This window comes from Carassius gibelio, chromosome B3 (genome assembly GCF_023724105.1).
Source record: "Carassius gibelio isolate Cgi1373 ecotype wild population from Czech Republic chromosome B3, carGib1.2-hapl.c, whole genome shotgun sequence".
Classification (NCBI taxonomy): domain Eukaryota; kingdom Metazoa; phylum Chordata; class Actinopteri; order Cypriniformes; family Cyprinidae; genus Carassius; species Carassius gibelio.
This window is the reverse complement of record NC_068398.1, coordinates 43,904,296-43,976,384: the sequence shown is the minus strand read 5'-3', so window position 1 is coordinate 43,976,384 and position 72,089 is coordinate 43,904,296. Positions and strand designations below refer to the sequence as shown.

Sequence of the window (72,089 nt, the reverse complement as noted above, 5' to 3'; positions counted from 1 at the left end):
TGAGGTAAAAATATCCAAAAAATTACCTACACACGTCAAAAGAATGAGAAGAAATAAGGGCGATGATGTCATTAAAAAAATGTAAATTTATAGTGCTGCAGAGATATCAACCAGGTGTCGTAATACCAGTTTCGGCCATGGGAGGCGGTATGCGGGCAACATAACCACCAGCCAACCTGCAATACACGAATAACTCGCACGGCTTGTGGGCGTACTTGAACCTGATGTCAATCGTGTGGAAAGTACAGCCCACTACTTCATTTCATTTCAGGGAAGAGAGCGGAAGGATGTCTCAAGCCCTTGGCAAGAGACCACCACCCGCTACAGGGAAACAACCGCGCTCGGAATCACAAATCAAATCCGATAAGAAAAGGAGCCGAACCAGAGTAAACATCGGCACTGATTTAATCGCTGGAGACAACTGATGGACCTGAAAGAAATGAGGTTCGACTCCGAACTTGCAACATTTCTTTTGGATTGGTAAGTAAGATGCTGTTAGTATTTCACTAGAAGTTTGTTTTATATGTTTGTGTATTTTTTTCGGGAAGTTATAACATAGAAATGTATCGAAGGCTGTTCGATAAACGTGCTAATGTTAGCGATGGCTAACCGTAGCTGCGTTTGATAATTAGCTAGCTATAACTTACCCATTTTTTTATATCATAACTAACCTGCTCTGTCTAGTCTGTTGGTCACCGTGTCCTCTTTGCTTCGTGGTTTTTCTGTGCGTGAGAAAATTGATGTGTGGCGTGAAAGCGTGTGAAAAGAGTCAATTGCGTGTGTCTCACGGTGAATGCTTGAGAGTTGGCAGCTCTGGTTACGTTGGTTGGCGCTAGCTTGGTCAACATCAGCTGTCTGATTTTGACCAATGATGTTGACAGAATGCTGTCTGTCAAATTAATTTAATTCAAATAATGTGTATATACAACTCAAAATGTAATATGAAACAAAACGAATAGGAACATATTCACTGGTAAAGGTGAAGGGGAGTAGCTTGAAGATGTCATGTTTCAATATCACTTGACATCACCCAACGTTCCTCTGGAGGCAAAACGTCCTCTTAGGCTTCGGCTATGGCTCTAGGGTTGTTGTGAAGGTAGGGGTGGAGCATAGAGACTATGCCATCTGGTATGGAATGTGGAGTATGACTTGATTTTTTTTGCCAGACATGACAGATGGCACCTTTAATCAATGTAACATATGAGCAGTTCATTGATTCATTGGTTCTGAACTAATGAATCATGGTTTGCTGAATCTAAAACAATACACGTCCTTGGCTAAAATCCAAAGCTATTAGCCTTTGAATGCATGCATATAAACCAAAATCTCTCTAAGATAAATGACTGGCCTGGCACCAGCATGGCTGGATTTAAATTGTTTACAACACCCTGGAATGACACAACACATTCCATACGAGTCACGTGAGCAGCCTCAGAGAAATTAAGAACTCTCTCTCAACACACACACACACACAAACTTTTCTTTACACTCTTTGTGTAAGTCCTTACTAAGATGTATTTGATAGGTTGACTAGCCAGTTATGCGATAGTTATGATTTTCTGAGTTGTAACTTGGAAATGTTTTTGGAATTAATGTTCTCAAATAGAGTCATGAGTTTGTAACCCTACCTCTGACCAGGTCATAAAACTTTATGACCCAACTGGGTACAACAGGAAAGCCCAGCTCGATGGAATTCTTGAAAGAAAAGAGAAAAATACCTTTTAAAAATGTATTCTAAATATATTGACTGTATTGCCTTTTTGTGCTTAGATGTCTTCCCATATCAAATTGGAGTATCTGCAATTTTATCGTGTGTTAATCAAACTTTAAATGTGTGTAATTCTGCATATGAATGTAACTTCATGTTTCTATCATTTATATCTGCCATTCTTGGTATCTGTGTAATCGTCTGGCTTTGACTGAAACATTCACATATAGGAAAAGTATGTAAAATGTGTTTATTCTGGAATTACATCTTGCTGGAATATAACTGCTGAATTCTGACAACACCATAAGTTACGCGAGTGGGTGTTTCCTCAGAGACAAAGGAACTATTTCCCGCTTCAGACCGCGGACATTTATTGGTTGTTCGAGCTAACAGAGGCGTGAACCAGTCGCTCCATAAGAGAACTGACCCAGGAAGTTCTCGCTCTCTTTCTGCACTTCTTCGCTTGGTCTCAACACTGTGTCTGATAGAACAGCCTGTTCTCATGGCTCCTTAGGGAGCTTTCATCTCTGTTTTTCTCCGCGCGAGTCTGCTCGCCCCGGAAGACAAGAGAGAACACGCCCAGCTCCAAAAGCTTCTCTCATTCTCTCTCGCTCATCCTCTCTCTCTCTCTCTCTCATCTGTATCCGTTATGTCATGTATTTGTTTTTACTGTTTGTATTGTTATACACATTTACTCTGTGTGAATCGTAGTTTGATGGATTATTAGTTCAATTATTAAAATCCAATATATATTCATGATTGCTTATGTCTGACATGCTCACAAGTCAATGAAATGTTTGATCTTAGCTACAAAACTTGTTACTTCTCAGTAACCTAAATTTTATAAGGACAGGAAAATAGTTTCATGGCCAGAAAATTTTTTTCCTGAAATTATAAGAAGTGATAACTTTACTGAAAGTCGATAAGTTAATCTTAACGGCCATTTGCTGGACAAACAACTGTTCGATTTGCATTAATTCCCAGAAAAAGATATAACGATAATTGATGTGAAGAATGGAATATTGACATATTAATGAGTAAATTACAGTGCTTTGTAATGAGTTATTGATATTGTTACAAACACGCCAGGTTCCACCTCCACTCATTCAGATATATACAATTGACCTATTTTTCATCTTCAGTAATTTTAATGTAATCGTCATATGAGAGATATATTAATCATATTCCTGATTAATTATTAAAATACCCTATATATCATTTGAGTTAACTTTTAATGTACTACCCAGTGCGGCTACATCACTAATTAATTACTAATGATTTGAAGTTAGTTGATTTGGTTAATTCACTTGTAATCTGTGTTGCTTTTAGCATTGTGGAAAAATAATTTGTCTTTAATAAACTCTTTGACTTGACTGTGACTCTCTGATTCATGGTCATATTGGTCTCCCCTGGACTCAAACTGTCATATCTTTGACATTCCCTGCAAGGTCTATAATGTACATACATGATGCTCACATATTATCATAGCCCAGTTTGTGCTGATTACAGTGACATTAGACTTTAGCCATTTAGATGTTGCTAGAAATTCACAAGATAGTGAAGAGTATTTACTCATAAACTAAATCAGAACCTGTTAAGAACCATCAAATAACCTTATAATCTTAATTAAAAGCCTAGAAGCGCATCTAACAAGCGGTTACTTGCATTGGTTCTGTAGTTGCTGAGGAAAGTGTCCAATTCATGTATAATCTGTAGATTCCTGTTGAATCCTGTTAGGAGTGAAACCTTCGTCATTTCATCCATAGGTCGACTGCTTCAAAGTGAATCAACAAAGTTGCTGAAAACTGTCAGAAGATCAGACCCGGAAGGGGAGTCGCGGGGTGTCTCCAGGGAACTGCAAGTTAAGAGAAGACCACTTTTTGGGTGTGGAAGAGGTTTTATCTGGTTTCCCGGTAACACCCCTTTTGGTTGGATTGACCAATAACAAGGCATATAGTTTCAGAAGGAAAGTGTTTCTTTGTCTCAATGACACCTGATTTGCATATTTTATGAATGGCATGATGAACTGGTTATCTGGTAACCCAAACTATGGTACAAATAGTATGATGGATTTTAGGTTCACATAGTGTACATAATTGTTTGGGGAATAAAAAACAGATCATTTTGATACCAGGGACAACATATGTCGAAGATCTTAAAGAAGAGATCCACTCATATAAATGAGTATAAGCATTGAGAGTCTAACTATTACAAAAAAGAATGGTAACTAGGCTACTACATAGTGAAACATACAAACAATACATGCATATACCAGATACATTTGTGACTGATTAATTAATAGTTTAAATAAATAAAATTTGTGTGTGTGGTGAGAATGTGAATTGGTTGCTCAGCCAGGCCTATCTGATGTCTGGCATCAAGGGCTATCTAGTTTTCTCGGAATGTGTTTGAAGTTGGATGGGGAGACCTTAAAGAAGGTTTGCTCAGTATCTTCCAGATAATGGGGGTAGACCTTGCCATTACGCACTCATATAAATGTATACTATGGGGCCAGATTCTGTAATTTATATGCAACTGTCAAAAGGCTAAAGGAATCCCTACAACATAAAGCCCAAACGATCGTACATGATCCTAGGCAGATGCTACACCTGTCCACCTGGTTGAGGAACACCAAGGAAATGACATACATACAATAAGTCTTTTCTCAGAAAGGGCAGAAAAGGGCCATGCCACTGATCCACAAACCACTCACGCAACTTGGCAGAAATGGGGAATCTGAATAAAAAAAGGAAACATGCCACCCAAGTTAAGAACACAGCTATCACAAATGGTTATGCTATATGAGCAGAACTAGCCTGGACACACAAGACCATTGAAGAGATTAACAGAAAACCTCCAGAGGAATTCAGAGATCCCAAAGGGAAGTAACTGCTGAGCTAGCACAAGACGTAGTCAGCCAGACGATGAACATTATTAACAGTAATTATTATATGATGCAGTCACACTTGTAGCAATATTTGTTAGTTCTGTTTGTTGATTCAGGGTTAGCATCATCTGAGGTCCTCTGAGGGTCAGCATCATCTCTTCTCAGGTGTTCTGGATCCAGACTGGAGCTTGTGTAAGTCCTAGCCTGCCCTTGAATACCTGTATAGTTTTGTAATCGATCTATGAGTATGTCATGATGTCGAACGCAGCTCTAAGATCAAGTAAGACTAGAAATGAGATGCAGCCTTGATCTGACGCAAGGGGCAGGTCATTTGTAATTTTAATGAGACTACAAATTACAAAATGTTTTGAAACCTGACTGAAATTCTTCATACAGATAATTTTTTTGGAGGAAGGTGCTCAATTGAGCAGACACAACTTTTTCTAAAATTTTAGACATAAATGGAAGATTTGAAATAAGCCTATAATTTGCCAGTACACTAGGATCTAGTTTAGGTTTCTTAATAAGAGGTTTGATAACCGCCAGTTTGAATGGTTTTGGGACATGACCTAAAGTTAACGACGAGTTAATGATATTGAGAAGCGGTTCTTCAGCTACAGGTAACAGCTCTTTCAGCAATTTAATGGGTACAGGATCTAATAAACATGTTGTTGGTTTAGATACAGTGATAAGTTTATTTAGCTCTATCTGTCCTATGGTTGTAAAGCAAGTTTATCTTTGGGTGCGATGGATGAAACTGAAGTGTTAGACGCTGTACACTGAAAAAAAATGATACTTTGGACCAACCTAAAAAAATTGCTGTAATTTGTTACAGCTTAATTTATTAGTTTTCCTCAAACTAAATTTTTGATTTGGTTGAAATCTAAAATTTTAGTTTCATATCAATCAAAATATTTCTTCTGCCCAAGATCACATATCACATTGAAACAAAGTAAAAATATTGTTTTTTTTATGGAGACCAAATCATTATTTTTACTTTGGTACAACTTAAAATTTTTACTTTGGAAAAACTTACTATTTACCATAAATCCAAGTATAATTTTTTACTTTGGACTTAACTAAATAAATTGCTGTAATTTTGTTACAAGCAATTTTATTACATTTACTTAAGTTAAATTTCTGATTCAGTACAAACTATATTTTTAATAACACCCAAATAAATGCATTTTCTTTAGTCACAAGATAAAACTTTACTTAAATGTAGGTCAATATATTTTTTGCTTTATTACAACTTAACTTTTACCATGAACAAAAGATAAATTTGCTTTAAAATTAAAAAAAAATGTTCACTTAAAATAAAACACAAACATTGTCAGTAAATGCTTAATTTAGTTGACTTTAAATAAAGACAGGAATATTCTCTTGGAAAGACCTCAATGTTTATTGTGATGTTACTTACATTTAACAATGCCCCCTTCCATTAATCATGGAATATTTTTGAATACAAGATCTAATGCAATAAAACACATCCTGTATCCAAATGTCTTTGATTACTCCAGTACTAAGAGATTGAAACTCAGACTAAACACTCTGTCATTTTCTTGGTTTCTCCCTCCATGAATATTTTCTGTAGAGCCTCAAAGGTGTGTTTGAGTTTACTTGGGTAGCTCACAATTAGAATGTAGATGAGGCCAAACAACATGGCACATGCATGTGGGACTGATGGGAAGTCATTAAGGACCTGCACCCCTTCAGTAATAATTCCAAGGTGATGTGGTGTCTGGAGAGGATCCTCATCTTCCTTGAAGACAAACTGCCATTGTGCATCTCTGAAGCTCTGCTTCAGGTTCATCCTTCTGAACAACCTAATAAAAGATGAAGACAATACATTACAAAGTTATTTTGATGAAATCAGTGATCTGATCTATATTAAACATATGAACAAAAATAAATAAATTCTCCCAATCAAATCTCAAAAAACAAATCGAAAGTCTAGTAATAAAAAAATGTAATGACTTGCAAAGTCCAACAGATACTTAATGTTGACTCTCCAAAACATGTTTCTCATAGCAACTTAACCTAATTAAAGCATTGGTACAATTATTATATAATATCTATCTTCAAAAAGTTACAACATATGCTGCGCCAAATACAGTAGTATACATACTTCAAACAAGAAGCTATGAAGTAAAACATATTTAAAAATGTGATTAAGATACAATAATATATAGTGTTCTACAAAAATATAAAGTACAATTTATTAACCAATCAGAATCAAGCAGTTTAGTCCAAATTTTTTTGAAGAGAATCGATCACTTATGATGAACAGATTTAATTTGGTCTTTTAGTCGCATGTAAACATTTGTCAGCAAACATAAGCAGAAGCTCAACTGAGTGTGAATAACGCACAACAAACATCTTCTGGAAGCTAAAACATTCTGCATAACCAATGAGGTTCATTCTCATGTGTTATGCAGCACATTTGTGCTTCCAGAAGAGGTTGGATCTTGTGTTATTCAAGGTAGGTTTAGCTTCTGATCAATGTTTACATGCAAGTAAAAGACTAAATTAAATCTGTTCATCATAACAAGCGATTGATTCTCTTCAAAAAATTTGGACTAAACTGCTTGATTCTTAATGGATTAGTTTTCTGATCTCTTTATGAACTTTTTGAAGTGCAAAGACAGACTATGGAAGGAAATCTGACAACATTCTGTCATCAAAAATATCTTAATTTGTCTTCTGAAGAACGAAAGTCTATAGGTGTGGAACAACATGAGGAAGAGTAATTATTAAAAAAAATAATTAAATATTTCATTTTGGGGTGAATTAATGCAAAACTACTTACCAGATAATCCTTAATTAGATGGTCCACATCTTCCACAAGGTACACCATAAGGTATTTTAGAAGACATCCCCTTTTTTGATTCACCTTGAGGCTCTAGGTGAGAGCACAAACACACACAATGCATTATTATGAAGTCCAATTTTGCATTTCTATCTCATTTCGCATTCTAACTCAAGCCATGATATAATGATTGTAATGTACTGAAACATTATTATAATAAACAAACAAATGAGGGGGAGGAGTTGATTGTTTTTTCCAAAAATGTTTGACAACTTAGGATCTGCTGTAAAGATTTTAGTATAGAGATGTATTGAAAAGATTTTCTGTTTTGGGAGTCGAGCACATATTCTAGGTTCTACAATATCAAAATGTTTTTTTGTAGTACATCTTTCGTAAAAGACTGTCTGGTAAAATAATCCACATTAAATTGGTGGGTAACTTTTTGATTAGTTTTGATTTAGGGTTATTTTGTATTTTTAATTCACGAAATGTAATTAAAAAAATAAATAAAATACTGACATGAAGTGAGACAAATTATATTTTCATACGGTCACATACCTCTGTGGTAATTTAAAAGCTATTCTCTAGTGTTAGTAATTCCTATTTAAAACACATGAAAATAATATTCACAGTTGTTTACTTTGGGACTCACCAATTTCAGCAATAAAAGGTAAAATTCTGGAATTTCCATGAAACAAAATTCAACCTGTAAAACAGAGGAAAAGGTGAGATTTTACATTTTATTTTTTTGTTGGGGCAGTAAGCAGCATCCATAATAATCACTACAGACTGTAATTAGTAATTAGACCTAAGACATACTATTGTAGTGATATTGTACTATACTGCATTATGCTGACAGGTCAAACAAAGGAATACCAATTATTCATCTTCAATCAGAACTCATTTTCTAATTCAATACGCTTAATTCATGCAAAACTGTCAATCACCTACTATCAATCTCACACTCTTTTGCTAATATGGGTGCGTTTTAACAGTCATGGCATCTGGGGATTCATTTTATTTTTTTCTCAGTCATTTTGCTTTATTTCCAGATTGAATCTATTTCTTGCGGAACACGTACACACTATTCAAAATCGGTGTCTAAAATCTCGACAAACTGTGTAAACGACATTTGTATATTTTTTTTAATAAAATATATACATTGTACTTAATGTCAGGTTGCTAATTTTGCCCAAGATAATGATTTATTAAGTCCACGTCATAAAAACAAGAAACTATGAGTCTAACCACAGCTGGAGATCTGTCGTTTCAACCACACAAGTCTGCGATGTAGTTTGTGAAGGTTTGTGATGGCTTTGGGAAACACCAACGTGACTTGCGATGTGAGTTGGCTAAATTAACGACGCCTTTTGGAAACGCACCTCAGACTGGTCCCGCTTCAGTCATTTGCCTATGTGAACTCAGAAGAATTGCTTTCCGGAGTTGTGCTGAACAATAACCCACTCTATATACACACGGCCTCAAACAAATATTAACTGATTCGGACAGCACCTTTAACTTCTCATATAATGTTAACGTTACAGCTCCTGCAGTCAATGTTTAATTAACGTTAGATTAACTTGAGTCGACAGTCGCGGTGCATATGAGAAAGGAGTTAACGTAGTTTATTCAAGCACTAACTTAGTATAACACAAACGAGCCTTATCACACAAAACTGCCATTATATTTTCCTTACACCACAGTGAAATAATAACTACATTAACTTTGCATTTGTCAAACAGAGGCAACAAACTTATTACGATGGCATGGTTTGACCTCTGGGTTTGGCTAGCTTTAGCTAATATGTGCACAAGTTGTCTGTAAAGTAATAGCCTAATTGTCCATCCTGCCACTAACCATTAATGTGAATGAAAAAACATTTATTTTCATTAAAATAACACATTTTCGAATGCTTACCTTGTCTTATAGCGATTTCCTGGACCACAGACAGTTTTCATACTCAATGCGATAATGGCGGACGGCGAAAACGCTGGCGGGCGCGAGGACTTGATGTGAAATCATGTGGTCACATGACACGAAACCTTCTGATTTAAAGTAAAAATACTACTCAAGTCAAATTGTTGCTTTTAATTTGTTCTAGGGAGTTCGTTATTTGCTTTAAGGCAAACTGAATAAAACCGATTTAAACCAGAAATCATGATTTTCACTTAGTCCAATGTGAAAATGCACTTTAAAAGAACAACACAGTAGTTTCACTTTTTGCAGTGTAGAATCTACATTCACTATTGTATTTCTAATGTTATCTATTTTATCAGTGAAGAAATTCATAAAGTCATTACTATTTAACGTTGGTGGAATATTTGAATCAGGTGGCGTCTGGTAATTTGTTAACTTAGCCACTGTGCTAAATAAAAACCTTGGATTGTTTTGGTTATTTTCTATGAGTTTGTGTATATGCTCTGCCCTAGCAGTTTTTAGAGCCTGTCTATAGCTGGACATACTGTTTTTCCATGCAATCCTAAAAACTTCTAAGTTAGTTTTTCTCCATTTGTGTTCAAGACTACGAGTTACTTTCTTGAGAGAGTGAGTATTACTGTTATACCATGGTACAGTACGTTTTTCTCAAACTTTTTTCAATTTGATTGGGGCAACAGCTTCTAATGTATTAGAGAAAATAGTGCCCATGTTGTCAGTAATTTCGTCTAATTCATGTGTATTTTTGGGTACAAATAGCAGTTGAGATAGATCAGGCAGGTTATTTGCAAATCTTTCTTTGGTGGCTGGAACAATAGTTCTGCCCAGACGGTAATGCTGAGACATATAGTTAATATCAGTTATACGCAGCATGCACGATACAAGGAAATGGTCTGTAATATCATCACTTTGAGGTACAATATCTATAGCAGTAAGATCGATTCCATGCGATATAATTAAATCTAGTGTATGATTAAAACGATGAGTGGGCCCGGTGACATTTTGCTTGACTCCAAATGAGTTTATTAGGTCAGTAAATGCAAGTGCTAATGTATCATTTGCATTATCAACGTGAATATTAAAATCTCCCATGATTAGCGCCTTATCAACTGTAACTAGAAGGTCTGAGAGGAAATCTGCAAATTCTTTTAGGAATTCTGTATACGGCCCTGGTGGTCTATACACAGCAGCCAGAGCAAGAGATACATTAGATTTCTTTTGTATGTCTGACAGTGTAACATTTAGCAGAAGTATTTCAAAAGAGTTAAACCTGTATCCTGTTTTCTGGGTAACATTGAGAATATCACTATATATTGTTGCAACACCTCCGCCACGACCAGTCTGACGGGGCTCATGCTTATAACAGTAGTTTGGTGGAGTAGACTCATTTAGACCAAAATAGCATAATCATTTGGTTTTAGCCAGGTTTCAGTCAAGCAGAGTAAATCAAAACTATTATCTGTGATCATTTCATTTACAATAACTGCTTTTGGTGCGAGTGATCTAATATTTATGAGCCCAAACTTTAAAAATTGTTTTTGTTCATTTACTTTACATTTTTCTGGTTTAATTACGATAAGATTTTTTCTAGATCCTACATTATATTTATATTTTGACCTCACTATTGGGGGAACAGACACAGTCTTAATAGTTTTTATAGCACAAGTACTTTTAGCATTTAAGCGGTTGGAACAAAACTCATCATGATAGTTATTAGAGAATTGTCTTACTAGTCACATGGAGCGAAGTGTCCTGGAGATGTTGTCAGAGAGAAGCTTCGCTCCAATTCTGCTGGGGTGTAATCCATCAGCGCGAAACAGTCTAGGACGCTCCCAGAAAAGATTCCAGTTATTAACAAATAGCAGTTTCTGTTCTTTATACCATGACAACGTCGCCGCGGGCATCGTGCTGCAAACCGTCTCGATCAGGCTCCTGAAGTCCCTCTTCAGCGTCTCCGTCTGCCGCAGCGTGGTGTCGTTAACCCCGGCGTGAAGCACGACCGCTCTGGGGCTCTCGCCGTCCTTCAGGATCGCGGGTATCTGCGCAGAAACATCGAGAACACGAGCACCAGGCAAACAATGAGTGTGCACTTTACCTTCGGCTAACGTAGCACTTACGTGTCGGACGATGGAGTCTCCGATGATCACAGCGTCGCGTCCTGTCTCGCGGAGGGGAGCGAAGCGGTTCTGAATGGAGATCTCGAAGGCAGGAGGGAGAGAAGTCGTCGCCCGGGACCCGTCTCACGTCCTCCGCTGTGGATGCACCCAGGGTCCGTGGTGTCCCGGCGTCGCAGTGAAGGACATCTGGGAAGATCGTGTCCTGGGTGCACCGGGCCTGTGCAGAGAAACACACGGAGTAGACGTGGTGGGACTGTTAACAGCACGCTGTATACTTACCCCGGACTTGTGAGCGTCAGCCCGGGATGATTCCAGCGCGGCTCTCCGCTCTCTCAGCTGGGCCTGCCTTACCTCCAGGTCGCGAATCTGCTTCTCCACGACTCGAACGTGTCTTCAGCTACAATCAAAGGTAGAAATTCATTCGCCATTAAAGGAAGTAACAGTGAGTAAAGCAATGGTAATGGTAATGTGTGTGAATAGAGTATTAGCAATGCAAGCGCGGTTAGCAGCAACCACACCGCTGATGCTAACGGGCTATAAGCTAATAACGGACCCAGGAGATCAAAATAAAACTAGTGATAACGAGGTGCTCTGATTGTTTTTGTTGTAGAATATGATAGAGGATATATTCACACATTAGAGAAACGGTGGTGTATAAAATAGATTTTTAAGATAAAAATATAGTCAATAAAAAGAATATGGTGACGGAGCTCAAACGCAGTGCAAACACCAACAACAAACAGGAAGTCCTGTTATCCTCAGATAACAATGTGCCCAGGAAGGGCTACCAGACTGAAACTAACATAGATATGCTCTAGAAAAAAGGGCCACTCCATAGGTGCATAGCCGCAATAGGGCAAAGCTAGCCTTAGATAGCTGTATTCAGGTGAACCACTTCCACCATACCAATGGCTGGAATATAACCACCCTCAGATGGCTATACTAAGGAGGTCCCCGTGTAAGAGACTATACAGTCTCCCTACAGAGCTGCCCAGACCAGGGCTCAAAGAGTCCGCTACTTAAAGGTTTAGTTCACCCAAAAATCTAAATTATGTCATTAATGACTCACCCTCATGTCGTTCCAAACCTGTAAGACTTCCGTTTATCTTCTGAACACAGTTTAAGATATTCTAGATTTAGTCCGAGAGCTCTCAGTCCCTCCATTGAAGCTGTGTGTACGGTCTACTGTCCATGTCCAGAAAGGTAAGAAAAACTTGTTTTTGTTACTAATTGCTGTTTTCATCATCATCATCATCATCATCATCAACATCAACACCAGTAGAAACACAGGACAGTTTATGGGAACTTTTTGATAATCATATTCATGAAAACTAGATGATACACAATGCTACAGCTGATGCCACAGTGGAAGTGAAACAATACCTCCATGATGCGTTTTTGCCCAGAACTCATGATCCCCTAATTTACTGGAAAGAGAGAGCAGTAATCTTTCCTCCTTTGTATGTCCTTGCTAAAAATATCTTTGCATGCCAGCAACAAGTGTCCTTTTGTGAGAGGATTTTTTTGCAAAGGCTGGAGAAATGATCTGTAAAAAAAAAAGAAGTAGGCTAAGTCCATCCTCAGCAGAGAAATTCATATTTTTGAATAAAAATTTCTAAAAAAAAGTGAGACATTGTGGCTTGATTTCTTTTATTAATATTCATTTTTCATGACCAAAATAACATTATGCACAGTGAGAAGCCTACAGGTTACAAACTTCACATATTAGAAAAATACAATAATAAAAACAACACATTTTTTAATGGCTCGTTGTCAAGGTTGTTTCAGATCAATACCTGCAAGTGGCCACTAGGTGTCACCGTTGAGACGGTGTGTTAGATTGATTCCAACCTGGTCTCATGGGAAATACGTACCTCTGCACACTTTTTTGCAGCGCCACAAATATTTACCACCTGGTACGTATTGCCACAGTTTTGAAACACAAACGTCCACTGGGATCGCTAAAGAGTGACATTTTTTTTTCTTTTACAAAGAAGAAACAGGACTGCATTGAATTAACCAAAAATAAAAATAAAAATAAAACAAAAACAACAACAATAATAAATAATAATAATAATAATAATTATTATTATTATTATTATTACTGTTGTTGTTATTATATATATATATATATATATATATATATATATATATATATATATATATATATATATATATATATATGTGTGTGTGTATGTGTGTGTGTTGTGTGTGCGTGTGTGTGTGTGTGTGTGCGTGTGTGTGTGTAACGGAGGCCACTGAGTAGTGCTGTGCAGGTAATATATATATATATATATAAAATACAGAAAAATAAATGACTCCTCAACAAATAAGAAGAAAACGTTTTTACTGATTTATATTCTGTAGGCTTCTCATCGTCAGTAATTAATTCCAGTCAAAATATAGTAAATATATTCTACCCGTTAATTAACAGAAGTTGCTGTTTATTTTTTGAGAAATAATGTTACCGTTTTTCTATCGGTTTGGTGTGTTAAATCTAACAGTAATATACAGAACCCATTAGCCATATCGACAGTGACGATCAGTTTTAATTGTTTCTCCTTCGATTATGAGAACGGGGATTCGTTTTGGATAGTAATTTAATTAAAATAAATTTAATAAATTTAATTTAATTAATTAGTGGACGCCAGCATTACCCGTGATGCTAAGCATCAGTTGCTATGGAGACGTAGCCAGTCCCCTTAGCGATTGGGTGATTTCTTTAGTGATTTCATTTCTCATTGCGCTCTGTCCAGGTAAGTTACGAGGTTCATAATAAGTAATGATCACGTTTTGCTTAAATGTTATAATTGATGGATTTCTTTGTCATTACACTCATGATGTGTCAGTAATAACAATATAACTTGGCCTAACGTTACTGCATAAATCTGGAATGAGAAACCCCAGACAAATACATGCACCTTTTAACAGTCATACAGGAGGAAAAGCATGACTTTACATGTGGTTGCTGCTGTTGCTGTTTTATTAGTCAGTGGTTAGATCAGAGTAGCAGACAATAAACGGACAAGGGACATCGTGTATGGGCCAAATAAATTAGGCCTAATATACGGACGTCCCGCCTAATAGGTGACACGTGACAGTTGGCATTGGCAAGTGGCTAGGTTAGCCAGTAGTACTAACCCCCTTTATAGGAACAACATAGTTTTAAAGAATTCTAACGTTATAATTGTGCCTCCTGTTACTGGATATCATGTTACAAAAACAAGTTTTATTAAGGTTTTAATGTAATTTTTTACTTTATTTTAGAGATGCCAGGAAGTTCAACGAAAATGTGCCCAGGGTGCAATACCCTAATAAGTGTTGCATACAAAGCTTGTCCACATTGCTAACAACTGCAGCCATACAAAGCAAAAGTTGCAGCAAAGAGATGCAACTTTCAAAATAAAAAAAATGAATGGAAGGAGTCGGTCAAGAAAAACAACAACAGGACAGTTGTTCTCAATAGCAGCCATGTGTTGGTAAGGTTAGGTCAAAGTTCAGGATTCTAATAGGAATTTATGAAGTTAAGTCAATTAACACAGTAAAGTTTAACAGTCAGTTGCCATGTTTCCATGTAATTGTCAAGCGAACTTATGAAATGTTTCAAAAAAGTATAAAATATCAATCAGGTGTATTTCTATCAACTGGGTTGGAGGGAATTAATTAAGATCCCGCGAGGGGATCACCCCTTAGATGGGACCTCGGCACTATGGGGGCCATTACCATCCTCACACCTTCCAGAGGCTGAGCCATGATCAGAAAGACTCAGGGTCTCAAGCGGTTTCCCATACACCACATTTCCCACGCCGCATGTCAGATGATGATTTAGTGCTGGGCTTTTTGCTCGCTGCTACTGAGGGTTTCCTGGTTAGTTTCTTTTCCCCCACTTAGTAATGTTTTGACTGCGTAAACAGCTGATCAGTGATGTGACTTAACTGTTCTTCATGTCAGAAATTGTACAAAGCTGTTACCATGTTCCATTCAGCACATTAATTCTTTTTCGAAAAAGACAAAAATCACCTCAAGCGACCGTAAAATGTTTTTGCTAAATTGAGGACATTTTTCCCCCAAATTTAGATGGAAACATGGCTGGTGAAACATGTTGTATAGTAATGAATCCCTTGATATGAGTTGTACATTTAATATGACCATTAAGCCATTAAAATTGTCATGAAATTAATATTTAAATTAAATTATTGTATTCGGTGCATGTTTTTTTTTAATTTAATAATGTTTTTATTTCAGCTTGACAAACTTGCTGCCCTCGATTTTTTCCCAATACTACTTTTGGGTGAGAAATGCAAAGGAAGTTTGGTGGCCGATGTCATCCTAGGAGGGGACTATATTTTGGATCCTGATTTGCTTCAGAGGGTTAAAGTTATGTATGAAGCTGTGCTAAAGAGTAAGTCTTTTTTTTTTACAAAAAGAAGCTCTGGATTAATCTGAAAATACTGGTAATCCTAAGGAACACAAAGGAATGTGAACCCACAAGTATCATTTTCTTTATTTTTCTATTGATGCATGAGCATTACTTTCAGCCATAATAGGATGAATCAGCATGTGATCACCCAATTGTTTTCTTTAGCAGTTAAGCCAAGTCAACAAGCTAGATAAAAAGTAGGCAGAAAATCTTGAATGTTCTGATCAGACATTAAGAGACAGCATTACCTTGACTGGGAACTCGATGACTATATTTGTTGATATAGACTGTAGATAATTAATTTTACATTTAAATCATAACAACACCTGTAATGTAGAAATAAATTACTGTAAATAGTAGCCTGTTATCATCACTCACCCGCAGGTCCTCTTCCTTGTGGTTCCATAATTATTCATAGGCTATATGGAATAAAGTGGGACTGAGATTGAGGCAAACTGTTTAATTTTTCTTGTGTGTCATGTTTGTCTTGTCTGCAAGTTCATTTTCAAAGACAGAAGAAGGCCACAAGTAGCACAGAAACTACTCACCCTCCCAAAGCCACTGCCACTGAGACCAACGTCACTCCAGAAGCCACTGAGACCAACGTCATTCCTGAAGCCACTGAGACCAACGTCATTCCAGAAGCCACTGAGACCAACGTCACTCCAGAAGCCACTGAGACCAACGTCACTCCAGAAGCCACTGAGACCAACGTCACTCCAGAAGCCACTGAGACCAACGTCACTCCAGAAGCCACTGAGACCAACGTCACTCCAGAAGCCACTGAGACCAACGTCACTCCAGAAGCCACTGAGACCAACGTCACTCCAGAAGCCACTGAGACCAACGTCACTCCAGAAGCCACTGAGACCACCGTCACTCCAGAAGCCACTGAGACCACCGTCACTCCAGAAGCCACTGAGACCAACGTCACTCCAGAAGCCACTGAGACCAACGTCACTCCAGAAGCCACTGAGACCAACGTCACTCCAGAAGCCACTGAGACCAACGTCACTCCAGAAGCCACTGAGACCAACGTCACTCCAGAAGCCACTGAGACCAACGTCACTCCAGAAGCCACTGAGACCAACGTCACTCCAGAAGCCACTGAGACCACCGTCACTCCAGAAGCCACTGAGACCACCGTCACTCCAGAAGCCACTGAGACCACCGTCACTCCAGAAGCCACTGAGGCCGTCATTCCAGAAGCCACTGAGACCACCGTCATTCCAGAAGCCACTGAGACCAACGTCACTCCAGAAGCCACTGAGACCAACGTCACTCCAGAAGCCACTGAGACCAACGTCACTCCAGAAGCCACTGAGACCAACGTCACTCCAGAAGCCACTGAGACCAACGTCACTCCAGAAGCCACTGAGACCAACGTCACTCCAGAAGCCACTGAGACCACCGTCACTCCAGAAGCCACTGAGACCACCGTCACTCCAGAAGCCACTGATACCAACGTCACTCCAGAAGCCACTGAGACCGCCGTCACTCCAGAAGCCACTGAGACCGCCGTCACTCCAGAAGCCAATGAGACCAATGTCACTCCAGAAGCCACTGAGACCAACGTCACTCCAGAAGCCACTGAGACCACCGTCACTCCAGAAGCCACTGAGACCACCGTCACTCCAGAAGCCACTGAGACCACCGTCACTCCAGAAGCCACTGAGACCACCGTCATTCCAGAAGCCACTGAGACCACCGTCATTCCAGAAGCCACTGAGACCACCGTCACTCCAGAAGCCACTGAGACCAACGTCATTCCAGAAGCCACTGAGACCAACGTCACTCCAGAAGCCACTGAGACCAACGTCACTCCAGAAGCCACTGAGACCAACGTCACTCCAGAAGCCACTGAGACCAACGTCACTCCAGAAGCCACTGAGACCAACGTCACTCCAGAAGCCACTGAGACCAACGTCACTCCAGAAGCCACTGAGACCAACGTCACTCCCGAAGCCACTGAGACTGTCACTCCAGAAGCCACTGAGGCCGTCACTCCAGAAGCCACTGAGACCACCTTCATTCCAGAAGCCACTGAGACCACCGTCACTCCAGAAGCCACTGAGACCACCGTCATTCCAGAAGCCACTGAGGCCGTCACTCCAGAAGCCACTGAGACCACCGTCATTCCAGAAGCCACTGAGACCACCGTCACTCCAGAAGCCACTGAGACCACCGTCACTCCAGAAGCCACTGAGACCACCGTCACTCCAGAAGCCACTGAGACCACCGTCATTCCAGAAGCCACTGAGACCACCGTCATTCCAGAAGCCACTGATACCAACGTCACTCCAGAAGCCACTGAGACCGCCGTCACTCCAGAAGCCACTGAGACCAATGTCATTCCAGAAGCCACTGAGACCAACGTCACTCCAGAAGCCACTGAGACCACCGTCACTCCAGAAGCCACTGAGACCACCGTCACTCCAGAAGCCACTGAGACCACCGTCATTCCAGAAGCCACTGAGACCACCGTCATTCCAGAAGCCACTGAGGCCGTCACTCCAGAAGCCACTGAGACCACCGTCATTCCAGAAGCCACTGAGACCACCGTCATTCCAGAAGCCACTGAGACCACCGTCATTCCAGAAGCCACTGAGGCCGTCACTCCAGAAGCCACTGAGACCACCTTCATTCCAGAAGCCACTGAGACCACCGTCATTCCAGAAGCCACTGAGGCCGTCACTCCAGAAGCCACTGAGACCACCGTCATTCCAGAAGCCACTGAGACCAACGTCACTCCAGAAGCCACTGAGACCAACGTCACTCCAGAAGCCACTGAGACCACCGTCACTCCAGAAGCCACTGAGACCACCGTCACTCCAGAAGCCACTGAGACCAACGTCACTCCAGAAGCCACTGAGACCAACGTCACTCCAGAAGCCACTGAGACCACCGTCACTCCAGAAGCCACTGAGACCAACGTCATTCCAGAAGCCACTGAGACCACCGTCACTCCAGAAGCCACTGAGACCAACGTCACTCCAGAAGCCACTGAGACCAACGTCACTCCAGAAGCCACTGAGACCAACGTCACTCCAGAAGCCACTGAGACCAACGTCACTCCAGAAGCCACTGAGACCACCGTCATTCCAGAAGCCACTGAGACCACCGTCATTCCAGAAGCCACTGAGGCCGTCACTCCAGAAGCCACTGAGACCACCGTCATTCCAGAAGCCACTGAGACCAACGTCACTCCAGAAGCCACTGAGACCAACGTCACTCCAGAAGCCACTGAGACCAACGTCACTCCAGAAGCCACTGAGACCAACGTCACTCCAGAAGCCACTGAGACCAACGTCACTCCAGAAGCCACTGAGACCAACGTCACTCCAGAAGCCACTGAGACCACCGTCACTCCAGAAGCCACTGAGACCACCGTCACTCCAGAAGCCACTGAGACCACCGTCACTCCAGAAGCCACTGAGACCAACGTCACTCCAGAAGCCACTGAGACCGCCGTCACTCCAGAAGCCACTGAGACCAACGTCACTCCAGAAGCCACTGAGACCAACGTCACTCCAGAAGCCACTGAGACCACCGTCACTCCAGAAGCCACTGAGACCACCGTCACTCCAGAAGCCACTGAGACCACCGTCATTCCAGAAGCCACTGAGACCACCGTCATTCCAGAAGCCACTGAGGCCGTCACTCCAGAAGCCACTGAGACCACCGTCATTCCAGAAGCCACTGAGACCACCGTCATTCCAGAAGCCACTGAGACCACCGTCATTCCAGAAGCCACTGAGGCCGTCACTCCAGAAGCCACTGAGACCACCGTCATTCCAGAAGCCACTGAGACCACCGTCATTCCAGAAGCCACTGAGGCCGTCACTCCAGAAGCCACTGAGACCAACGTCACTCCAGAAGCCACTGAGACCAACGTCACTCCAGAAGCCACTGAGACCACCGTCACTCCAGAAGCCACTGAGACCACCGTCACTCCAGAAGCCACTGAGACCAACGTCACTCCAGAAGCCACTGAGACCAACGTCACTCCAGAAGCCACTGAGACCACCGTCACTCCAGAAGCCACTGAGACCAACGTCACTCCAGAAGCCACTGAGACCACCGTCACTCCAGAAGCCACTGAGACCAACGTCACTCCAGAAGCCACTGAGACCAACGTCACTCCAGAAGCCACTGAGACCAACGTCACTCCAGAAGCCACTGAGACCAACGTCACTCCAGAAGCCACTGAGACCACCGTCATTCCAGAAGCCACTGAGACCACCGTCATTCCAGAAGCCACTGAGGCCGTCACTCCAGAAGCCACTGAGACCACCGTCATTCCAGAAGCCACTGAGACCAACGTCACTCCAGAAGCCACTGAGACCAACGTCACTCCAGAAGCCACTGAGACCAACGTCACTCCAGAAGCCACTGAGACCAACGTCACTCCAGAAGCCACTGAGACCAACGTCACTCCAGAAGCCACTGAGACCAACGTCACTCCAGAAGCCACTGAGACCACCGTCACTCCAGAAGCCACTGAGACCACCGTCACTCCAGAAGCCACTGAGACCACCGTCACTCCAGAAGCCACTGAGACCAACGTCACTCCAGAAGCCACTGAGACCGCCGTCACTCCAGAAGCCACTGAGACCAACGTCACTCCAGAAGCCACTGAGACCAACGTCACTCCAGAAGCCACTGAGACCACCGTCACTCCAGAAGCCACTGAGACCACCGTCACTCCAGAAGCCACTGAGACCACCGTCATTCCAGAAGCCACTGAGACCACCGTCATTCCAGAAGCCACTGAGGCCGTCACTCCAGAAGCCACTGAGACCACCGTCATTCCAGAAGCCACTGAGACCACCGTCATTCCAGAAGCCACTGAGACCACCGTCATTCCAGAAGCCACTGAGGCCGTCACTCCAGAAGCCACTGAGACCACCGTCATTCCAGAAGCCACTGAGACCACCGTCATTCCAGAAGCCACTGAGGCCGTCACTCCAGAAGCCACTGAGACCACCTTCATTCCAGAAGCCACTGAGACCACCGTCATTCCAGAAGCCACTGAGGCCGTCACTCCAGAAGCCACTGAGACCACCGTCATTCCAGAAGCCACTGAGACCAACGTCACTCCAGAAGCCACTGAGACCAACGTCACTCCAGAAGCCACTGAGACCAACGTCACTCCAGAAGCCACTGAGACCAACGTCACTCCAGAAGCCACTGAGACCACCGTCACTCCAGAAGCCACTGAGACCAACGTCATTCCAGAAGCCACTGAGACCAACGTCACTCCAGAAGCCACTGAGACCAACGTCACTCCAGAAGCCACTGAGACCAACGTCACTCCAGAAGCCACTGAGACCAACGTCACTCCAGAAGCCACTGAGACCAACGTCACTCCAGAAGCCACTGAGACCAACGTCACTCCAGAAGCCACTGAGACCAACGTCACTCCCGAAGCCACTGAGACTGTCACTCCAGAAGCCACTGAGACTGTCACTCCAGAAGCCACTGAGACCACCTTCATTCCAGAAGCCACTGAGACCACCGTCACTCCAGAAGCCACTGAGACCACCGTCATTCCAGAAGCCACTGAGGCCGTCACTCCAGAAGCCACTGAGACCACCGTCATTCCAGAAGCCACTGAGACCAACGTCACTCCAGAAGCCACTGAGACCAACGTCACTCCAGAAGCCACTGAGACCAACGTCACTCCAGAAGCCACTGAGACCAACGTCACTCCAGAAGCCACTGAGACCAACGTCACTCCAGAAGCCACTGAGACCAACGTCACTCCAGAAGCCACTGAGACCAACGTCACTCCAGAAGCCACTGAGACCAACGTCACTCCAGAAGCCACTGAGACCAACGTCACTCCAGAAGCCACTGAGACCACCGTCACTCCAGAAGCCACTGAGACCACCGTCACTCCAGAAGCCACTGATACCAACGTCACTCCAGAAGCCACTGAGACCGCCGTCACTCCAGAAGCCACTGAGACCGCCGTCACTCCAGAAGCCACTGAGACCAACGTCACTCCAGAAGCCACTGAGACCACCGTCACTCCAGAAGCCACTGAGACCACCGTCACTCCAGAAGCCACTGAGACCACCGTCATTCCAGAAGCCACTGAGACCACCGTCATTCCAGAAGCCACTGAGGCCGTCACTCCAGAAGCCACTGAGACCACCGTCATTCCAGAAGCCACTGAGACCACCGTCATTCCAGAAGCCACTGAGACCACCGTCATTCCAGAAGCCACTGAGGCCGTCACTCCAGAAGCCACTGAGACCACCGTCATTCCAGAAGCCACTGAGACCACCGTCATTCCAGAAGCCACTGAGGCCGTCACTCCAGAAGCCACTGAGACCACCTTCATTCCAGAAGCCACTGAGACCACCGTCATTCCAGAAGCCACTGAGGCCGTCACTCCAGAAGCCACTGAGACCACCGTCATTCCAGAAGCCACTGAGACCAACGTCACTCCAGAAGCCACTGAGACCAACGTCACTCCAGAAGCCACTGAGACCAACGTCACTCCAGAAGCCACTGAGACCAACGTCACTCCAGAAGCCACTGAGACCACCGTCATTCCAGAAGCCACTGAGACCAACGTCACTCCAGAAGCCACTGAGACCACCGTCATTCCAGAAGCCACTGAGACCAACGTCACTCCAGAAGCCACTGAGACCAACGTCACTCCAGAAGCCACTGAGACCAACGTCACTCCAGAAGCCACTGAGACCAACGTCACTCCAGAAGCCACTGAGACCAACGTCACTCCCGAAGCCACTGAGACTGTCACTCCAGAAGCCACTGAGACCACCTTCATTCCAGAAGCCACTGAGACCACCGTCATTCCAGAAGCCACTGAGGCCGTCACTCCAGAAGCCACTGAAACCACCGTCATTCCAGAAGCCACTGAGACCAACGTCATTCCAGAAGCCACTGAGACCAACGTCACTCCAGAAGCCACTGAGACCAACGTCACTCCAGAAGCCACTGAGACCAACGTCACTCCAGAAGCCACTGAGACCAACGTCATTTCAGAAGCCACTGAGACCAACGTCACTCCAGAAGCCACTGAGACCAACGTCACTCCAGAAGCCACTGAGACCACCGTCATTCCAGAAGCCACTGATACCAACGTCACTCCAGAAGCCACTGAGACCAACGTCACTCCAGAAGCCACTGAGACCAACGTCACTCCCGAAGCCACTGAGACTGTCACTCCAGAAGCCACTGAGGCCGTCACTCCAGAAGCCACTGAGACCACCTTCATTCCAGAAGCCACTGAGACCACCGTCACTCCAGAAGCCACTGAGACCACCGTCATTCCAGAAGCCACTGAGGCCGTCACTCCAGAAGCCACTGAGACCACCGTCATTCCAGAAGCCACTGAGACCAACGTCACTCCAGAAGCCACTGAGACCAACGTCACTCCAGAAGCCACTGAGACCAACGTCACTCCAGAAGCCACTGAGACCAACGTCACTCCAGAAGCCACTGAGACCAACGTCACTCCAGAAGCCACTGAGACCAACGTCACTCCAGAAGCCACTGAGACCAACGTCACTCCAGAAGCCACTGAGACCACCGTCACTCCAGAAGCCACTGAGACCACCGTCACTCCAGAAGCCACTGAGACCACCGTCATTCCAGAAGCCACTGATACCAACGTCACTCCAGAAGCCACTGAGACCGCCGTCACTCCAGAAGCCACTGAGACCAATGTCATTCCAGAAGCCACTGAGACCAACGTCACTCCAGAAGCCACTGAGACCACCGTCACTCCAGAAGCCACTGAGACCACCGTCACTCCAGAAGCCACTGAGACCACCGTCAGTCCAGAAGCCACTGAGACCACCGTCATTCCAGAAGCCACTGAGGCCGTCACTCCAGAAGCCACTGAGACCACCGTCATTCCAGAAGCCACTGAGACCACCGTCATTCCAGAAGCCACTGAGACCACCGTCATTCCAGAAGCCACTGAGGCCGTCACTCCAGAAGCCACTGAGACCACCGTCATTCCAGAAGCCACTGAGACCACCGTCATTCCAGAAGCCACTGAGGCCGTCACTCCAGAAGCCACTGAGACCACCTTCATTCCAGAAGCCACTGAGACCACCGTCATTCCAGAAGCCACTGAGGCCGTCACTCCAGAAGCCACTGAGACCACCGTCATTCCAGAAGCCACTGAGACCAACGTCACTCCAGAAGCCACTGAGACCAACGTCACTCCAGAAGCCACTGAGACCAACGTCACTCCAGAAGCCACTGAGACCAACGTCACTCCAGAAGCCACTGAGACCACCGTCATTCCAGAAGCCACTGAGACCAACGTCACTCCAGAAGCCACTGAGACCACCGTCATTCCAGAAGCCACTGAGACCAACGTCACTCCAGAAGCCACTGAGACCAACGTCACTCCAGAAGCCACTGAGACCAACGTCACTCCAGAAGCCACTGAGACCAACGTCACTCCCGAAGCCACTGAGACTGTCACTCCAGAAGCCACTGAGGCCGTCACTCCAGAAGCCACTGAGACCACCTTCATTCCAGAAGCCACTGAGACCACCGTCATTCCAGAAGCCACTGAGGCCGTCACTCCAGAAGCCACTGAAACCACCGTCATTCCAGAAGCCACTGAGACCAACGTCATTCCAGAAGCCACTGAGACCAACGTCACTCCAGAAGCCACTGAGACCAACGTCACTCCAGAAGCCACTGAGACCAACGTCACTCCAGAAGCCACTGAGACCAACGTCATTTCAGAAGCCACTGAGACCAACGTCACTCCAGAAGCCACTGAGACCAACGTCACTCCAGAAGCCACTGAGACCAACGTCACTCCAGAAGCCACTGAGACCACCGTCATTCCAGAAGCCACTGAGACCAACGTCACTCCAGAAGCCACTGAGACCACCGTCATTCCAGAAGCCACTGAGACCACCGTCATTCCAGAAGCCACTGAGACCAATGTCATTCCAGAAGCCACTGAGGCCGTCACTCCAGAAGCCACTGAGACCACCGTCATTCCAGAAGCCACTGAGACCAACGTCACTCCAGAAGCCACTGAGACCACCGTCATTCCAGAAGCCACTGAGACCAACGTCACTCCAGAAGCCACTGAGACCACCGTCATTCCAGAAGCCACTGAGACCACAGGCTCATCAAAAGCCACAAGACCCCGGGGCCAGAAGGCAAAAAAAAGACAAAGTGAAGTATATTTCTTTAATAGTCAGTAATGTGTTATTAGAACTATGTTAATACGTATGTAAGAACTATGTTTTTTAATACACTACCAGTCAAAATTTTGAACCCACCTACTCATCCAAGAGCATGGGAAAGCGTTGCCAAACCTTTGACAGATTAATTTACATTCTAAATTAGTAATAACTTACTGTATTTATATATTAAGCATAGCATCAGTTCTGGCAGGTCACATTAGTCAAGCTCGCATCAGCTGATCTACGTCTACCTATAGGAATACGACGCCCATTACTGTATACAGTACATATATAAGCTCCTTCAGTATTATCAGCAGCTGTCACGTTTCTCAGGAGCGAATTCCAGCTCCACCTCTCGTCAGTCATTATAGCATTCTGATTACCCCTGAATCAGACTTAAATTCTCTTAAATATATTTGTACATTAAAATAAATTACTGATATCTGCAATACATTTATTTTGGTTCTGTTTTGTTTACCCTACGCTGGGTTATCACTGCTTTTATGATTGTATGCTAGGCTGCATGGATGCGTAGGGAGTTCTTGTCCAGAACAGAACCATACCACCAATCAAAACTATATGCTAACTGTCAATCATATTTGATGATAGTGCTCTTGACAGAAATAGTGTTTAATAAAATTTGATATCTTGTATATTTTTAATACAGATCCAGTCCAACAGAGGGTAGCCAGCAATATGAAGCCAAAAAAAAAGTGTTAAGTACATTTTCTTTATTTAAAATGATATGATGTATCAACTACACATTGATTCTGCCATCACAGGTATTGTCTATACTGGTATATTGGTATACTTATTTCAATGTTATATTGACTATCTTTCAGATGAGTGTCCAGAATGCTGTTGGAGAGTGAGGCAAAACAACTTTGACTACTCCAAGGTTTTGAAAAGAAGAGTGAGAGAGGTTTGTCTTTCTAAAGTATTTAAAACGCTCTTGCTTTATATCAATGTACTCGCACTCACTCATTATTAATATTTAAATTATTTTTGATTCTACAATGAATAAGGACCTGTGTCCACAAAAGCATTTTTTCACGCGACTGGCATATTTGCACACGCCGCTGAGTTTCTTTTTCACGCTGATGCAAAGAGCATTTGTGGTTTTTTACCAGTCGCCAAGAGTTGAAGAATGTTCAATTTTGGGTCAAATGCAGTGCTCATCACTGTCACTTTTTACCCAGCTGTCCAATCACCGTTGAGGAGGCGCGGGACTAATAACACACAACCACCACACTCTGCTCGTACAAAGTCAATAGATGACAGCAACAAGCATAATAATGGAACAAAATAATTTTAAACTAGAGCCAGAGCAAATACTTTATAATTTATCGACAATTTTGTATAGAAACAACACAGAAACAAACAATCTGTGAAATGAGATAACTAGTAACACTTTCGCGGATATTTAACATAATAACAACAAGCAAAGCCCTGCCAAAACACTCTCAAACACTCACACTCACGCACTTATCAGCTGGCTAAATGGTTTGGTGGACACACAGCCTAAGACTAAAAATATCTGCAGTGTTTGAGCACTTGATTCGACAACTAGATGTTTTGAAGACTGGATTTAGTGTTCATGGAGTGAGCACTAATGTCACCATTTTTACAAACAAGATACATACAAAGTTTACTTTACAATAACAGAAAATAATTTGGCTGTATGTATTGCTCACATGATGTAGAACGCTATCCGAACAATACTTTGGTTAACATCAAATATGTAGAAAAAGTCTTAAATACATTAAGGTATTATGTAGTAGGTTTTAAATGTTTAGGTAGGTCTTATTTATGTTGAAATTTATTTAATGGTACTTTTTGTAGTTCTTTGTTGTCTGTCTGACCAATATAAAACCTACAATTGCACACACAGTTCTGTAAATTAATGTACTTTTCAAGTAATTATTTGACTTTGGTTTTCCTTCAGAGCTTCATACTTTTTTGCAAGTAAATAGGTCTTACATTTCCTTCACAATGGTCTTCAAAAATGTGTTACAAATTTTACATTTTACTTAATGAAACTTGCAGAAACCCTGAAAACATTAATGCATAGATAAATATGGATAACTCTTTGGATATGTTATTAATGTAATGTCAACATGAATAGAAACTGTCACAAGGTTTTCATGTAATTTTCTAGATCCCTCTAGACCCCTAAGACAGTATATGATACTGTACTGTACCACTTTGAAACACAATCTTACAGCAGTAAATGTTATTTTTAAATGTTATTACATGTTAAAGCTACACTGTATAACTTTTTAAGATGATTCTTAGCAAAAAACAGTTTGCATGACTTGTGCCAAGACAAACGTTGCTGGATATTGAGTTGTGATAGATTTTTTTTTTATGTTTATTCTATAGGGAACAGAGGAGGTCCTCATTTGTTGGGTTCCATGCAAGACCTGGTAGGTGTACTAATGTACAGTTTATTAAATACACAACATTTTAAACATTAACAATGTCGACAGTTACTAAAATGTTTGAATATTTTTTTAATAGTTATATTTCATAAAATGATATATCATTTTGCTAGCCTGAATTAAGTTACTCATTAAATCTTTACTCAGAACATTGTCTCTTTACAGTGGGACCAAATGGAAAGACTCCTGGGAGCCCTCCTCCCTTCTTGAATAATGAATTACATTTTTATTTTTATTTTGTATTTTCTTTTATAATGAATAAAATAACTACAAACATAAACAAAGTTATTGACTTGTAATTCATTGCCTAAATTGCATATGCTATATAGAGTACATACAGATCTTTATAAATAACCTAATTAAAAATCCTCTGTTAATTGTCAGTTTTGTTTGAATAACTGTTATATCTACGTCTGTACGTCTGTTATGTTCTCACGTGTTTGTCTGTGTATGTAGTTATATATGTACTGTCTATATATTGGTTGTAAGCAGGATTTCTTGTAACTTGGTGGATGGGTAGGACATGGTACAGGAAGAAACCTATTATATTTTGTGGCTGTTTAAATTTTAGATTAATTAAATTTGATGTAGTTGGAGATATTTGCTCTACTTTATGCCTTATGTTCAGGTTTGTGTCCTTCTGTCCAGATGACATTGAGCGGAGAACATCATGATGGTGCTGGTTCCACCCCAGGGCAGGAAGTAGAACAGTAGTTGGCATGCCGTGTAGATGTACTATCGTTATCTGCCTCTGTAATTGGATAGAAGACCAGTAGTAGTTGTCTTTTGATCTATTATTCATTGGCAATGCAATAATTATGCATTCAAAGCATCAAATTGATTTAATATTGGCATATAATTATAAATAGATTTAAATACATTAGAAAGAGAACTGTTTCAATTTCCAAGAAACAAATGTTACTTGTTTTACACAAGCTGAACAGGATTGAACAAAATAACCTGTATTATGAATATCAGGTGATCAGAGAACAAATATAAAATAATGGTTCATACACTAATAATAATTATCTTGTCTTTTTAGACTTCTAAAGCTATACAGATCCACTTTGGGAACTGGAAACCCTTAAAGCTCACCTTCACCTGGAAATGAGAGAATGGGTATATGGTAAGAAAATTCTGAAAATTATATCTGACACAAAAATAGTTTTGTGTTTATTATAAAGGTTGACCCCTGTGATAATCTTTTTGTCATATGTCATATGTTATTCTGCTGTAGTAATCACAAATGAAATGCTTGTCTATTACAATTTCACAAGCTCTAGCACAAACATTTTTATAGTCACTTGTATGATATTTTAGAATAATTTTCATGAAGGTGGATTTTCTTTTGACAAGTAACGATAATGATTAAAAGTTTATTTTGATGTTACTAATTCAGCACTGAATAATATTTGTAGATATTTGGAATTGTCATGTTTTTCGGGGCTTTGACTGCTGTGTGATGATGTGTCATGTTTTTCTTTCTGTTTTTCCTTGCAATTCGTCTACAGGTCTCGGTGACTTGACAGAGGATGCTACCTATGGGCTCACCAGTCTCATCAATCGGAGGTCACTCAGAAGTCAACACAGACAGACTGTAAATGCAAACAGCAGTATAGGCGCTTTCGATTCCATTGAGCACAGGACTGGTGCACTTAAGATGTGTCCTAAATAAACCTGCCTTGCTTTTATATCAAACAGCGCTTTTTATGAAGGGATTTACAGTTTAAGGGAATTTTCATCAGAAACCCAACTGTTAGAAAATAGTGCACTTTGATTTTTACATTTCAAACCAAAGCTACTAAGTGTTTTCACCCATAGCTTAGAGATAATAAAGAGCCACATATCTTCAGGAAAGTATTGACAATATAAATAATGGCACTTTGCTAAAAAGTTCAGATTATGTATTGTTATTAGAAACAAGGACAACATACTAACTATGGGTAAAGGTCTTTTCCTTTCCAGCACTTTTATACAATGTCAATTATATCATAAAAGTTTTTAAGATATATTTACCTGCCTTCATTCTTAAATTCATAACTCAAAAATGAAAGAAGATATCAGCAAAAACTGAAATTGTACTATTCTTATGAATATTTGCATTTATTTGTCTCTTATTTTTCTGACAACAAAAACAGAAAAGCTGCTGTTTCTCCTGACTGACATCACCAAGTAGCGGATTAATAATGTTAAAAGTAATTTTGCATGTTATTACAATGCATTACCGGTATTTTGCTTTAAATAAATCATTGTTATTTTTTGCATGTAAAAAATCTGATGAAGTACAATAATTATAATGTACTTTACTTCAATATTTCCATATTATACTTTGTGTATGTATGTAAGCTATGAATGCAATATGTATATACTGTTTGTAGTTTCAGCATACTTGTTAATGAACACCATCAAATCGATATTAAACCATACATGTTTTTCTGTTATGCTTTCCATATCGCATCATCTAAATGTACATCAATATAGTCATAAATCATATCCACTTTAGCTGACATTCTGTAAAACTGTATGGAGAAATATCTTTCTTTGTCTTGATGCATACATATGTGCAATACTGTAATAAAAACAATTATGTTTTTGCTTGTTGAATGAACTTCCCATTAAAGTACCATTTGGACACATAATTGGTTTATTCTTTAGACAAATGCAGATATTCACAAGTTCAGGACTTGTGTTTTCAAGTGCAAAAACACTTAAATAGTGCATATTTTACTTAGGTGTGGTACATACATATGTGTACTACTGTAATAAACACAACTGTGATAGCATTACCTGTTGTGTGAACTTTCAGTACCATTTGAACAGATAATTGGCTGACACATAATTGACTGACTCTGGATGAATAAAGATGCTCACAAGTTCTTGGCTCATGCAAAAACATTTTTTAAATTGTGCATATTTTACTTGGGCGTGGTACATACATATGTGCACTACTGTAATAAATACAATTTTGATGACATTGCCTGTGGGGTTGGAGGTTGGGCCTCCAAATGCCTCACTGAAACTATGCCTGGGTCAGGGCTGTGTCCATGAAATGTTGAAATTAAAGCCTTATGTAGGACTAACCCAAATACATTGTTGAAAATGTCTTGGCCTGGAGAATAATATATGCCAGTATGAAGATGAGAAATGGGTCCTGTTTTGAAATATTGACCTCTGAACTGTGACCTCAGCACATGTTGAAAGCCTTGTCATTCAGGAAGAGAAGGGGCTACAGACATGGGACCAATTGTTGTAAAGAGCCCTTCACTTTAGCTATGTGACTATACTCTTGTGGATAGAGTCACTAAAAGGGGGTGCAGTCAATTATGGTCAAAATTTATTTTCACCTATTCAGCAGTTACGTATTTAAAATATTATCACACAAATGCTATTAACATCCACTTATATCCCTAGGTGTACTATTAATTAATTGTTTATAACTTCCAATTCTAAGTAATAGGTTATATTGATTTAAACTACAATTCCCTATAGCAGCGCAATGCGGCCTGAAACAAATTTGTCATTTTTGTAGTTCTTCCAGTTAGCAAAGTATTGCTGTAAATAAGGTTGCAAAAAGAAACATCTACGGAATATATCAACCATATAGTACAGACGAAGACGTACTTACACTGTATTTAGATGATCTATGTTAAGAAAAAGTTATATTGTTAGTTTATTTCAGATATTTTGGAGCACCACAGCTCGTCTTGCTGGCAAAATAGGGGTTTAAAGTCAGAATAAAGGTTTTACTGCAGCCGAAGTCTTAAAACGTTTGTTTGGCCATATGGCTTTACTAAACTGACCCCTTTGTGATTAAAAATGTGATGTTAGCATAGCTAAACAATAATGCTTTTTTTGTGCATTTTGTGTTAGCAGCAAGGATTAATGTGCTTCATATGAATGATATTTGGGTAAATATGGCATTGTTTGTATTTATTTTGCGTATACTCTCGGACGTGAAACAATTTACTATAGTAAATTTTAGTATAGGCTACTGTATTATAGTATGTACTGTACAGATTTGGAAGCTTAGCTAGACTAGGTATTGCATGTGATCTTACGTGTTGTGACAAAAAAAATAAAAAATAAAAAAAAAATATATATATATATATATATATATATATATATATATATATATATATATTCTATTGTTGATCAATTTGTCAATGTAGAAAATATGTGGTGAACAAATGTGTACAACAACAAATTATAACCAAAACTGAAATAATGATGATAATTGTTTTACTAAAGAAATTAAGAATCAGTCAGACAGTGATTGAAAATTCAGATTCAAGGTTTTATTATTTACAATGGGGAGAGCTAACTTGAGCTACTCAGTCAGGAAACCAGTTTGTGCAGTGGAGAAGAGAGAATCTATAATTCATCATCCGTAGAGGCATCTGTGGAGACATTCTCATATGGGTCTTCATCATCTTCTTCAACAACAGATCCACCATTCCCATTTACTACTATTTGGGAGTAGGTTTCTTTCACAGCTACCATGTCTGTTTTGATCTCCTCACATTTTTGGAGGACAGCACTGTGCAGGCCATGGTAAGCTTGACCAGACAGTCCTGAAGGGTAGCCTAAAAATCAAATTGGGATAAAAATAAAATAAATAAATAAATTAAAAAAAAACAATTAACCAAAACATCAATATTGCAGTTTGTATGAATTATCATCTGCAAGCAGTTAAATATAACTATATGAAGTAAACAGAATTAAGAAATTAGTACTCACTCTGTGTGGCCAGGTCATCTGCTAGTACATTAGCCTGGTCCTTCAAGGCCCTGCAGGTTCTTGTAAGATGAGTCCAATGTTGTTTCATTTCCTCTAAAAGTATAGCCTCTTCCTCAATCAGTCTCTCCAGCTGCATCACCCTGTCAAAAACCTTCTTCTTCATGCCTAAGGAAGTGTCAGGTTCTATCAAGACAAATGACAAATTGAATTAATCACCATATTAAAATACTACCTCTTATTGCCTTTTTGAGAGTAAAATCCAATAATGGCACAATTCTTTGTCCCTACAACATAGGCAACAAGTGATTGGTGTTGAATCTACAGTGTGAAAAAAAAAGGGCGAGCCACCTTGACACATTAATCTGAGGAATGGCGAGTTGGCAAAAACAAAACGGTTTAAAAATAAAATGATTATAGTCTGTTCCAAAACAAATAAAAAACACATGTTGGGCCTCTTTCCTTTGAAAGTCGGAGTTTAATGAGTTAATCTTTTAAATGAAAATTCACTAAAACTATTAATGTCAAACTTTACAAACCAGAATCCCAAGGCCAGATAGGGCTTTCTGCTGCCAGAAGGTCTTCAACTGAATCTACAGATTCTGTGGTGGTTGGAAGATCTTTGTATTGGGATATGGCATTAAACAGCTTTTTCTTATCCTCTCTAATCCGTCTTCGGATCTTGTGTCGCTGTTTGTTACGGTCTGCAGAAAAAACAAATAATTTTAAGGAGGATATGCATAATGTTTGGTCACTGTGCTAATGGACATCCAAAAGGCTCCTTACAAATTATGTTATAAAGCGCACATATCATCGGCGACTAAAAATACAATTGTACAATATTTTGACTACACCTCTGGTTAATTTAACCATAATAAATAACCTGGAATGTGGCCTGGAATGTTCAAGTAATGGAGGGAGTTGGGTGATGGTAACATTGGACATATAGGAAGGCAGGACTGTTCACTCAATGTAGAAAGGTTATGTAGTGGCTTAAGTGCACAGTGTAGATGGAAGACTTTGTTCATTGTTAAGATATGATCAAATTTAAATTACTTAGATACAGCTATAGATCTCACATTTTAAAATGAACTCCACAAGTACATGAAGGCATGGAGGCTACTTACCGGTTACTCGATACAGATCCCTCTTTTTCTGCTGGATGCCCAAGAATAGGCCTTCAATCAGATGTTGCAACGCCACTGGATCATCTGTTCTGAAGTCATCTGGTGCTGTAAAGTATTTATGAAGGTATTTGATCAGTATCATGCATTTTCTGTGCTATCAAAAATAGAACAACTATACTATTTCTATAAAACACCTTATACATTAAATATGGTAAAAGGAGGATTCAATAAGAAGAATGTAGTAGGAACACATGTAAAAACAAAAAGGACATCTACAAATGTTCTGCCAAAGAATATGAAATTTTTTTTTCAGTTTGCTAATTTTTCAAGGGTGAGTAAGTATTATAAATTTGAGGGAGAAAGCTACATCAAGTTCAATTATTAACTTAGCATTTCGAGCCATTTCTTCGTTGATTTTCACTTGTGTTGTTGCATGGTTTCTCAGTGAGCTCCTCCTACTGCTGTGAGGAGTATTTCACAACAAGTAAAAAAATAGAAAAATGTGTTTATTTTTATTTATTTATCTATAGAAAAAAGTACATACTTACTGTCAACTGCCCCCTGTCTCACATCAGTGACCCACTGTTGCAGTTCCTCATCAGACCTTTGCGTGCACTTCTTTATAGCCGCAATGTCCTCCTTGACTTCCTTTGTCTTTTGGATAGTCTCAAAAGAATAATTAATGGAAAGTCACAAAAACCTTCAGCAATACTGAAAGTATTAGATACTTGGTATGTACAACTTATAAGTGGACTTTAGACAAATTAAATTTAACCTTCATTGACGAAATCTTTATTTTTTACTTACCTTCAAGTACCGTGTAGACAAGTACTTGTGCAGGTTTCTTTTTTTGCGCTCATTCCATCCTCTGGCATGCAATGTGATCATATCTACTCGTGCTGTAATGATGGAGGCATAAATGTGCTTTTCAATTAGTGGTTAGTCACAGAGTATGTTGAATAAAAAAAAGAAAAAAAGAAAAGCTGTCTTAACAATACATGAGAACTGTAAAAAAGGACCACTCACCAGCCTTACTCATGTATTTTGTAGTTAGAGCCACACGGGACAAAAAGCTGTTCACTTGTTCAACTTCTTCACCAATTGTTGTGCCTGCCCCTGTTTGATTTTTGCCACCCCACTGCACCTACAGCATGCACACCAAATGTCCAAACTAAAAAATATCAAGTTCATGGATATCAAAATGGTTAAAGGCTTAGTTACCATATTGTTCAAGAATATACATTTACCTCACATTTTGTAGAGTGCCCCTTTGCATGCATAACTGAGAGAAATGGCTTCATCTGAGTCAGGTTTTGCATTTCTGGGAATGCTTGAGCCACCTTTTGAAGATAGGGCCAATATCGACACATGATGTCAGTGCAGAAGAACTTGCAGTTTGTTTTTGTGGCCAGTTCCTTCTGCAGAAACAGAGGGTATGCAAATATCTCGCCCCTAAACATGTTCAACCCTCTAAGCAATATGCTGTGCCTGCAAACTGCCACCTCTAGGCCCTCTTCATCACATTTAGTGTTTGTCTTTTTAGAGGTCTCCCTGGCTGCAGCCCATGTTGATGTTCCACAGATGCCTTTTCCATGTACCTGTAACAGTGTCATATCAAATATATTCACAAACTAGAGCCTGATTCACCGTGTACAATCCCAAATCTTTTGACAAATATCTTACTGGGATGGTCTTCTCACGAACACAATCAACAAATGTTGCTACATCTTTGTCATTAGCCAGAAAAACTCCATCAAAAAATGGTTGTTCCTCTGTCCTACAGGAAGATAAAAAAATAAAAAAAATAATACATTGCTATGTGTACTGTGCTAGACTAACTGAGACTTGTTACATCACGTGTATATTGTTGCCCTCTTGTTGGTCTGATTGCTTCTATTGTTCTTCGGATGAAAGCGTCTGCCAAATTATTAAATGTAAATGTTATAATATACCCCTTTGTTTTGCTGAATCTGTATAGTTTTCTGTTTCCGTCTGCAGACACAGCAACTGTATCTGGGGTGCAAGCTGGGCAAGAGAAGTGATCAATGCCGCAGAGTTTTTCTCTTTTATGACGACAATATGTCCATTCAAGGAAAGCTTTTTGGAACACGTTGCCACAAATGTTACCACTCTGAAATTATAAAAATTTGAATACAGTGACATGCCAGTAAGACTTGCATAAATGCGAATTACTTTCCAAGTCTTACCCTTCCAAATTGTTGTGAGCGCTGTTGTAACATTTTCACAAATGCTTGTCTTGAAAGCCCAGGTGCAGTGATCTTCAGGTCCTCAAACGACGTGAAGAGGTCTACCTTGTATATAGTTTGAAACTCGACAGTGCCTGGCCAGTAACCACTAAACAACAGGTCAACCACCTCAGGTGTCCATGATGCAAGACAAGCTCTGCAATTCATCACTGGCAGGAAGACGTCATAGCGACCTGCAAAGATTTCAAAAGAAAATAAATAAGTAGTAAACACACTTTGGCTGTGTTTACTCTTGGCATTAACATGCGATCACCGTGATTTGCTCAAGCAGATCGGATAATATGCCAATCAGGACACGGTGTGTTTACACCTGTCCACATCAAGTGGCTTTTGTATCTGGATAACAGATTGGATCTCGCATTCCAGAAAAAAAAAGAAAAAAGATTGCTTGTAGGTCTATTCTATTGGGTGCAGAGGCATTTCGGTTGAAACAAGCCCCATAATCACAGCCTAATGGAGCAATATCAGACTCATATTCTTAATAGAATCTCAATATGATGACGTCAGGCTAGGGTTCTGGAACTTTAGGGTGCGAAAGCAAACATTTCAGTATATTTGCGAATCTATGTATTTCGCACATATCTGTATTGAAAAACCACACAGCTATGTGCACCAATTCCTAGAGAGAGGAGGTGGAATAAAGACAGTGGGTGGGTCTTGGGTCTTGGGTGACGTCCACCTGTGAATCCAGAACCGATGGCTGTATTGCGTTTACATTACACTGAGATACGAGTCCTCGACTCCCTCTGAACCTGGACACACTGATCGGATAACATTGCCATCATAAATGCGTTTACACTCGTCTTTTCTATGTGTATGTGGACAACATCCGGATACAGGTCGCATGTTAATGCCAATTGTAAAGACAGCCGTTGATACTTTTCAGACATCAGTCAGCAGGTTAAGCCAATAGACAAATACAATACGAAATATTGCAAGTCATACCATTTATACAGATGAGCACAACAGATCGTCCAGCTACAACAGCCAGGTTTTGAGGGTCACAATCACAAATTTTGTCTGGTCGTGTAATGGGCAGCAGACACACTAGATGAAAGAAAAAATATATTAACTAAAATGAAAACATGTTTCAATGCTTTCAAGTACTTCTTACCTTGTTCATATATGACATTTTGGCCACTGAGGCCCTGCACAGCAGTTGATGGTGGGAGAGGTTTATAGAATCCATCTATAAGAGTCTCTCGGTTGTGAAAAACAAGATGTTGATGTGTAGAAACGTCACACTGGCCACAGTAACGGGGTTTCGGGAAACAGTCCTTGCACCTGATGACTGCTTGTTTCAAGCTGCAGTGATCACAAGGACCATAATGCACACAGTCTGAAGCAAGCAAACTGTCAAGGAGTTTTGGCCTTGCTTCGTCCCAGCGTTCTTCAGACAAGGTTTGCCTCAATGCCCAATCATGAGATGCTGCTGATCTGGGTTCATCACACTCCATTGCATTTTGGAGTTGCTGTAGTTGTAAATCTTGCAATAAAAAATAAAATTAGATTACAACTCCTTACCTGTTACAAGCTCGTAAACCAAGTGCACAAACTCACAAAACATTAAACAAGTAATATCTCAGATATTTGTACATTTAATATTTATCATAAAATGTTGGCACTTTTGTTCATTCAGAGGGACTTCGTGAAGACAGTGATACAGTTCCGATGGTTAAAAACATTTAAGGTAAACTTACCAATAATCTGTTGTGCATCTACATCTCCAAAATGTTGTTTGGAAGTTGAGGCTTCAGATGTGCTTGCAGTTTCTAGAATTATACAATTTTAATGCAGTATCTTGCATTCAAACAACAGAAAAGATGCAAATCAACATGAAATGGGATTACTTATAGGGAACAGAGAGGGGAACTCTTTTCCACTGTAGAGCAGCTCATATGAAAATGTATTTTACAAAATTACCGGTCTGTTAGTATAGACAGACTTCAGGGTATAAAGTCAAAGATATGCACTGTATTAATAGGCAATATTTTTTTAGCAAACAGTATTTGGTTGAACACATTAAATACAATAATCCTACATTAAATCAAAAACAATTGCTTACCGAGCTCAACTTCTTGAGGGTTACTTGAAGAGACAATGGTTGAGGCAACTGGTTTTCCAGATCGGTCTAGAGTAAAGTAAACGGAAAAAATTATTTGATTTACACAATACTTATTGAAAAATCAAAGGATCTAAAACCTCAAACCATACCTTTCTTTGGTTTGCGCTTCTCATAGACCAAGAATCCTTCTTGGTCTCTTTTTTTCCACCTAAGTTTAAGATCAATCTTTTTTCTTTTTTAGGTGGTGTTTTGACCGCTTCCTCACTCTGTATTACTCAAACATAAGAGGTAGAACAATGACTCCGAACTATATACATTTTTAAGAAATAATAACATGATTCAGAATATCATTTATGGAAGTTGCAAAAAATACAAACAGTGGTATAGTAACAAATTCCAATGATCCATTTTCTTTTCCCACATTAGTGAAATACTGATTGATGCAGAAAGCATGCTACATAGTTTTATACAAAATACCTGCATCTCCTCCAAATCAGCCATTATTTCCTCAAGATCACAGTGTAATTCCTCCTCCATATTTTTCTCTGTAGGCTGATCAGATGACTCTCTCAGTCATTTATTTTTTAATACCTGAGGACCATAAAAAACAAAGTACACATAAAAACAAATGAAAATAAATGGGTAGTGGTTTGCAGAGGATTTCACATCCATGGTTAAGGTGGGAAACAACCTTGATGAGGTTTTCTTTCCCTACCCAGGCAATGCTTAAATAAATGTTTTCTATGCAAGGTAATTGGGTGCCGGTAATGCGTTGGTGATGCAAGTGTTTAAGGTCCGAAGCAGAGCAACCGCCTAGCATTAATCAACTCACCTGTCTGCGTTGTACTGAATGAGGCAGAGCGATAGTGAGATTACAGATGATCTTCAAATCTGTTAAAATAAAGTTTTGAATTAATTTATGAAAACAATACATTTATAAGAAAATACAGGGTCAGTGACGATCTGAAAAATAAATCAACGCAACTTATTTTAGTAAGAGAACTGTAACCAAATTGCTATATAAAACATAGAAATTCCAGGCAAAGTAGGCTCACAAAGCCAAGAGCAACATTTGTTAGAGGTGGTTGTGCTGTTGCAGGGAAAGTGGAAACATCGAACTACATTAAAGCTGCTACATTAAAATGCATGTACAATATATAAATAAATGTAGTAATACGCATTCATATGCAATTATGGCTATGGCACAAGTTGCTGCTGCATGGAAAGACTAACCTCCTGTTCCTTGATAGGCTAAAAAAAATAAAAAACTTTACTCTTCTTCCTCTTTGATATGACTGGAACCTGCAAGCACATGTTAAATTGTTTGTTAATATAAGGCATTTGGCTACACGGAAATGTAGTTTCTTAGTGTAAGAACAAAAAATATTAACACCATGTTGTGCATAAAAAAAGAAAAGAAAATACACGTTTGTACGCACAGTATTATGGCATCACGTACTTAATTGGTCGACAGCATAGACTGTATAAAAACATGGACGTAGTGTCAGTGACGTCACCCGTAGACACCTGAAGTGTGCAGAGAGGCCCGTCGCGACTCTCCTGGACAATCAAAAATGGGCAGAAAGGCGGGGGCTACTTGCTGAAGCCACGCCCACCCAGCGCGATGGCAGTGTCAACAGCGGCAATCCCCCAGTCACTCAAGTGGACACGCCCTTAATTATGCAGAACTTTACTTCTTAATATAATTTAAACGGATGAGTTATAAAAAAATTCACCCCCTTCACAGTTGTCATGAAGGGCAAAATTAGCTATTTTGGCCAAAATCATTTTTTGAACCAGGCTGTAAACATGTTTTTTTCTGCTGTAAAGTTGGGCATTTTAACATGGGGAGTCTATGGGACTGACTCCCTTTTTGCCGCCAACTCAAGCGGCCAGTCGATGAATTGCAGTTGTAGTCACTTCCTTATTGGCCTCACGAGAAAGAGCGGGAGGTTGGCGCTCGAGCGACAGTTTCATGGGATCTGTAGTTCTATACGACACAGATTAAGCATTCAAAGTAATGCAATATCTCGCATTTATTTGCAAATATGGATGCGCTCCTAACTGGCGATATGATGATAGTGTGCCGGGGTTCTGAGGATGTAACTTTATGAACTTCAGCTAAATCACCCAGGCATTCGCCTGCATGTCCTACCGACGTCATAAGCACACACATGATTCTAACGTTACATTTACCATTAAAGCACACATGATTCAGTAAAACAACACATATCACTAACATTTATCACAAAAATAACACCAGTTAACCAGTTTTAGGATAATGGGATATACTAGTGTACATACCTCTGCTCTTACTGTCGATCACAATGTCATGCAGTCCTTCTCTTTAGCGACCCCAGTGGACATTTGTGTTTCAAAACTGTGGCAATACGTACCAGGTGGTACATATTTGTGGCGCTGCAAAAAAGTGTGCAGAGGTACGTATTTCCCATGAGACCAGGTTGATTGATTCGAAGCCTTGACACAATTTGTCAAATTTGCTTTAATTGTTTAATTGCTTCACGAAGCCTCAATCTGCCCACCACTAATGCTGGGTACACACCAAAATATTTTTGATATCTTATAAGATTTTCAAAGTGCGATAGACCACAAACATGAGGATAAAAAATCCTAGATTTAACCGTTTTGCTCCTATAGTGTGTGGTGTGCCATGATGTGACAAAGACAGCACACCACACACGAACAGATTTTCAACCAGAGTCTTGACTGTGAGCACGGGAACTCTCACAAATTCTTGTGAAACTTCAGAATAAGCATTGCGGATGATATGCGGGAAGAAATTGCAATGATAGTGTTTGGAATGATTTTATACACGACACGTTGTATAGACATTCGTGCTGTTGCCACAAATCAACAAATCAAATCAAGCTGATCCTCCATCTCTGCTGTCCACATCAATTTCACTTTGTTCTGCATCATGACTGCTTCCGTCTTCCATAATCTCGCTTTCTGATTGGATATTGTTTCGTTTCACTTGATAATCTTCAGAGCATGGGCGCGTTTGTCCTCGGGGTTCCCTCCACACATCAGGATTTCTGATCGTAAATATTAAACATGTTGAATATTAATGATTTGCGATCGGGGCGGTTCAGACATTCTTCAAATCAGGTTCGGACACTCTTAACACACCTCATACCAATTACAACGTGCAGTGTCTTTTGCAGTGTCTCCCTGTCATAAACCCGATCTTTCCTACATCAGAACCGGGTTGAGTTTTGCTGCTGGCTCAGAGTAGCTGTACTATCGGCACTATTGGTGAATTGGTGTGAGGCTCCTTGACTGGCACGTATGTTTACCAGTTGGCAACAAATGTATATTTTAATCACAAACTGTTACTGAATTTGGTTTGTTTGTGTACGTCAGGGTTGTAAACGGCTTCGTTTGCACTGGTATCTGCACCAGCCCCTCCTTTCCCTGCCACGCTGCTGTTTTGTCTCAACCCACTTATGTTTCGACTGTAGACTGTTTATCCAGTTCACTCCAGACTCTGAACGCCTCTACGCACCTTCCAGCGCCAGGATCTGTTGCCCAGCTGGGTGTCTGGCAGGGCTGTATTTGAGTGATTGTGACACGGACAATAGCTTTGCCTTTCTTTGGACTGACTGTACTCCTTAATGTGTGTGGAGATTGGGGTCTGTTATTTGTTAAATTTATGATTATTATTATATATTTTTTTGGTTAATTTAGATTTCTTTAAGTTCTGATAAAGACTTTCATTTTTGTTGAAACTTTGATTTGTTAATTTTTGGTTATTTTTGTTAGGCTCTAGGCAGCTATTAAGTCTCCTTTGCTGCCTAGATTTGCCTTAGATTGAAGTTGTTTTTCATTTATTTTTGGTTTATTGATCAAACCTTTGTGCTTTCTGTATTTTGGTGGTTTAACTATTGAGCTAGTCAAATCCTATTCTCGGGGTGAAATTCCCCGGGTGGCGTTGCCGGTAAAACAAAATAAGTCCCACTCGCCACATGCGTCTCCTTTTGTGCAGATATTACAAATATTGCAAATGCTGAGGAACCGTACTAGGTAGGGTTGTGGAGTTACTGATGCTATGAGGTGTTTAATCTTTAAGGATTAAACTGCGGGTCATTTTAATAAAGTTAAAATATAAAAACAACACAAATGTATTGGTTAAACTACAATAACAATAAAATGGCACAAAAGGAGCAAATTGCTTCAACATGAAAATATTTACAGATAGATATTAAACCTGTTGCAATCAGTCATATCTTTGAAGTTGTTATGCTTGTTATAATGTCATACGTCACATGATAATGTTAACAAGGTGGATCACATTCATACTCAACAAGATTTGGCAGTAGAGTACAAACTCTTTTAGCGTTCTGTAAGTACTTATTGAAATGAAGTACCTACTCATTGACTATGTGATTTTTGGATGCAGCCACTATTTCCATTTAATACTGTAAAGCTGGTTTGACAAACACACACACACACACACACACACACACACACAAAGTGCTGTATAAATAATGTTGACTTGACTAACTTTGTACTTTAAAAAAGTATTTGAAACATCTGCTAAATTAGAAATATAAAAAAATTAAGAAAACAAAATCTACTTTAGCAAGAAATTAGCATTATAAGCAAGAAATTAACAATATATACAGATTCAACAGAGAAACCCACCTGTCAGTGCAGATACTGGTGTAAAATACAGCTGTATACTGACACCTATTCATCATCATCTTTTCCGCCAATTTGCTAAATTTATGACCATCAGTGGGACAAAATAATGCAAAGTAATGGTAGTCATTTGCTTGGCCAACATATTTATTGCAGTTATAAATTCTGCATTTTCACCATTGTCATTGCTTGCAAATTTCCCAACAGATCACTAATTACAAAAAACTAATTTAAAGCATGAAAGACTGAAATATTTTCTTGTAAAACACAAATGTTTTATTTATTTTTTTACTATGAAAAACTATTTATTACAGCTGTAGTATAGACATCTTTGATTAACAGTGTATGTTTTATGTGTTCATTAGAACAATGTTCATTATCATATTTTTCAGGACACAGACAGCAGATTGTTTCAAGTTTGAAAAAGCTCAGTAAAACTTAACTTTCCCTGCTTTAAAGCTTTTGTGGCTTTAAATGAGTTTTAACCACTCTTCCAGGGATCAGTTGCCACTAATAGTTTATCATACCCACTGTCCAGCAGGAAGCGGATCTGCACTCCAGGCGCAATGGTCATGTTGGATTTGTACTGATAAATATCAAAATACTGAGCATCTTCCACCTTCTTTTCAAACTTTGTAGCATACTGATATGTGTCATAGTTCTCACTTTTATCTTTTGAAGTTTTGTAGAAACCCACCCATGAGTTGTAGAAGGTTTCTCTCCAGTTTTTGAAGGTCTTCTTCATATAAAGCCGAGCACAAGTTTTACCGTCCTGAGTGAAGAGCTGCAGACCAGCATCATACTTGTCTATTTTAATAGGGACGACATTGTTAGCATCATAAAAGTCTGGTTCATAAAAAAAATCTGGAAAAGACCATGTCTCTTCTTTATTACTCTCCCAGGGTGTAGTTTGGGCTAAAACTTTGTCATAATTTTTGTCCAGCAGGAAACGGATCTGCACTCCAGGCGCAATGGTCAGGTTGGATTTGTACTGATAAATATCAAAATGATCTGTACCATCCTTCATCTTTTCAAAATTCACAACATACTGATATGTGTCATAGTTCTTACTTTTATCTTGTGAAGTTTTGTAGAACCCCACCCATGAGTCTTGAAGAACACTCTTCCAGTTGCTGAAGGTTTTCTTGACGTAGAGTCGAGCACAGGCTTTGCCGTTTGCCGTGTAGAGCTGCAGACTAGCATCACACCCCTTTATTCTAATGGGGAGCACTCTATTAGCTCCATCAACCTCTGCTCCATACCAAAGTACGTCTGAATAGTACCGTCGCAGTCGGGGTCGGAGAGCAGCATTCAGTAAGACAGAGGTCTCTAAAGACCCATCTGATTCATTGATTTCAACACTTTGTTTGATGTCCTGCTCACGACATTCATTACTATCACTGGAATAAGTGTTTTGGCAAATATCAATGTTTAAAGTAGATGTTTCGAATACGTTATCAGGTATATTCTTCCATATGAGTTTTGAGTAGCCTTGTGCAGTTGTTTTAATCTGTAGTTTAATTGCCTCACATTGGAGATCGAGTGTTTTGCTTGGGGGATGAGATTTGGACAGCTACTGATATATCCTACCTGTTGAATAAACTGATTGCATCTATCCTCTTCTGTATTACAAGTCAGTGATCTACTGCAAACATCAGCTTGTCTGATCTGTGAGACTAGCGCAGGATCAATCTCATAGGTGTCAGAAGGATTAAAGTCATTCCTGCCTCGGTTATGTGCTGTAACATACAACCTGGATATCCTGTTTTGCCTGGTTTGGTCCAAAGAAACAATGAGCCTGTCCACGTTTCTTTCTGGCAAATAGCTATTTCTGTAATGCCTCCACACAGAATCTGGCAATTCACTTGCTCGAGGATATCTTTCTGTATTTAGATCACCAACAGAATAATAGCTCTGTCCAGAGCTCAATGAGGGGAGGAGGGGAAGAGGATCTGTGTTTCCAAAATAATGGAATCCATAAGCATCTTCAGTAGGAAAAAAAATCAAACGCATGTTGTTTTGGTCCAAATTTACGTTTTGTGCAAACCAGAACAATAATTGGAGTCCATGACGTGGAGAACGGTTGGCATACCTGGTGTTTTTCAGTTCTTCGATACTTGTAAGTTTTTTCACAGAAGAGACACTGGCCAAGGAGAAACAGAAGAACAGGAACCAGAATCACATGGCAGCCATTGCTAAATCTTAAAGAAAAACGAAATGTTGTAAATCAGACTTTTAAGCTGTGAACAGAAAATAGAAAGTAAATTTTGTTTTTTTAACCTCAATGTAATATTTCTATAAACGAAGTAAATGTAGTCCAGAATCAGATTGTCTAATCTGAATGCATGTAATTTCTTTGAAAACAGTGTCTGTACCTCAGACTGAAGGTCCTCAGTGAAGAGCCTCTGAATCCTTCACATCTGTTGGAGGTGTATTTATACATTATGAAGGAGGCTCTACTTCACAGACAGGGTGTGTCTACAACAGACAGATAGCAGTTGTAGCCTCCTTTCCACCACAATTCTCCTTCAGTAAAGTTATCTTTGGTAAAGTTTTACTAAATGTGGCAAGTTACTTTTACTCAAATATTACACAAAACTCATTGTACTTAACAGACAAGTTTGTGAACTCACTTTCTAGTTCCCAGCATGTTTTGGTTTCAACTATTAAAGGAGAGTAAATGTACAAATTGCATGTTTTTTCACTCAAGATTAATATAAGGGGAACCATTGTGCCCGATCTGTTAGTATTCAATGTTCTGTTATGTTGAAATGTATAAAATGGTTAGTTTCATTGCTAGATTCTGATTGGTCAGCAGGGACAGCTGGGACAGCTAACCAATCACAACACAGTTCCCTTTCGAAGGGAACTTCGACAATACGTCAACGACGCTATGGGGAACGCCTCAGGTGTGACAGGTGTCTGAAATCAAATATCAACTCACAGCAATCATGCTGACCGGCGACAGCCGTGAATCATCAGCTTGAATGATGAGCGTGCGACCTGGATATAAAAAGGGCGCCTTGAAACCATGACAATATCCTTTTCGTCTCCAGGGACTGTTTTGTCTGATTTAAACGTCTGCTTACAGCGAAGAAATGAAACGCACATCTAAGGCAAGTCCTAAAAGTTTTGTGAAATGTGCTGACCCGTGCCCAAGATATTTGTCGCCGGGTGACACTCACGAGATGTGTGTGTACTGTTTGGGTGAAGAGCACGCACAGGATGCTCTTGAGGGAGCGTCCTGTGCAAATTGTGAGCGTTTTCCTATGAGAACGCTCCGGTCTCGTCGGGCTCTCTTCTCGAGGGAAGAGAGTTCAGGGTCTGGTCCTCGCGGATCGGGTCCCGCTCGTGCCGAGGCAGAGCGGCGACGCGCTTCATGGGGCTCCCAGATGGAGCTCGCTGACAGTCTCGAGAGGGGCGTTAACCTCTCAGACGCGTCATCGGCTGACGAGAGGGAACTGCAGGTGGATGACGGAGACTTTTCTCCTACTAATACTGCAGCGAGTGCTCTTCAGGCCGGGCAAGAGATGGCTGAGGAAGATGATTTAGATCCTCAACCTCGTCAGCCATCCTGCCCCGTGTACGCAGAGCTGGTGGAAGTTATGGAGCGCGCCACTGACAAACTTCAGTTGCCATGGCGGCGCGCTCAGGGAGAGATCGTTCGCGGTCGCTTGGATGATTGGTTTCTCCCTGAACATAGACCACCAGCTCAGCAGAGCCTTCCATTCCTTCCTGATCTCCATTCAGAGATCGAGAGGGCATGGAAGAAACCGTACTCTGCCCGTATTCATCGACATCAGCGGGGCAACTTCGCTGATGTTGAGGGGATCGGTGAGTATGGTTATGTGTCGATGCCGCCCGTTGAAGAGACGATTGCGAACTATCTCGTTTCTGGGCGGGTGTCGACACTAAAAGCTCTGACTCTGCCATCCAAGCCCCTTAAAGCCATGGCTCGCTTGAATGGCAGAGCGTACACGGCAGCAGGTCAGGCTGGTGCTGCCCTTCATACCATGGCAGTGCTCCAAGCCTACCAAGCTGACCTGCTGCAGGATCTTGACCAGGGGGCAGGGCTGTCCCCTGAGGCAGTCGCTGAGTTGCGCCGGACCACAGATTTGTCCCTCCGGGCCACTAAACAGACGGCTGCCGCAATCGGCCGATCGATGGCGGCGATGGTGGCCACAGAGAGGCATCTGTGGCTCAACTTGGCTGATATCGGGGAGAGAGAAAAATCCCTTTTCCTTGATTCACCAGTTTCGCCTGCTAAACTTTTTGGCACCTCCGTTGAGGCGGTGGTTGGAAAGTTTAGGGAGGCGAAGGAGCGCTCAGCTGCATTTAAGACCTGTATACCTCTGAGATCCGGGCCCCAGCCCAGGCAGGCGGGAGGACCTGGTCCGTCTTGGTCTGAGGACCGTAGGCAGGACCAGAGGTCTAGTGTCACCTCTCGTGCCCCCCCTCCATGGAGGAGTAGGACACAGAGGAGGCGGGCCTCCCGCAAAAAGAGGGACTTAAGGGAGGTCATTCAGCACAAGCGCTGCAACGCTCAGCGGAAATAGGGTTTGATCTCCCTGGAGGGCCTTTTTCTACCAGCCCTCTCCCTCTTCTTGACTCCCCAGGCGTTTACGTTACACCAGCCCTGGGGATGGGCCTTATGATGAGAACTATGTTCTGATGGCCCACCGTAGCAACTGGTTGATGTGAGCGCCTCTTTTAGGCATGTAAAAGTGGTGGACCCCAGATTCATTGAGAACTCTCTGGCGAGTCTTCACTCCGCACGCCGCAGGTGAACTTTTGGTTTGTAAAATTCTGTGTGTATAACTAACACTGATTGTATTTCTCTACAGACCCTGTTCCCTGTATAGACCTAGGGGGTCATTCTTAGAGGAGCAGTTAAAGTATGGACTTTAGGGCCCTGAAGCCTCCCCCAGTTGGTGGCTAGAACGAATTAGGAAGAAGCTCAAAGAAGATTTGGCTTCTGTGCTGAGTATGTGATGGCCTTCCTGTCATAACATTTTATATGCGTGGTGGGCCACCGCTCATTTCTGTTTAGCCTCAGGGCTATTAGCCACCCAGAGGGTAGAGTAGTTGGTCTTCCTAAAAAAAAAAAAAAAAAAAAAAAAAAAAACATGATATTCTACTGGTATCCCAATTATTAAATAACTCAAATCAAATTTTAACTTATGACGACTTCACAAACTTTTTTGCTTTAGGTTTAGACTGACGCTGGCGCTTCAGATAGATCTTCAGATAGATGTCCTGCCTATCGGTTTGTGACATTGGTATCCTGAGTACTCGCTCCCCTGAGCTCTGTTGGGTTTCAGTAGGTTGAGTGTTTTCACGGCCTCTCAATCAAGTAGGCTGTGGCTCCTCCGAGCCCTCAGGTAGATCTATGCTTGTAGGTCGGCCCTCATCCGGGCCGCCTCTGTAGCTGGCCTAGGCTATGCTAGGGATGTTGGAGGCGTGTTGCTTAGTATAGCTGCCACATTCATTATGTGTTAGGCTTCCTCCCCTTGATTTCAGCCTCCTCCCTTAAATGGGAGTTGTTGGCCAAGGCCCGCCCCTTTCTCTGCATTCAGGGGTGATAGAGTAATGCAGGGTGGTAGCTGAGGTAGGATCAGTCTGGCAGGGTTAGGCCATCTTTCGCTCTGCGAAGTGAGAGTTTGTCAGAGCCTGCTGAACAGAGATGTTTTTGGGCCTCTAGAGCTGGCTCCACTCAGCCCGTTGAGCTAATCGCTCGACCGATGGGTTCAAGTGGGTTGGCTTGCAATTTAGCCCCCCCGCTCCCCTAGGCTGGGCGCAGGACAAATCCCTGTCACCCTTTGGAGCCACTTGCAGGCCTGCTCCCTGTCTAACATTGCAGGGGCATATGGTTGTTACTCCCCCGCTAACTCAGGGTAGTTTTGAGTAGTCCATTCTCAGCTCTGTATGTATCTACCTCACACCACGATGGCTCCGGTTGAGCAGGGAGTTCTAAACTACATTTCATTCCGGTTTTTGAACTCCGCTCCCTTTGAAGCCAGAGCATTGCCATGGGCTGACGCCTATGCATTTAGTAGGTAGGCCCCTAATGGGGCCTCCACTAGGCAGAGTGGCGTATGTTGTACTCCCCTGCTATAAGGGTATTGCTATTTGCTGAGTACACTGCCTCTGGCAATGTGATTAGGTACCAGGATGCTGTAGCAAACAGATTTCTGCCGCGAAGGCTGCACAGTTGGGTAGTAGGCCCCCAGCAGGCCTCCTTGACGGAATAGCCCCCAATAGGGCTCCTAGGCCAGCTCACCTTCGGTGGTTGGCCCTGGTAGTTCGGGCAGAAGGCTCACTGCTGATTAGTAGGCCTTAACAGGCCTCCTCTGAGGTGGGTCGCAACATTGTGGAACATACACTTGGACAAAACTATAGGAAAAGTTTTTAATAGTATGGTTCCAGCAGTGTTCGTTGAAGTAGCAGAATAGACTCGCTATCAGCTATCAGGCTCGACCAGGCCTCCCTGTTAGGCGAGTCCCCAGCAGCAGTTACATCCAGCTGATTAGACTGTTTCAGGTAGTAGGCCTCTTCAGGCCTCCCTGAAGGTGGGCTCCCACATTTTGTGGTGGTCAAGTAGTGGGCTTTACTAGGCCTCCCTGAGGGGTTAATCCCACATACTGTGGTTACTAGGTGGCAGGCCCCACAGGCCTCCCTGGAGTTGAATTCCCGCTTCTTTGAACTGTCAGGTAGTAGGTCTCATAAGGCCTCCCTGAAGGCAAAGCCCCAAAGACAGTCAACTGGACTGCCAGTCTGGCTAAATTCCTGCACTGTGTTTATCAGGTAGTAGGCCTCACTAGGCCTCCCTGAAGTTGAGCTCCCACATACTGTGGTTGTCAGGTAGTAGGCCTCACCAGGCCTCCCTGGAGTTGAGTTCCAAATGACTTTCAGTTTCCACTTAAGGTGGTTATCTGGTAACAGGTAGTAGGCCTCTCTAGGCCTCTCTGTAGGTGAACTCCCACATATTGTGGTTATCAGATAGTAGGCTTCACCAGGCCTCTCTGAAGGTGAGTTCCCACATACTGTGGTTGTCAGGTAGTAGGCTTCACCAGGCCTCCCTGGAGTTGAGTTCCAAATTTCTTTCAGTTTCCACTTAAGGTGGTTATCTGGTAACAGGTAGTAGGCCTCTCTAGGCCTCTCTGTAGGTGAACTCCCACATATTGTGGTTATCAGGTAGTAGGCTTCACCAGGCCTCTCCGAAGGTGAGCTCCCACATACTGTGGTGGTCAGGTAGTAGGCCTCTCCAGGTCTCCCTGGGAGTAGTTTCACGGTGATGCTGGGTTTTGTAAGCTAGTGGGCACTTACTTTCAGTTTAGCAGTCCTTATCAGGCAGCTACCGGAGGTGAGTTTGCGCCCTGGCTCTGCTCAAGTTTTTATTCTCTGCTACGGGTTCCCTCCTGGAACCTTTTTATCCAGCTACAGCCTGGTTGCCTACCAGGTAGATCTTATGCTCCCCTCACTGAGGGTCAATGTGAGTATGTGGTCTCCTGAGTCTGGTCAGTCGGTCGTAGGCCTCTCATGAGGCCTCCCAGTTAGATCAGTCCTTAGGCCCTCACAGGCCTCCTCAGTGTTTTTTGAAACACAAACACTGGGTAGATCCGTGGATCGAGTAGAGAAACTCCCCTCGCTGGCAAGGGTTGTAAAGCACTATGCTGAGTCATACTCTCCAGGATATCCCGTCTCTGAGATCCGGGCCGAGTGGTTCACTGCCTGCTCCGCAGTTCCTCGGGCTGGATGCCTTCCTAAAGGCAAGTGTCCAGAGGCTCTGTCTTCGGACAGACAGGAAGTGGCCAGTCTGTAGTGTCTTATGTAGTGACACCAGGTCAGGCCTGCCTGGTGGCATTTCAGGTGGTACATTCCCCTGAATAGTGACTGGCTGGGGTTCCCTCGGGTTCCCTAGCCACATTCCCTAGAAGGGACCCCTTCTAAGAAGTTGAAGTTGTGGTCCTAGGCCCTTGAGCAGGCCCAGGTAGACCTTTCACTAAACTATGTTTATGGAGGTTTTCTGTGGTATCATATAGCTTGGGCTATGACCATAGGCAGTGCTGTCACTGACAGCCCTGTGTGACCTGAGGGTGAGTGGTTCTAGCGTTCATTGAATTGCTGGTTCTGACAGTTGTCACTGCCATTGGGCATGCACTCCCTTTAGCATGGCGGCGTGGGTATTTCGTTCCCCATAGCGTCGTTGACGTATTGTCGAAGTTCCCTTCGAAAGGGAACGTCTCAGGTTACAAATGTAACCTTGGTTCCCTGAGAACAGGGAACGAGACAATACGTCTCCAAGCCATGCCTCAGGGTCTGCCTGCCAAACAGTCCCTTCAGACGAAAGGATATTGTCATGGTTTCAAGGCGCCCTTTTTATATCCAGGTCGCACGCTCATCATTCAAGCTGATGATTCACGGCTGTCGCCGGTCAGCATGATTGCTGTGAGTTGATATTTGATTTCAGACACCTGTCACACCTGAGGCGTTCCCCATAGCGTCGTTGACGTATTGTCTCGTTCCCTGTTCTCAGGGAACCAAGGTTACATTTGTAACCTGAGACGTTTTGTATTATTTACTTTTTTGCAGCTGTTAAATCAGCAAACAACATTCTTGTCTTTAATGAACTTATACAGGAGTTAGAAGTTCTCATACTTGAGAACACATAAACATGGATTAGACATGTATTTAAATTGTAGTAAAAAGGATGTGGCAGTTATAGGTCTATTGAAGTTTAATTCGAGATTTCATATAGATTTAATAGAAAGAGGCTTTGCAGTGTGATCATTAAGTTTACTATATGTAACACCCCCTTGCTCTAATTGGGAATTTTTCGGGTGATGCTCAGGTTCTTTAATATGATGGGTTGGACTGAATTACGGCTATCTATTTAAGGCTTATACAGCAATACAGCAGGTAAAATGAATCACCACAAAAACAACAAAAATTTAATCAGACTTGAATTTACTTGAATGTCAAAAAGGCAAAAAGGAAAGAAAAAAAAAGGAAAGAAAAAAAATATTATATATTAATATTCAAGGAGAACATCTGGAATGATCTTTCCAAACGTTACCAGGTACAATCACTGACATATAATGATGAATTACTATGTGACAATTAATCATATACACTAATGGTTATTGTCATTCACATTTGTCTCTAAATTTGTGTTGTTTGTCCTCCATTTTAAACTTAAGGATTATGATATCCAGGCAATCCTGGAGGAAGCCACTGCGTTAGATCCCAGATTTAAATCTAAAATGGACAGGGATGAAATCTGGGACAGGGTCAGGGCATCAGCAGTGGCAGCAAACACAGAGGCGGTTGAGAAGATATTTAAATTTGACAATGCCTTTAGCATATATCTGTTGTGTCAGACCTTTTCTTCCTGCTCTGTGGTTCTTACACTGTAAATTTCTTCTCAAGCTGTCAGAGCCAAGAGAGACACATGGGCAGGCAGAAGAAGAGGATAGAGAAAAAGAAGAAGAAGAGGAGGACCACATAAGTTTATTGTAGCTAATTGTGATGAATGATGATAGATGGCACTGGCAGGGATTATCACATTATTTCATATAAAACTAAAGCTCTTGGTTATGTCATTATTTCAGACGCCACCTGTAAACCAGAAAAAGAGGACAGCCCTAGAGGAACTTTTCAAAGAAGAGCAGCAGCGCCGTCTCCTCAGCCCAGAGAGTGGAGCAAGAAATCCAGCTTTAAGAATCCTTCCTCCCATTCCAACCAAAGACAGTGTCAAGAAGAGTGACACATTGTACACACCTAGTAGATACAGGCTTCAGGATAGCGAGAGGCAATGCAGAAAACACCCCCGAGTCCCAGAGGGCCAGGCAGGTAAAGAGGACAAAAACAGGAACACCAGACCGACTAGATGGGAAAAAATTAAGTAAACAAGGCAGGGTCAGAAAACTCGATAAGCAAGGAGAAGATATGAGCTTCAAACAATGCTTATGGTCAGACACAAGACAGCAAACACAAGGGCATGATAAAGGGAAGATAATAAGTGCAAAACAGGGTGCAGGTGCGGGAGAATACGTTAACAGGGATAACAAGAGGGGCGGAGAAAACATAGCGGAGATCGCGAAACACCTGGCGAGCCACCAAAACAAAAACCCATGTGCTCTAGGTCAACAAAAATCCTAAAACCCCACCGAGATCGTGACAGTATCTTATTTAGTATCAGGAAACCTTGATTGCATGTTAGCATAAAACTAACAATATAATTGGATTTTTTTAATGAACAATTTCTGAAAAATGGGACAGCAAGCTTCAAATCGTCCACAGCTGAGCAACGTGGGAGACAAGATTCTGCGTCAGAGCACACAAATTGAATGTGATGCACAAAGTTTCAGATTAAACATTTTCAAAAAAACAACCTGAATAAAACCATAGACGAAACTTTGTAAATAGTTAACAATAGGGTAGATTAGGCCCAGACTCTGTTCCTAAGTATATAATGTAAATTTGTTAACCCACTCTGTTAGAAAAAACAAACAAACAAATAATAATAATAATTTAAAGAGAAAAATAAGGTAAGGTTTGGTTCTCTAATACGGGACAAATCCTAACATTTACATATTCGTGAGGTTGCGCATTTGAAGCTTAACTATTATTTGTTAAGTAAAATAGGCTTTGTAGTTCACACATGTTTCAGTATTGACAGAAAAAAATCATGAGCAAAAATAGCCAAAAGTGGACCGCTGCTCACACCAAATGTCACGGTGAACGCTCTGTTTCCAGTGAATATGTGCATGAGGCACCAGCGCGAAACAGATAATACTATTTTTTTTGTCACACAGTAAAGGCATAATTAAAAAATGCTAAGTGTTAGCAGTTTTAAAAATCAAGAATATTAACTGAGTTAATAAGAATAATTTCTGAATGCTGAACCGTTCTCATTTTGTGAAGGGAGCCTGAAGATTTATTTATATTTTACCAAGAATGAACTGAAATGAAAACATTTAGCTTTTAATCTGTATATATACAGTATTGTTCAAAATAATAGCAGTACAATGTGACTAACCAGAATAATCAAGGTTTTTAGTATATTTTTTATTGCTACGTGGCAAACAAGTTACCAGTAGGTTCAGTAGATTGTCAGAAAACAAACAAGACCCAGCATTCATGATATGCACGCTCTTAAGGCTGTGCAATTGGGCAATTAGTTGAAAGGGGTGTGTTCAAAAAAATAGCAGTGTCTACCTTTGACTGTACAAACTCAAAAATATTTTGTACAAACATTTTTTTTTTCTGGGATTTAGCAATCCTGTGAATCACTAAACTAATATTTAGTTGTATGACCACAGTTTTTTAAAACTGCTTGACATCTGTGTGGCATGGAGTCAACCAACTTGTGGCACCTCTCAGCTGTTATTCCACTCCATGATTCTTTAACAACATTCCACAATTCATTCACATTTCTTGGTTTTGCTTCAGAAACAGCATTTTTGATATCACCCCACAAGTTCTCAATTGGATTAAGGTCTGGAGATTGGGCTGGCCACTCCATAACATTAATTTTGTTGGTTTGGAACCAAGACTTTGCCCGTTTACTAGTGTGTTTTGGGTCATTGTCTTGTTGAAACAACCATTTCAAGGGCATGTCCTCTTCAGCATAGGGCAACATGACCTCTTCAAGTATTTTAACATATGCAAACTGATCCATGATCCCTGGTATGCGATAAATAGGCCCAACACCATAGTAGGAGAAACATGCCCATATCATGATGCTTGCACCTCCATGCTTCACTGTCTTCACTGTGTACTGTGGCTTGAATTCAGAGTTTGGGGGTCGTCTCACAAACTGCCTGTGGCCCTTGGACCCAAAAAGAACAATTTTACTCTCATCAGTCCACAAAATGTTCCTCCATTTCTCTTTAGGCCAGTTGATGTGTTCTTTGGCAAATTGTAACCTCTTCTGCACATGCCTTTTTTTTAACAGAGGGACTTTGCAGGGGATTCTTGAAAATAGATTAGCTTCACACAGACGTCTTCTAACTGTCACAGTACTTACAGGTAACTCCAGACTGTCTTTGATCATCCTGGAGGTGATCATTGGCTGAGCCTTTGCCATTCTGGTTATTCTTCTATATATTTTGATGGTTGTCTTCCGTTTTCTTCCACGTCTCTCTGGTTTTGCTCTCCATTTTAAGGCATTGGAGATCATTTTAGCTGAACAGCCTATCATTTTTTGCACCTCTTTATAGGTTTTCCCCTCTCTAATCAACTTTTTAATCAAAGTACGCTGTTCTTCTGAACAATGTCTTGAACGACCCATTTTCCTCAGCTTTCAAATGCATGTTCAACAAGTGTTGGCTTCATCCTTAAATAGGGGCCACCTGATTCACACCTGTTTCTTCACAAAATTGATGACCTCAGTGATTGAATGCCACACTGCTATTTTTTTGAACACACCCCTTTCAACTAATTCAACTAATTGCCCAATTGCACAGCCTTAAGAGCGTGCATATCATGAATGCTGGGTCTCATTTGTTTTCTGAGAATCTACTGAACCTACTGGTAACTTGTTTGCCACGTAGCAATAAAAAAATATACGAAAAACCTTGATTGTTCTGGTTAGTCACATTGTACTGCTATTATTTTGAACAATACTGTATATATATATATATATATATATATATATATATATATATATATATATATATATATATATATATTATGTATATATTTGTGTGTGTGTCTGTGTGTGTGTAATGACTGTATAATAACGAAAGCATGCATAAGAGCCTTTGTGTAAAAGTCTTTCTTTTAATTTTTGATGTATAGACTATTGCCTAAGACTATCCCACATTTTGAAATTAACTCTTTCAAAATGGTTTTTAAGGATGTTACAATGTTATATTATAATGCTATTGTTGTTTTAATTTGTAAAATGTTGGTTTGTAAACAGAGATGAAAGGACAATTACATTCAGTTCGCAACCCATCCCTTTGCGCCACCTGGCGGTAGTTTCGCGAATGATTTTAACACACGACTGATTTGCACGGGACTGCAAATTTCCCTGCGGCAGTATTACCCAATCTGGTTTTCCACCTACTGCAGTGGTTCTCAACCCGCGGGACAGTCACAAATTTAAATGCGGCCCACCATACTGAGCACATAAAAAAAAAAAACTTTCAGCATTAAACTTGAGCATCAGAATGGACAATTTTTTTTTTAAGGGAGAAAAAAGAAATGTGGAAAATGCCAGCGAACAAGAATAGTCAGTTTCAGAAGTGAAGAAGAAGTGCTGGATTTTCAGTTTGCCCCGCAACTAACTTGAAGAAGTTCAGTCAAATGGAAACACCCATACTACGCAGCAATCATCCTTAATCAGAAAGAGAGAAGAGCTTTATTTGCTTTAATCGAAGAAATGTGGAAAAATATCTCTGTAGACAAACTCATACATTCGAACGTGCTTTCCATATTTGGATCAATAAGGCTACATTTGTGAACGCACATTTTCTTTTTTTTAAGACACACAGACAGGTGTGCATGGTCAGTAGGCTTCAAAAGCACAATTGCACATGTGCAGGCAGTGTGAAGAAGCTCCTTGCTATTCAAACCCAGGGTCTCCGCGGATCCTTAAAAAGTATTAAAACGTCTTAAATAAAATATAAGTTTTTTAAGGTCTTAAAATGTATTAAATTTTGCAAATTTTCAAAAAGTGGCATTAAATTTAATCTGGGCGGCATTAAATTTCATCTGGGCAGAATGAAAGAAAGATATCGGAAAAAAACTATTTTCCATGCTAACGTAATTTCACCAGCGCACATCCCTGTCTAAAGACAGCAAAAAGTAAGTAGCGTGTGCCTATAGCACAGGCATCATACTTCATTTAGGGGGCAGTGTTTTCCCCGTAGGCCTGTCATAGAAACAGACAAAGAAGTGTTTCAGCTATGAGCGTGACAGACGCAAGCCAAGATGGGGAAGTGTAGGTTTACGTAATGATAACTGGCTCGATGATGAGAAATATCGCGGCTGGTTACAAAAAATGTCGGAATACGAAGTGCGGTGCAGACTTTGCAAAAAGACGATACAATTGGGAACAATGGGCTGCAGAGCCCTTGATGCACATATGAAAGGGGAGAAGCACAAGCGCTATGCCGACAGTCAGGCAACAACTGTCCCCATTCAGTTGTTTGCAGCATCGGTATTTACTTCAAAGGCTAACGTTACACCCGCGTTGGTGTCTTTGGGTCCCAGTACAAGTAATGCCTTCGGTACATTTTCCCCAACCACTACACTGAAGGCCGAAATGCTGTGGGTTTTGCACACGATTAGCCGACATCACTCCTATACGTCCAATGAAGACGTGAGCACCGTCTTCAGGGCAATGTTCCCTGACTCGGAATGTGCAAAAACATTTAGTTGTGGCAAGGACAAAACCTCTTATCTTGCTCGATTTGGACTTGTTCCGTACATAAAAAGGGAACTTCTGTCAAGTGTGAATCAAGGCAGCTTCGTTCTCATGTTTGACGAAAGTATGAATAGGACCACCAAAAGCAAACAACTGGATTTGCATGTCAGGTATTGGGCGAATGACGAGAATGGTTCTCGAGTGCAGTCCCGGTATCTGGGATCACAGTATATGGGTCACTCCACTGCTGAAGACTTACTGGAAAAGTTCAAGGTAAGCCATTCAACAATCTAACAAATTAAGACAAGCACGTGATTTAAAATGTCAGTTTAATGTTTGTAAATGGGATAATAATTGTGTGTGTGTGTGTGTGTGTCTGTGTGTCATAAGGCAATTTTTCTGTATGTTTATGTTTGCACACCTTATCTTATGGTAAACTTACTTTATTTAAATATTTGACATACATAGGCTATCTTAATACAATTCTCTTGGTTTCATTGCTTTAGGAATAAGTTGGCAGTTTTTATAATGTTTGTGTTTTTCATATTTTTAGGAATGTGCAAAGGAACTAAATCTCAGGAATATGCTCTCCTTGTCAATGGATGGACCGTATGTCAACTGGAAATTTGTGAATCTCCTGCAAAAAGAGCATGCTGAGCAATTTGCTGGGACACAAATTGAAATTGTCGGAAGCTGTGGTTTACACACCCTTCATAATGCATTTAAGGGTGGTTTTGAATTGTGGATGGTGGAAAAAGTGCTTAAAGCACTTCATTTTCTCTTCCACTGTGCACCAGCCAGAAGAGAAGATTTCGCTTCTGCAACAGCAACCTCAAAATTCCCCTTGCCTTTCTGTGGGCATAGGTGGTTAGAAAATTTGCCTGCTGTTGAAAGAGCTTTCGAAGTTTGGCCCGCCATTGTGAAGTATGTAGACCTTGTGAAGTCAAAGAAGGTGAAGAATCCAGGGACATCATCATTTGACAGCATTTGTGAAGCCCAAATGGATCCCCTTCTACTGGCCAAATTCAATTTTTTCATGTCGATATCACGAGCCTTTCAGCCATTTCTGGCGAAATATCAGACGGATGTGCCTATGATGCCCTTCCTTTGCGAGGACTTGGAAAATTTTATCCGGGTAATCATTCACAACAACAGTAACAACAACACCACATGTCAAACACACACACAAATTAACTGAATTAAATTTTATTTTCAGAATCTCCTTAAACGCTTTATCAAGCGAGATGCCCTGCCTCTCACTCCGTACAAACTTGTTAGGCTTGATATTACGGATCAAAAACTCTGGCTGAGTCCAAAGGAAGTGGACATTGGAATGGGTGCAAAAGCTGTCATCAAGGTGGGACTTCATGTACATTCACTGATATCTTTAGATAGAAATGTGTCAAACAAATGTGACTAACTTTGAGTGTGAGCTGTTTTGATATGTACAATTGAGGTATTGTTAATCTTCTGCTTAGTGTTTGGAGAGATCATAGAAATTTGACAAGCCATGTTTTGTTGTTAGGAGCTGTCAGGGGCCAAAGGCAGAGTTAGTGACCTTGGTCTGCTTCAGTTCAGAAAAGACTGCCAGATTGTTCTTTCGAACATCTGCAAGAAGGCGCTGGATAAGTGCCCTCTGAAGTATTCCATTGTGCACAATATGATGTGTTTGGACCCAAAGAAAATGCACTCAAAGCCAGATGACTGTCTGCAGAAGATAAAAGCACTAATCCAGAAGTTTGTGCAGGACAAACAGTTGGCAGGCGGGATATCTGCTGGTAAACTTTAGGAATAAGAATAGATTAGAATAGAATGGAATATTAAATTGTGTTTTTATTTTGTTTTCAACAAGAATATTTTTAACACATGAATTTTAAAACCTTTTATCAACCAACCAACTCTTTTGGTTTGAAGTATTAGCCTGGGGTGTGTTCCCCAAAACCATAGTTGCTAACTAAGTTAGCTACTTTGTCAGTTGCAATTTCCCATTGCCAACCAACTAAGTTGTTAACTGGGTAGCAACTATTGTTAACTGGGAAACGCAGCCCAGCTTAACATATACCCAGAGATTTTATTGCACATTTCTGGTATCATGGGATTATTGGATTACAAGCTACTTTCTCATTGTGATCCTGTGTTGACATTTTTCTTCTGCATCAAATCTAATTACAGGTGATGTAATATCTCAGCAGTTCGAAAATTTCCTGCACACTGATGCCAAAGGATTGGACTTCATCTCCTTCAGTCCTTCTGAAGAATGCAGAGTTGATGTATTTTTGCATCAGAGAATGGGTGGATCTTATCCTGACCTCTGGGCATTCTGCAAAAATCTGCTGCTCTTGTCCCATGGGCAAGCTGAAGTTGAACGTGGGTTTTCAACAAATAAAGAGGTGGAGACCTGCAACCTAACTGAGGAAGGAATCGTTGCACAGAGATTTATATGTGACCATGTCAGAGTGTGTGGAGGAGTGACCAAAGTGCCTCTGACCAAAGAGATGATCGGTTACTGTGCCACAGCACGCACCAGGTACAGAGCATACCTGGATGAGGAGAGGAGTAAAAAGGAAAAAGATGACCGAAAGAAAAAAAGAAAGAATGTGATGGAGGAACTGGAGGATCTCAAAAGGCAGAGGAGATTATTGGAAGGTGTATGTGAGAGTCTTCAAACCGATGCTGACCAAATGGCAGAAAAAGCAGAATTCTGCTGGCACCAAAATGGCAACACTAATAACAAAGTCAAACACCCTGAGACGACGAGCTAAGGAAAAAAGAGAGCAGTTGGTGGTCCTGAATGCTGACATTGAAAAGAAGGCTACTGAACTGAGATGCGTAACGGATCAACAGTAAAAACTGTGCAAGAATATTGGGGTTCTTTGCTGTTGTTTGGACACTAATTCCTTTTTTTTACTCCATCGATTTTTTGGACTGTGTTTAACTTGTCATTTTCAATTTGATTTGTTTACACACTGCTTGTACGTTATTTACAGCAGTATTGTTGTAGTATTGAGAAGGCAGTTGCCTGACGTGCACTTTATTTACAGCAGTATTGTTGTAGTATTGAGAAGGCAGTTGCATGACGTGCACTTTATGTTGCTATATATGCACTGATTATTTGCACTGTTGCTCAAATACAAATGTGCTTTGTTAACCTGAACAGCTTTGTCGAGTGTCCTTTTATATATATATTTTTGCCGTGGTAATGGTCTTAATTTTAATTCTTGAAGGTCTTAAAAAGGTCTTAAAAGTCATTAAATTTGTTGATCAAAAATGTGCAGATACCCTGTTTACATTTTTAACACATTCTGTTTGCTTCGATAATTTAGAAGTTGAATCTGGTCTCGTTGAGATATATAGCCGAGTATCATCAGCATAACAGTGGAAACTAATCCCATATTTTCTAATAATATTACCAAGGGACAACATGTATATTGAAAATAGAAGGGGAGCTAAGACGGATCCTTGTGGCACTCCATATTTTACTGATGATAAATGAGATGACTCCCCATTTAAGTAAACAAAATGGTAGCGATCGGACAGGTAGGATCTAAACCATCTTAGAGCCTGCCCTTGAATACCTGTATAGTTTTGTAATCGATCTATGAGTATGTCATGATCTATGGTGTCGAACGCAGCACTAAGATCAAGACTAGAAATGAGATGCAGCCTTGATCTGATGCAAGGAGCAGGTCATTTGTAATTTTAACAAGTGCAGTTTCTGTGCTATGGTGGGGCCTGAAACCTGACTGAAATTCTTCATACAGATAATTTTTTTTTGCAGGAAGGAGCTCAATTGAGCAGACACAACTTTTTCTAAAATTTTAGACATAAATGGAAGATTTGAAATAGGCTTATAATTTGCCAGTTCACTAGGATCTAGTTTTGGTTTCTTAATAAGAGGCTTGATAACCGCCAGCTTGAATGGTTTTGGGACGTGTCCTAAAGATAATGACGAGTTAATGATATTTAGAAGCGGTTCTTCGGCTACAGGTAACAACTCTTTCAGTAATTTTGAGGGTACAGGATCTAATAAACATGTTGTTGGTTTAGATACAGTGATAAGTTTATTTAGCTCTTCCTGTCCTATAGTTGTAAAGCACTGCAGTTTATCTTTGGGTGCGATGGATGAAACTGAAGTGTTAGACACTGTAGAATCTACATTCGCTATTGTATTTCTAATGTTATCTATTTTATCAATGAAGAAATTCATAAAGTCATTACTATTAAACGATGGAATATTTTAATCAGGTGGCGTCTGGTAATTTGTTAATTTAGCCACTGTGCTAAATAAAAACCTTGGATTGTTTTGGTTATTTTCTATGAGTTTGTGTATATGCTCTGCCCTAGCAGGTTTTAGAGCCTGTCTATAGCTGGACATACTGTTTTTCCATGCAATTCTAAAAACTTCTAAGTTAGTTTTTCTTCATTTGTGTTCAAGACTACGAGTTACTTTCTTGAGAGAGTGAGTATTACTGTTACACCATGGTACAGTACGTTTTTCTCTAACTTTTTTCAATTTGATCGGGGCAACAGCTTCTAATGTATTAGAAAAATAGGGCCCATGTGGTCAGTCATTTCGTCTAATTCATGTATATTTTTGGTACAAATAGCAGTTGAGATAGATCAGGCAGGTTATTTGCGAATCTTTCTTTGGTGGCTGGAACAATAGTGTCTGCCCAGACGGTATCGCTGCGACATATAGTTAATATCAGTTATACGCAGCATGCACGATACAAGGAAATGGTCTGTAACATCATCACTTTGAGGTACAATATTTATAGCAGTAAGATCGATTCCATGCAATATAATTAAATCTAGTGTATGATTAAAACGATGAGTGGGCCTGGTGACATTTTGCTTGACTCCAAAAGAGTTTATTAGGTCAGTTAACGCAAGTCCTAATGCATCATTTGTATTATCAACGTGAATATTAAAATCTCCTATGATTAGTGCTTTATCAACTGTAACCAGAAGGTCTGAGAGGAAATCTGCAAATTCTTTTAGTAATTCTGTATATGGCCCTGGTGGTCTATACACAGTAGCCAGAGCAAGAGATACATTAGATTTCTTTTGCATGTCTGACAGTGTAACATTAAGCAGAAGTATTTTGAATGATCTAAACCCGTATCCTGTTTTCTGGGGAACTTTGAGAATTTCACTATATATTGTTGCAACACCCCCGCCACGACCAGTCTGACGGGGCTCATGCTTATAACAGTAGTTTGGTGGAGTAGACTCATTTAGACCAAAATAATCATTTGGTTTTAGTCAGGTTTCAGTCAAGCAGAGTAAATCAAAACTATTATCTGTGATCATTTCATTTACAATTACTCCTTTGGGTGTGAGTGACTATATTTAATATAATATTTATGAGCCCAAACTTAAAAAATTGTTTTTGTCTGGTTTAATCACAATAAGATTTTTTCTAGATCCTACATTATATTTATATTTTGACCTCACTATTCGGGGAACATACACAGTCTTAATAGTTTTTACAGCACAAGTACTTTTATCATTTAAGCGGTTAGAACAAAACTCATCATAATGGTTATTTGAGAATTGTCTTACTAGTCACATGGAGCGAAGTGTCCTGGAGATGTTGTCAGAGAGAAGCTCCGCTCCAATTCTGCTGGGGTGTAATCCATCAGCGCGAAACAGTCTAGGACGCTCCCAGAAAAGATTCCAGTTATTAACAAATAGCAGTTTCTGTTCTTTACAACATGACAACAACCATTCATTTAAAGCAACAAGTCTACTGAAACTTTCGTGTCCTCGTCGATACGTGGGCAGTGGTCCTAACACGATGATCGTCGCCGCGGGCGTCGTGCTGCGAACCGTCTCGATCAGGCTGCTGAAGTCCCTCTTCAGCGTCTCCGTCTGCCGCAGCGTGGTGTCGTTAACCCCGGCATGAAGCACGACCGCTCTGGGGCTCTCGTCGTCCTTCAGGATCGCGGGTATCTGCGCAGAAATATTGAGAACACGAGCACCAGGCAAACAATGAGTGTGCACTTTACCTTCGGCTACCATAGCACGGATGTGTCGGAAGATGGAGTCTCCGATGATCACAGCGTCGCATCCTGTCTCGCGGAGGGGAGCGATTTCATTGTGTTGTGGCTTGATTTCATTGTGTTGTGGCTTGATTTCATTGTGTTGTAACGATTTTATTGTGTTGCGGCGAATTCTTTGTGTTGTGGCGATTTCGTTGTGTTGTGCCGATTTCGTTGTGTTGTGGCTTGATTTCATTGTTTTGTGGCGATTTCATTGTGTTGTGGCTTGTTTTCATTGTGTTGTGGCTTGTTTTCATTATGCTGTGGCTTGTTTTCATTGTGCTGTGGCTTGTTTTCATTGTGCTGTGGCTTGTTTTCATTGTGCTGTGGCTTGTTTTTATTGTGTTGTGGCGATTTCATTGTGTTGTGGCTTGATTTCATTGTTTTGTGGCGATTTCATTGTGCTGTGGCTTGTTTTTATTGTATTGTGGCGATTTCATTGTGCTGTGGCTTGTTTTCATTGTGTTGTGGCGATTTCATTGTGCTTTGGCGATATTATTGTGTTGTGGCTTGATTTCATTGTTTTGTGGCGATTTCTTTGTGCTGTGGCTTGTTTTCATTGTGCTGTGGCTTGATTTCATTGTGTTGTAGCGATTTTATTGTGTTGTGGCGATTTCATTGTGTTTTGGCGATTTCATTGTGTTGTAGCGATTTCATTGTGTTGTGGCGATTTCATTGTGTTTTGGCGATTTTATTGTGTTGTGGCTTGATTTCAATGTTTTGTGGCGATTTCATTGTGCTGTGGCTTGTTTTCATTGTGCTGTGGCTTGTTTTTATTTTGTTGTGGCGATTTCATTGTGCCGTGGCTTGATTTTGTTGTGTTTTGGCAATATTATTGTGTTGTGGCTTGATTTCATTGTTTTGTGGCGATTTCATTGTGCTGTGGCTTGTTTTCATTGTGCTGTGGCTTGTTTTTATTGTGTTGTGGTGATTTCATTGTGCTGTGGCTTGATTTTGTTGTGTTGTGGCGATTTCATTGTGCTGTGGCTTGATTTCATTGTGCTGTGGCTTGATTTCATTGTGATGTAGCGATTTCATTGTGTTGTGGCGATTTCATTGTGTTTTGGCGATTTTATTGTGTTGTGGCTTGATTTCATTGTGCTGTGGCTTGATTTTGTTGTGTTGTGGTGATTTTATTGTGCTGTGGCTTGTTTTTATTTTGTTGTGGCGATTTCATTGTGCCGTGGCTTGATTTTGTTGTGTTTTGGCGATATTATTGTGTTGTGGCTTGATTTCATTGTTTTGTGGCGATTTCATTGTGTTGTGGCTTGTTTTCATTGTGTTGTGGCTTGTTTTCATTGTGCTGTGGCTTGTTTTTATTGTGTTGTGATGATTTCATTGTGCTGTGGCTTGATTTTGTTGTGTTGTGGTGATTTCATTGTGCTGTGGCTTGATTTTGTTGTGTTGTGGCGATTTCATTGTGCTGTGGCTTGATTTCATTGTGCTGTGGCTTGATTTCATTGTGATGTAGCGATTTCATTGTGTTGTGGCGATTTCATTGTGTTTTGGCGATTTTATTGTGTTGTGGCTTGATTTCGTTGTGTTGTGGCGATTTCATTGTGTTGTGGCGATTTTATTGTGTTGTGGTTTGATTTCATTGTGTTGTGGCGATATTATTGTGTTGTGGCTTGATTTCATTGTTTTGTGGCGATTTCATTGTGCTGTGGCTTGATTTCATTGTGTTGTAGCAATTTCATTGTGTTTTGGCGATTTTATTGTGTTGTGGCTTGATTTCAATGTTTTGTGGCGATTTCATTGTGCTGTGGCTTGTTTTCATTGTGCTGTGGCTTGTTTTTATTTTGTTGTGGCGATTTCATTGTGCCGTGGCTTGATTTTGTTGTGTTTTGGCGATATTATTGTGTTGTGGCTTGATTTCATTGTTTTGTGGCGATTTCATTGTGTTGTGGCTTGTTTTCATTGTGCTGTGGCTTGTTTTCATTGTGTTGTGGCTTGTTTTCATTGTGCTGTGGCTTGTTTTTATTGTGTTGTGGTGATTTCATTGTGCTGTGGCTTGATTTTGTTGTGTTGTGGTGATTTCATTGTGCTGTGGCTTGATTTTGTTGTGTTGTGGCGATTTCATTGTGCTGTGGCTTGATTTCATTGTGCTGTGGCTTGATTTCATTGTGATGTAGCGATTTCATTGTGTTGTGGCGATTTCATTGTGTTTTGGCGATTTTATTGTGTTGTGGCTTGATTTCGTTGTGTTGTGGCGATTTCATTGTGTTGTGGCGATTTTATTGTGTTGTGGTTTGATTTCATTGTGTTGTGGCGATATTATTGTGTTGTGGCTTGATTTCATTGTTTTGTGGCGATTTCATTGTGCTGTGGCTTGATTTCATTGTGTTGTAGCAATTTCATTGTGTTTTGGCGATTTTATTGTGTTGTGGCTTGATTTCATTGTGTTGTGGCGATTTTATTGTGTTGTGGTTTGATTTCATTGTGTTGTGGCGATATTATTGTGTTGTGGCTTGATTTCAATGTTTTGTGGCGATTTCATTGTGCTGTGGCTTGTTTTCATTGTGCTGTGGCTTGTTTTTATTTTGTTGTGGCGATTTCATTGTGCCGTGGCTTGATTTTGTTGTGTTTTGGCGATATTATTGTGTTGTGGCTTGATTTCATTGTTTTGTGGCGATTTCATTGTGTTGTGGCTTGTTTTCATTGTGCTGTGGCTTGTTTTCATTGTGTTGTGGCTTGTTTTCATTGTGCTGTGGCTTGTTTTTATTGTGTTGTGGTGATTTCATTGTGCTGTGGCTTGATTTTGTTGTGTTGTGGTGATTTCATTGTGCTGTGGCTTGATTTTGTTGTGTTGTGGCGATTTCATTGTGCTGTGGCTTGATTTCATTGTGCTGTGGCTTGATTTCATTGTGATGTAGCGATTTCATTGTGTTGTGGCGATTTCATTGTGTTTTGGCGATTTTATTGTGTTGTGGCTTGATTTCGTTGTGTTGTGGCGATTTCATTGAGTTGTGGCGATTTTATTGTGTTGTGGTTTGATTTCATTGTGTTGTGGCGATATTATTGTGTTGTGGCTTGATTTCATTGTTTTGTGGCGATTTCATTGTGCTGTGGCTTGTTTTCATTGTGCTGTGGCGATTTTATTGTGTTGTGGTTTGATTTCATTGTGTTGTGGCGATATTATTGTGTTGTGGCTTGATTTCATTGTTTTGTGGCTTGTTTTCATTGTGCTGTGGCTTGTTTTCATTGTGCTGTGGCTTGTTTTCATTGTGCTGTGGCTTGTTTTCATTGTGCTGTGGCTTGTTTTTATTGTGTTGTGGCGATTTCATTGTGCTGTGGCTTGATTTTGTTGTGTTGTAGCGATTTCATTGTGTTGTGGCGATTTCATTGTGTTGTGGCGATTTCATTGTGTTGTGGCGATTTCATTGTGTTGTGGCTTGATTTTTTGTGTTGTGGCGATTTCATTGTGTTGTGTATTGATTTCGTTGTGCTGTAAACTTATGTTTGCTTTTTTTATTTTGTTGTGTTGTCCCCTGCTGAGCCACAGTACATTTTGGATAAAAGCATCTGCTAAATGACTAAATGCAAATGTATTAGAATGTTATTAATCACATGAAACAAACACAGCAGTCTTTGGTTAAACCACAAGAAAAATATATGTTCTATCTTCAGAAGAGTAGAAATGAGCATTCAGGATATATTTTTTTATTCAAGGTTTAGAAGTGTATTTCATTCACTTTAAGAGAAGAGGAAATCTTAAAGAGGCTGTTGTAAAATATTTAATAATATTTTTATGGAGTAAAATATGATGTATTTGGCAAGAGTAAAATGCACAGTAAATATAGAACCAAAAAGATTGTATGAAAGAAATAAAACACCCGGTATGTCAGGCAATTACAATATCGATACATATCTTAAAAATGATAAATACGATGTTGAAAGTTGTTAGGTTAAAATCGCTTTAGAAAAAGTCAAGTATGTAGACCTGATTCGCTCCACACTCCAGTCCAGCAGGTGGTGAAAATATTCAGCTGTTAAACCAGTAAACCCCCAGAAGAAGAGGAAAGTGAAAGTAACAAAAAAAAAAAAAAAAAAAAAAACTATTCAAAACGCTGGCTCAATTTCTTTCTTTTTGTTTAATCATTGGATTAGCTTTAGACCATAATGACAAGCAACAATTGCAAGCACAGAAAAATAAAATAAAATTCGACTGAATTCGACTTGATTTTTTATGTTTAATACCAAAATGTATATTAGAAATGTACACCCCAAAATATACATTTTTCCCAGATTTTTTTATTTTCACCTTTTTATTTATTTTTAAATTGCCATTAAAGAAAAAAATAGTTAAAATGTCAGTTTGGAAGTTTTTCTGCAATAAAGAAACTCGAATATGCTGCTTAAGTGCAATTCATTATTTTTTTCATATCATAACCTATATCATTATGTCATTTTGCAGTAAATTACCTGGTGTCTTTCCTCACCTTCCACCTGAATTTCTTTCTTTTTCTCTTTCCTATTTATTTATTATTTTATTTTTTACTATACTTTAAAAAACAATTGTCAGCAGTGAATTGGAATTAAAAATTGTGACCTAAAAAATCTAAACAGATCAAATTATTTAATTGTGGGATGAGTCAGTCAACACTATTAATAGGTAAAAAAAAAAAAAAAAAAAAAACTTTGATTTTGCCCAAGATGTAATCACACCATGTGACCATCAACGTGAGAACGAAATCAGAAAACAGGTTAGCAACTATGGTTTTGGCAAATGCACACCTGTTCTCTATTATTGGTGGATTTTTTGGATATGGTCACATGGTATGATTACAGATCAGCGCTCAGATAACAAATCGAAAGTGTTTCAAAGACCCCTCTTCCCGGAGCACAAGACCGTTTGTAATACTGCAGGTAAGTAAAAAAAAAAAAAGACTTAATAACCATTGTTATAGTTATTTGGAATAAGAAGGGATTTCATTAGCGTGATATGCTTGTTCTTGACGTATTGTTATCCGACGACCAAGAGGCAGCTGCAAATTACGCGAATCGTTTGATGACCACACGTTAAACATTGAGCTTATTAAAATGAATAATGATTTTCCCCCGTACTTATTTCACTTATTCTGCGTTTATCATTTCAGATCATTTAGATAACTCTGCACAACACGTGGCTCTCTTAGCAGTCACATATCAAGTTAGACAGTTAAACTCTAACATACATTCTTTAATGTAATTCGGCATCTTATCAATATAACTAAAAGTAATTTAAAAGGTTTGGTTCACATAGCAGATTACATTTATTACTGTTTATTTTTCAGATAATTAAATAGGAGCATCTAAAATTAGTAGCTTATGATTTTGCATGAAGCTGACCCGGAGTAGTATAAAAGTATGTCACGGGACGCCGAAAGCGCAATGAAGTGTGAAGTGTATTATCTTTTGTTCATTATTCATTATCAGTGGTGTCCCTAAACTCAAAATCCCTCGTGCACAATTCAGGCGGGAGCCACGTTTTCTTCACCGCTTCCGTATATGGACATCACACTCGTGCAGGAAAAATTTTACATTTAATAAAATAACTCATCACACATATTTACTTTGTATTTAAAACGGCCATAATTTCACAGGAAACATCTCTGTCAAACACATGCACACAAACATTTTGAATTATCAATGTTTTTAAAAGCTCAGTTAAAAGATTGCTGTTAAACAGACCTCTACTCCCACCTGAGGCAACTGCTCCCACTTAACATTTCTAAAGAAGACATTTTGAAATAAAACTTATGAATAGGTACAGCTGAAAAGGTCAAATATGTAATGTCAATTTTTATGTATCTGTACATAAAGGAAGTGGCTGAACTAACTGGTCTTTGGAATTATACTGAAAATAGGTCCTACTCCGGCCCTGGCATGAAATAAATGTAAGTCTGACTGCTAATTGAAGTCATGAAAAAATAAGCAAAATTCAAAGGCACTATGATACAACGTGATGAAAAGTTATACTGCAAAAAAAAAAAAAAAAAAAAAAAAAAAAAAAAACAATATATATATACACAAACTCTAATATGGAAAGTATTCAGTTATTCTTCAACATCATTAGCATGGTTCTAGCATAAAGTTTATTTCTGGCGAAGTACAGTTAAATCTATGCTTTGTGCGGAGTGATCTGTTTTCTACATTCATCCCTCTGAACTGCCATATCATCATCTCCAGGTCATGCTGAGCAGCTGATACTTTTCAAAAACCAGTGCTGATTGCTTGCACTAGCTGTTGAGGTGAAGTATGTCAGAGGAGTGAACAAAGGAGATGAATCTCTCAAAGAAACCGAGGTAAGACTCCGTTAGTTTTCAGGCAATCAGTTTAAACACTTAAACAGGTTTGTCCTTAACAAAACCTTACAAACAGGGTGTGTCTTTCTCAATATTGTACCTTAAATCAATTAAAAAAATAAATCCACAGCTATAGTGTGTTTAATTAGCATTTGCAGCATTAACATATCCTGTTTTTCTTCTATGTGTCATTAGTAAATGTTCAGACTCTGAGTCTGTGAAGAGTGACCAGTCGAAAGATGATGCACCAAACTTCAGTGAGGAAACACCTTCACCTACAAGAAGGTATTTCACATGTTTACTTTAAAGCATCACATTAAAAGCCTTTTCACCAAACAAAACACTAAATCACAGATGACCGTGTCTTGTAAGCTGCTTATGAACTTGATCTGAAGCTAAATTCTGCACAAAAAGACATCAGGCAGCCAAATGTAGTAGTGAGAAGGGAAAGTACATGGATATACTGTATCATTTCAACTAAATGCTTAGAAGGAAAAACATTAGAAGGTTAAAACATTAAAACATAGAAGGTTGTTTAATTTTATGTTCTTTGTGTCATTAGTAAAAGATCAGGCTCAGTTGTGTTCAGCCCTGTGTCTGTGAAGTCCAACCAATCAAAATGTGGTGTTACAAACTTCAGCGAGAAACAACCATCATCTGCCAAAAGGTATTTAAATTGTTTCTTAAACTATTAAATTGTTAAACATCCGCATTTTGTGGATTCAGAATCTAGGATTCAGAATCTTATGCTACAGTATACTCCACACACTCCAGTTTAGTTTGTCTAAAGTTAATAAAAAATAAAATGTTAATAAAATAAAAAATAAATGATATTCTGATTTATTTCTAGGTCACTAACCAAATATAAATAAATGAGTGACATTGACAATCATGCTCTTTGTACAGAAGGATCCTTCTCAAATCGTGCTGGAAAACATGAGCATCAGATTTTGTTTGTTATAGATTCACTGCTCTCATTAAAGTAAAAGAGACACATAACAAACAACCGAAACCTTCATGATCAAAGAACTGTGTAGCAGGAACATGGCATCTCATTTTAGTCAATAAAACTACGGTTCCATTTCAGGCCTGTCACTTGGACGTCATGTTGGAGATCGACGAATTGGTAATCTTGCCAGAGAGACCAATACTCTGACCTTACTATTGGCTCATTAAGTTACACTCAATCAATTATATTGTTTTGGCGAAGCGAGATAAAGCTTTACAATGTTACATTCAATAGTAAATCATTTATCTAACATTGATAGTCGTTACTAGGGCTGGGACAATGCGTCGAGGTCATCGATGACATCGACGCAAAAAATACGTTGACGAAAAATATGCGCATCGATTCGTCGACCTGTTTTTATTTCTCTAAAAAACGTTTGCTAAACGTTTTGCATAAACCTTATGTGCGCTGAATATACGCGATGGCCAGATCAACATTTTGTCCAACGTTATATAACCAATCCAGGGGTTTTTCTGCATTGATCTTTTTTTTTGGGCGGCTGTCAAAGCCTTATTTGATCGGTGAGTGATGTAGAATAGAATGACTGCTGCGTCTGACAGGGCGCGTACGAGAGAGAGCCCCGGCTGCGCGCGCACTCACAGTCTTCAAACAACACGAGCTCTTCTTGCTCTCTCTCTCCCTCGTGCATATTAATCAAAATAATTAAACACGATAGAAAAAGGGCGAAACACCAAAGTTTCAATGTGGAGCATTCAGAGATTTTTTTTTTCTCCATGACAGGCTGCTGGCTCCCACTGATAATTTTTTTTTTTTTTTTTTTTTTTTTTTTTTTTTTTTTGGAAAAGCACTCTCTGTATTAGCTTAAAGCCCTCAAGTTTACACTGGTTACTGTATTCTTTCAATTGCTCTAAACAAGTATTTTGGCTGACCTTTTTATTGAATGCTAGACATCAAGTTGTTGTTATTTTCATCTGAAAGAAGAACTTTTTTTCAGTAAGCTAGGCCCTATGTGTTCAGTAAGCTTGTTTCAGTAAGCTATGTGTCAAGGCTTCAAGGTTTTATTGAATGCTATCTCTATACAAGTTCAAAGTAATGCATTCTCAGTCAGTCTTTTATTTTGTCATTTTAAGAGCAATAAACATATATTGCAATGTTAAGGAATTCATGTTTTTTTCATTCAGATATGTAAATCAACATGTATAAATTGTTAGTAGTCAATTAATGGGGAGATAATCGAAATCGAATCGGTCTGAAAAAATTTATTGTTAGATTAATCGATGCATCGGAAAAATAATCGCTAGATTAATCGTTTAAAAAATAATCGTTTATCCCAGTAGTGTTGGTGTGACGGCACTACAGTGGTGAACTGACAGAAGAAGAGCCATTTAAGAGCTTTTTTTTTTCTCTCTCTCTCTCTCAATCTTTTGTCAAAGCAGTCCATACAGCAATTTTTCATTGGAGTGTGCGTTTAAACGTTGCTCACACAGCACATTTTCACTCTGGGTGTGTGTGGCCATCTCCCACTGTATGCTTCAGCGTGAAAAGAGATGATTTTCTTGAAAGAGTAAAACATGACTTATTTAAAATGGATTTAAAACAGTTAAAAATAGAAAATTATTTTACAAAAAATAGTGTAAAATATAGTACAAGGTCCTGCCCTTCAGGCTGTCCCTTTCCTCCCATGTTTTTACTGAAAAGTCACAGAGGCGGCCCTCATTCCCATGAGAGAATTCTCAAATATCTCAATGACTGGCTTATACTTATACTTGCACTACACAGGATCTCGGGATCAGTTGTGTGAACACAGTAGGCTAGGGTGCTTAAGCACCAAGTCCCTGAGTCTTCGGGTCAACTGGGAGAAGAGCAAAACTCTTGCCTGTGCAGAGGATCTCTTTTCTCAGAATAAAGTTGGATTTGGTTGTACAAACAGTTCATCTTACTCAAGAACATGCTCAGTCAGTGCTGAACTGCTTCATGCAACTGTCAGAGAGGACAGTGTCCCAAATGAAATTATTTCAGAGGCTCCTGGGGAATATGGCAGC

General features: G+C 40.4%; 1 protein-coding gene and 3 long non-coding RNA genes across 6 annotated transcripts; 1 reads left to right on the top strand and 3 right to left on the bottom strand.

Moving 5' to 3' along the window:
• Nucleotides 1-28,145: 28,145 nt before the first annotated feature.
• Nucleotides 28,146-29,141, top strand: LOC127952750 (uncharacterized). The gene is made up of 3 exons (XR_008153047.1): nucleotides 28,146-28,270; nucleotides 28,560-28,643; nucleotides 29,029-29,141. It is a non-coding gene; the product is annotated as an uncharacterized LOC127952750 (long non-coding RNA).
• Nucleotides 29,142-32,803: 3,662 nt separating this feature from the next.
• Nucleotides 32,804-33,938, bottom strand: LOC127952744 (uncharacterized). The gene is made up of 3 exons (XR_008153040.1): nucleotides 33,927-33,938; nucleotides 33,379-33,483; nucleotides 32,804-32,955 (listed from the first exon to the last, which is right to left on the bottom strand). It is a non-coding gene; the product is annotated as an uncharacterized LOC127952744 (long non-coding RNA).
• A 6-nt stretch (nucleotides 33,939-33,944) lies between these two features.
• On the bottom strand, nucleotides 33,945-37,943 carry LOC127953046 (uncharacterized). Its single transcript, XM_052551940.1, has 13 exons — nucleotides 37,860-37,943; nucleotides 37,711-37,776; nucleotides 37,346-37,417; nucleotides 36,760-37,131; nucleotides 36,591-36,692; nucleotides 35,586-35,818; nucleotides 35,331-35,509; nucleotides 35,062-35,155; nucleotides 34,626-34,976; nucleotides 34,405-34,522; nucleotides 34,186-34,277; nucleotides 33,995-34,044; nucleotides 33,945-33,960 (listed from the first exon to the last, which is right to left on the bottom strand). The coding sequence occupies exons 4-13, from the start codon at nucleotides 37,100-37,102 to the stop codon at nucleotides 33,945-33,947; spliced, it is 1,578 nt and encodes a 525-aa protein (XP_052407900.1). The 5' UTR covers nucleotides 37,103-37,131; nucleotides 37,346-37,417; nucleotides 37,711-37,776; nucleotides 37,860-37,943.
• Nucleotides 37,944-40,094, bottom strand: LOC127952740 (uncharacterized). 3 transcript variants are annotated; one of them, XR_008153034.1, is made up of 5 exons: nucleotides 40,015-40,094; nucleotides 38,944-39,012; nucleotides 38,543-38,601; nucleotides 38,188-38,301; nucleotides 37,944-37,976 (listed from the first exon to the last, which is right to left on the bottom strand). It is a non-coding gene; the product is annotated as an uncharacterized LOC127952740 (long non-coding RNA). The 3 variants fall into 3 exon arrangements; XR_008153035.1 differs by having other exon boundaries at nucleotides 37,954-37,984; XR_008153033.1 differs by having other exon boundaries at nucleotides 37,944-38,301; nucleotides 40,015-40,093.
• Nucleotides 40,095-72,089: the final 31,995 nt, after the last annotated feature.

Coding starts and splice junctions, on each gene's coding strand:
- LOC127953046 (XM_052551940.1), bottom strand. CDS start 37,102: ATGGAGTGTGATGAACCCAGATCAGCAGCATCTCATGATTGGGCATTG. Junction 35,156..35,330: donor AGATTCAGCAAAACAAAGGG/GTATATTATAAC, acceptor ATCTTCCTGTAG/GACAGAGGAACAACCATTTT. Junction 34,045..34,185: donor TGTCTACACGGTACTTGAAG/GTAAGTAAAAAA, acceptor TATTCTTTTGAG/ACTATCCAAAAGACAAAGGA.